Source organism: Varanus komodoensis, unplaced genomic scaffold (genome assembly GCF_004798865.1).
Source record: "Varanus komodoensis strain SLA01 unplaced genomic scaffold, ASM479886v1 scaffold29_1, whole genome shotgun sequence".
Taxonomy (NCBI): Eukaryota; Metazoa; Chordata; class Lepidosauria; order Squamata; family Varanidae; genus Varanus; species Varanus komodoensis.
In genome coordinates, this window is record NW_025335759.1 from 7,309,998 (window position 1) to 7,379,938 (window position 69,941).

A 69,941-nucleotide genomic window follows, 5' to 3' on the forward strand; every position below is an offset into this window, starting at 1 on the left:
CAGCTGTTCTCGCTCCTCCTGCTGCTCGCTCTAGGGCAGGGGTCTCAAACTCGCGGCCCGCGGGCCAATTGCCGGTGCCCGGACCGGCCGTGGGATGAGTTGCCCACCACCACCACGGTGGTGGAATACTTGATGCAGCCCAGCCTCACCCAGACTCTACTTCCAGCGGCCCCCAGGTAAGTTGAGTATGAGACCCCTGCTCTAGGGGAAGAGAACCAGGCAGCAAGTGGGCGGCAGCTTCTGCTGCTTCTCCTGCTGCTTTCTGGGCCAAAGCATAGAACCATGAGGACTAGTAGTCATTGATAGACTTATTCTTCACAAATCTGTCCAATCCCCTTTTAAAACCATGAAAACTGGTGGCAACCACTACACTGAGGAAGTGAATTCCATAGTTCAGTTATGTGCAGTGCAGAACTCCTTTCTTTGTCTGTTCTGCATCTCTCAACAAATCAATTTCATGGGTTGTTTCTAGGTTCTAGTCTTATGAGAGGCAGAGAAAAATGTCTATATTTCCACTTCCTCCACACGATGCATAATTTTGTGTACTTCTATCATACCTCACCTTGCTCATTTTTTCCTAAGCTAAACAGCCCCAGCTGTTCTAACTTTTCCTCCAGCCTTTTGATAGTTTTAGTTTCCCATTCTGTACTTTTTTCAACTCTGCTCATAGGTGTGGTCTCCAGAATTCTGCAGAGTATTCTAAGTGTGATTACATCATAGATTTATTCAAGGGCAGTATGACATTGTATCCCTGTAGTCATGATGGTGCTATGATTTAAGTTAGTTTAAAATGGAAGATTTCTCAGAATATTTATTTGCATCATGTTTCTGCCTCCTCTAACATATCAGGAATATAGAAGCAGCTGCAAAGCATGGAATAATGGCTGGTTGTCAGGGGAGAAATGTTAGTGTTTGCTTCACAACTCAAGCAAAATGCCCTGTTGTCTAAAGAGCGCTCCCTTGAGACTCTTTCGCCTAGACATAAAATTACCTAGCTGCATAGCTAGGTAGGGGAATAAGAAGAGGTATTTTGATAATAAAAGTTTTCAAACCTAAGACACATTCTTTAGGAAGATTTTTAATTACTTTGCACTGAATAAGGTTGGCTGTAGGTAGATTGTGATCTACCCAGAGATATCTGGCTGATTTTTCATAGAATGGTAAGAATGTGCAGAGTCCCAGCTGACTTCGCAACAGCTACAAAGTTTTCCTTGCAGAAAAGAGATGTTTGGAGGAAAACCAGGAGTGGAACATATATGATACTTTGTTCCAGAACTGGTCACAAATTCCTGAGGTAAGCATGTTAGGAAATGAGGTATTGTGCCCCTTAACTCTTTTATTTTTCAAGTTACAAAGACTCCCAGTGGATTTACAACTTAGTTCCATGTGCTGATGTTAACCTTGGAAGTCATCCCTTACTGGGGATGATGGGAATTGTAGTCCAAAGCATCTGAAGGTCACTAGACCAGGGAAGGCAGAGTTAAAGAGTGAGGAAATGTTCTGTACATCTTGGTGTATTTCAAACATGACAAGATTGTAACTTGGAGGGTCTGAAGCTTTGCTGCCCCTGTATTGTACTCGCTGAAATGCTTCCACTGAACAAGCCAATGTAATCATGCAGTGTAGTGGTTAGAGTGTTTGATAGAGCTTGGGGGCACAAGCTGTAGCCTCCATCCATCTATAAGCTCACTGGGGACTTTGGGCCAGCTGGTGACTCTCAGCCTAACCTACCTCACAAGGTTGTTGTGAGGATACAATGGAAAGAAGAAGTACTATGTAAGCTGTTTTGAGTTCTGTACAAAAGGAAATGGGAGGCAGTAATAAATTAATAAAATAAATACACAATCTTCCTTCCTTCCTTCCTTCCTTCCTTCCTTCCTTCCTTCCTTCCTTCCTTCCTCTCTCTCTCTCTCTCTCTCTCTGTTCTATCATTGAACGAAATCATTGTAAAAAGAATGGTCCTTGCCACCCACTGCTGCCCCCACCACTCTGGGCTCTGATTTATTGGTTGGTGCGAGCGCAGCAGAATTCATTAGGAAAAGCAAGTGTCAGAGAGACGGCTAATGAGGGATGGAGGGTTTCACCTCCAGGTCGCCAGTTCACACTGAGCCTAGGTCAGAAGTCGCAAGTGACCTGCTGGCCTTGGCATAACAAGGCTTGGAGCTGGCCAAGGCTCTCGGTGGACATGGCTTCATGTCACACGCAGAAAGCCATCATTACAATTGGCATTAATTGCCTTCCTTGCTGGTCGCTGCACCAGTACGGCAAATCAGTGGATTAGATTAAAGACCATTCTTGTTCTCTCTCCCTCTTCCCCACTGTGCCACGCCCTGCTGGAGAAGCCCTTTCCCACAGGAGCTCGAGCTCCCGGAGATGGACTGCACCTGGGCTCTTGCTGGACAGGGTTGTGGGTTTCTCAGAGGGAAAGGAAAGGAAAGAGGGAATGGGGGACAGATGACACCCTCCTCCTTGCTAATTAAATAGTCCTGGAGATCCAAGCCTGTGAGGCCTGGCTCCACCACACCACTGGTTCCACTTGACATTTGCCCTCGGGACTGCAGCATTGCGATGAAGCACACCCTAGCCCTATTCAGTAGCCGGAAGACTGAGGGCTGCTAGTATGTGAGTATTATTGCAGCAAGCTGTCTTCAGGATCATTCATGTGAAAGATAAGCTGTAAATCTTCTAAATAAATCAATAACAGTGAAGGAATGAACAGTTATTTTTAGAGTTATGGAGGACATGGGTCATGTTGTTGTTATTACACATTTATTAAGCACTGCAAGGATGGTACTCCACCTGGCTCCTGGCTGACCCCAGCCCTGGGGAAACCTGAGTGGAGGAAGGGTTTGGGCTCCTATAGCATCAGCAACTCCCACTTCTGCAGGCTTCCCACAGAAGTAGAGCAACCTTTGAAGCCTCTTCACAGGAATGTCTTCCCTCTGGGGAGCTGACAGCTCCATTTGAGCTCATTCCAAGCCCAGCTTTGATTCCAGACTCTCCTTCTTCAGATATGGTCTGCAGGTCACAGGTGGTGGCAGACCATATAGGAGACTCAGAGATGAGCACCCCTTTAGCTGCCAGAAGACCCTTCTTCCCAGGGTCTACTCAGGAGCAAGGCTCCTTTTGAGAGAGGCAAGTCCCTTGATGAGAAAGCATATCCAGTTGCATCTGCTGATGCAAGAACACAGGTCACAAGCAGTACTTCCACAAGCCTGCACTCTCCTCCCAGACTTTAATTGCTCCAGCTTAGTTTCTTGCTCAAGGACACACTCAGCATTGATTTAGGTGGGGAAATTTCTTGAGCTCCAAGGATCATATTGCTACTGTGGCAACTTGTCTGGAGGCAGGACCATATTATTTTTCACCTCACTCTCCAGTCCCCCACCACCAAAAGCCCAGGGTCCTGCAGCCCAAGAGGCTTCCAAATGACCACCCAGTGAGTTGTAAGTACTGAGGGCAGCAGACCCAAACCACATCTTTTCCCGTAGTCACGATGGGGATACACTTTAAGTGAGTTAAAAAGCAAAGCTGAATGTGTTGAGGGCATTGCTTAAAATCAAGAGAGGCAGCAATAAGTTTTGGTTTTGTTTGAAATATCAGGAATGGAGAAACAATGGAAAAGCATGGAATGGTCTTGCAGGTGGGGGAAAGGGCAGAGGAATATTAGGGTTAGGGCCCTTCACAACTGAGGTAATATACATAGTCATCTGAAGCACAGCCCCAGACCGTTCAGTCCAGAATCCCAAACCTGCTACAATAGACATTTAAAATGCACCCACAAGAAGGGAGACCAGCTTCCCTAGAACCACTTGTACTGCAAGCCTTTACGTGCCTTCCCAGAAGAAAGTCCACTGCAATCAATGGGACTTGCTCCCAGGTAAGTGTGCATATTCAGTTGTTGTCTTAGGAAAGTCATGACTGAGATGACAATTGAATGGGGGGGCCTTCCCACCCATGGTTCAATCCAATTATTGCAGCTATGCGAATCCTAACTTCTTGTTTGGCATTCTGAGTCAAAGGTGGCTTCCATTTACCAACATTTGGAGTGGTGGGTGCAGGAGACTGGCTAAAATGTGAGGTAGCTGTGGGACTGGTTTAAATGTGAGGCAGCAGAACTGATCACTTTTCTCTTTGCTTGCCTTGATTTCCTGCTCACAAAGTCAGAGAGCAACCACCACTGCTTCAGAAAACTCAGAAGGGTCATGGCTATCTTCTGAATGAAGGAATTCCTTCTTCCGGTTCCCCCACCCCCACCTTCATTCACCTATGAATATTATTGACAGTGTGCTCTAGATACCACAGAAACACTGCTGCAGTTATTCTAGGGTATTTTAATATATACTTGAAGTACATACACCCCGCCCCGCCCCCTGCACACACACACAATCCTTGAGAATGCTAGAAATGAACTGCACAACTTTCCAGCCACCTGGAAAGCTAGTCCCAACGCCTGGGTCTATTCAGTGTCTGGCTGGCAGACCAACTAGATGTCCTGGGACATCCTCTAACCTTTGCTGGGAAGGCTGGGATTGCTTCCTGAGATTGTTTAGTCATATGAGTACAAATTGTCCTTGTTTTTACCTCTTCTTCATATACACACATTTAACTAAAAGGGGAAGCAAATGCATTTAACTTAATTATATTTATTCCCCACACAAAACCGTGGCCAGTTCACGGTGCTTTTCAGGACTCTGGAGAGCGCTCGAGCGCTCATAGAGGGCCGCGGATCAGCACCTTGGACAGCGCTCAAGGCTTTGTGCTGCTGCTTAATCTAACGCTTCTCTTTCTTCATCGTCTGTTAAAATGTGATGTTCTCTCTCACTTCCCACTTCTACCTCCCATCCATTCAGAGCTACGGACAAGCCGTAGAGCGACAGGACTGTATTCTATACACAGGACGGAGATTGCCGACTGAAGCTCAGTTTGAGGCTGTCAACTTTTACACATGCTCCTTCCCTGAGAGTAAGTTCCGGTGTTCTCAAAGTAGTCTAACTTCTGAGGAGGCACGTGTAGGGTTATATTGCACTGTAAATCATGTTTCATTATTGATTTCCTTCCCTGCTAGTGCATCTGAGAAAGACTACTTAGTAGCATAATGTCTACCTTTCAGACTGTCTGCTCTGTAGGAAAGGGATGGAAATGTGCAAGTTAAAGAAAATCTGAATACAGCGATTGGGCACTGGCTCCTTTGTTTCTCTGAAGCTTTCAGGACGATTCCTCTTGGATCCTGACAATGACCTAGTCCTAGCCATTGTTAGGCCTCAAGGTTCCACCAAGAGAATGTCATTAAAAGGCATTTATGTCAGTGGACACAGTACTTTGTGAATGAACCTTTCCAATTTCCAAATGAAACTGGAGGGGGTCTGATATTCACCCCTTGAAAACTGTTTCATCAATCACCAGGAAGTCCCGCCGGGCTGAGTCATAAGTACCCCTGTATAGAACAGTAGCTTGGATTGGCAGTGCCATGGCAAGGAGAAATCCATATAGAGAGGTTCTCATATGGATTCATCGTGTGATAGAGAAATGTTGCAATGTTCAAAATGTTGTTTTGAATCTTAAGCACCCTGAGTCTTCTTAAAGCAGGAGATACTGGACAGTTTTGTTCCAGCACATCCAATTCTTAAAGGATTGTTTCCCGCCGTGCCCCACAATCCTTTGCAAATTTGAGCCATATCCATGGCATACCAGTGTTTCTCTTTATTTCTTTAAAAGGCTGTTTTTAAAGTTCTTCAAATCACCTCTTTAAGGGATGGCAATCGTAAACAAACTTATTCCAAGGACCAATCATCTGGGGATTTAAAAAAGACAAAGATAAGAATTCAAATAAGTTTTTGTTTTTTTTGTTTTGTTTTTGGGGTACTCTGTGTGTGGGGAGGGGGGCAAAAATGAAAATGAGCTTCTACCCTGTTTGGTCATTATGTTAGGCTTCCCTTGCCTATAGAAGGAGAGATCAAGCTTGTGTGGTTGTCAGACCTAAAAACCTTGGGGAAGCCCCACACCCCAGAATTTATTTGCAGGGTGACAGGGAAAGCAAACTTAGACTAGAAGGAGTATAACTTGAACTATAATACAAGTGATTGCATCATTCTGTTAGATTCTGTGTGTGCACGTGCGTGAATGTTCGTACATGCTTTTGCAAATTCTCTCTCTTCTTTCACAGACCTATATCTAGATATAGTAGCAGTCCATAGGCCTGTTGTATGAGAACACACATTCTACCATCTTTGTGGGGCTGGAAGAGGGGTTTGGATGACCCTGACTTCCATTGCTCTCTCCTGGAGGGAACCTGGGTTAGACCTTTGCAGTAAACTTCTACTCCCATCTTGACTACTTGCTAGGAAACTGCATTCAACCCAGGTTCCCTCTGTCATACACGTGTTTGCAAATACCCGTTTTTGTTTGTGGTGTTTCAAGTTCCTTGTGGCTTTAACGGAAAGATAACATGTCAAGGAGCTCCTCTACAAAATAGAGGAGTTTTACTTTACTCCTGAGTGGGTCTCTCTTTTCTCCTTTGGATTAAATCCATCCCAAGAAAAGGTGGAGGGACTCTGAAATAAGCAAAGACAAAATAACTCGATGCACGTGAGTATGTGCGCAACTCTCAGTGTATGTGTGTGTTCTTCGCTTTCCAAGCCGAAGTCGCTGCCCCTTTAAAGACTTCAGCCTTGCTCCAGGGAATAGCTGGCTGGTATTGTCCAGTTTGAACTGAGCACCGGAAATGGAGGGGCTATTTGCCCTCCCGGGTTCGCACTGGTCACTCGGCCATTGTCCTCGGCCAGCCGTGAAATCTCTCCCCCCCCCCGCCTAAAAAATGTGGGGGAAGGGAGGGAGGGCAGGCAGGCAGGCAAGGAGACGGGAGGGGTGGAGAACGGGGCCGCCTACCTCCTGACCCGAGATGATCAGATGCACCACCGAAGCAGGCATGACCTCTCCGCCTTCTCTCCAGCCCCCTCTATTCGCAGACAGCTCGATGGGGATGTGGAAGAAGGAACCCCAGACCTTCCCCTCCCTCTCCCGGGTAGTCAAATGGGCCATTTCCGCTCAAAATATGTAATGGCAACTATAAGCGGCGGGGGCAAAGGGGGAGAGCAGGCAGCTCCTTGAGAATGAGCCCCTTCCTCAATTAGGGATAGGAGGAGGCGGGGGGGGGGTGTCGTTTCAGATAAGAGAAGTGGGAGGCGGAGGTGTTGATGGTCGCTCCCTCATCTCGCTTTCTGCTCATCTGCACGCACACACTCGAGGGGGAACCCAGCCGCCCGCCCATCAACACTTTTGGCTCACTGATGCCTCTGGTTTTATCTGGCTCCCCTTAAAGCAGCAAGCAGGCACCGCGCCCCCTCCCGCTTTGCCACGGGGAACACAGGCATCCCCTGCAGAAGGGAGTGTGTGTGTGAGCGTGTGGACTGGATCCAGATTTAGATTTAGCCGGAGTAGACCGACTGAAACCAGTAGAACTTAAAGGTAGTCATGCCGCACAAGTCCTATTAATTTAGATGGGTCTACTCTAGAATTGACTAAATCGGGAACCAATTCTCTGGTGTAAATAAAAAAGGGTAGACTCTGTGTAAATGCTGTGATTTGCTGGGAGACGGCTGGGCAGAGCAACTTCTGATTGTTGCAGACCCAGCACCTCAGTCCCAGAAGTTATTCAATAAGGTGGGAGGGGAGATTCTAAATATTAAGTTGACCTGTTTCAAGATTTTCAGATGAACAACTAAGTGGGTAGTGGAACGCCTCTAAGTCCACATTACTTTTACTACTCTGCCTATTTTTAAAATTTCTTGCTTGTAGAGATGGAATATAGGTGTAAACGCAACTTTAAGGCAGGTCACACAGAATCTTTTTATCCCCTATAAACACCCGCATCTCCACTCGATTCCGTACGTAGAACGATTTAAAATATATTATTTTCCCCCCCTGTGGGGGAAGGGTCGAAAAAATTGATGGATTTTCCCTCTCCCCATCCATTCCTCTCGATTCGTTTGAGCTATCTTCTCTCAGAATATCCGACTTTCCCAGTTGTGGAGGCTTAACTAAGGAGATGGCCATAGAATTCGAAATTATTTCTTTCTTGCTTTGATAAGTACATCTTTCGAGAGGGGAGTTTAATTTGCAATTAGGAAATCTAATTTAGGGATTTTTTTTTCCTTTCGTAAATGATCGGCTGGAATTCAACTTCTCATAATAATGTTCTTTTAAAATACACACCAAGACACATCAAAATAACACAAGTTTGCTTGGAAATTATATTACGAGTTTCTTTCTCCAAAGGAAACAAAAAGAAGAAAAATCCCCAGTCAAACTAAAAGCAAAAAATTAAGCACCCCACTTTCCCTCCCTCCCTTCAAAGGAGTGCTTCTATTTTAGAGTTACACTGGGGATAAACTGGTAAGCATCTTATCTCACCAAATTTTGGTGGGACAACAAGAGAAACGATGCAGGCGTTCCAATTCTCAGGTCCAATTTCTCTGTTCAAATGCTGGTTATTGGCTGGAGAAGGAAGAGAGAGTCCCCAGCTCGCCCTTCCATCCTCCTCCATTCCCAAAGCCGGCCAAGGGAGATTCCGGCGGAGCAGAGAACGGGAGAGGGAGGGCTGGCCGAGAAAAGAGGCTGAACTTGCCAAACTGAAATGAGGAGGAGAAGCCAGGGAGGAGGGAGCGCTCCTTTTAAACAGGTCATTTAGAGTCAAGCTGGTCTTGCCAGGGGCCAGCTTACTAGGCAGGCGATCATGGGAGGGGGGCAATAATAGAAGCTAATGGGATCTCGGGGTGGCAGAAAGAAGTCAAGACGGGAGGGGGGAGGTCATGCCCCCCCCGGCAGGTAATCTTTCCCCTTCTACCAATGAAGTTATGTTCGTGCGCGCGCGCGCAACCCCCCCCCCGGTCAACCCGCCCTTTGGAATGCATAATTAGGATGAGCAAGGCGGGGGTGTAATTGAGTGTCACGTGGAAGAGGATCGCGTGTGTTTTTACGTGAGTGTATATGATTTGGCCATAGGAAACGGAACATGGCCCAACAGTCCGCTTCTTCCCTCAGGGTTAAAAAGAACCCGAACCTTCCTCTCCCCCTCCCCCTCCCCCTCCCCCTCCCACCCCCACCCAGATTCAAGAGATAAAGTGTGAAAGGGAAAGGTGTGCGTATGTGTCTGAAAGAACTGACACGAACCAGGATGTACCCCACAGCTTGCAGAACGGCAGAAGGTTACATTTTTTTTGTCTCCTGGGAGGGAAGAGAGCTTAGATTGCCGCGCGGTGTGGGGGGGGGGTGGAGGAGGAGGAGGAGAGAGAAAGCAAAAGGAGGGGGAGGGGCAAGCCAGCAAGGTTTGGCATTGGGGGAATTCTATTGTCTCTTAGAAATTTGGGAAGCCTTAAAAGGCCCTCTGGCCCTCCCACTGCTATTGTTCCAGTGAAGATGTAGCAACCTTTCTCTCTCTCTTCCCTTCCCTCCTCTTGTTTTGAATCTTTCCCCACCACCCTCACCCCTCCCTTCCCTCTTTTTTGGGGGCTGGTGAGCTGCTGTGACACCCTCTCTAAGACTGGCAGGCAGAGAGGAGGAGGAAGAGGAGGAGGAAGAGAGGAGGCTGCTTCTGCCCAAGTCCACCATTTCCACCAGGGGTGCAGAATGGGGTCTGTTTCTAACCAGCAATTTGCAGGTCAAGTGAAATTTTTATACCCAATTCTCCTTTCTTCTTTTAAAAAAAAATCAGGTTCTCTTTGCTTGTTTGCTTGCTTCTCCCACCCGCAGTCCATCCTTGTTTTGAAAATGAGCCGTGTTCTAGGAAGTTCTTTCCAATTCGAATTCACGAATAATTATTACAGCATTTTCAATTCCCCCTTTATATATCAACTGAAAGATATCTCTGTCGATTCCTTCATGTTAGGCTTTGTTACTTTTAGGGAGGCGGCTGTTTGGACACTTTTTAGGTTCACCATGTGCTTTTAGAAATTGGAATGGAGATGGTGGAATTTGGGAAACTTTTTAATGCCTTTGGCAGCTGAAGATTTGTTTGCATTTTGGTTAGGTTTGGCTCGGTTTTGTTTTTTAAGAGTGCGTTCATTTAAAAAAAAAATCCAAAATTTCCTTTTAAAAAAAAGCAGCGTGTTTGGAGTGTTTTCTTTCCAACCTCTCTCTTTCATGGAATCAGATTTACACACTCAACCTCTCGAAATCTTTAGATAGTTTTAAATGGATAAGCGTCATTCTCTCCTTTTCACCCTCCTCCCTGTAACTGTGCGGGGTTCCCCCCTTCGCCATCCAGTGATGTGGATTTCAAACAGAGAACCCACCAATTTCTTCGATGCTTCGAATTTTTTCAGCCACTCTGTGGAATGTGGAGGAGGGACGGGAGTTCGGATTTAGTGTGTGTCCCCCTTCCCGGGTGATCTGCATTTTTGGCTGGGTAATCCCCCCCCCCCCCGACCATTCTCCGTGGGTAAACGTTTGCCATTTAGGGAAGGGAGTCCTCTCCTCGTACTCCCCAGCCTCAGAGTCTGGATGGCTTCTTGCCGAACCACTCGCGCGGGTGCGCCGTGCGCTCGGCGGGGCTGGAGGTCCCAGCTGCTCCCCGAGCTACCGGGGGATGGCGGTGGCATTCCCCGCTGGGAGGTGGTGGCTTGGCCGGGAGGTAAGCGAGTTCTCCTCGTTCAGCGGGGCGCTTCCTGGGTGGCCCCGGGCGCCCCCACCGCTGCCGCTGGGGAGGGAGAGGGGGCCGCCTCCCTTCGCTCGGCCGCGGCTGCTGATCCGCGTGTATGTTCGTAGGTGGCTGCGCCAAGGCGGGCGAGGAAGAGCCCACGGGAGAGTCGCCCAGGCCGGACGAGGAGAACCAGCCGCTCTTGCATGGCGCCGGGATCTGTAAATGGTTCAACGTGCGGATGGGCTTCGGGTTCCTCTCCATGACCAGCAAAGAAGGCATCGCCCTCGACTCCCCGGTGGACGTGTTCGTGCATCAGGTAAGGGATGGCGCGGAGCGGGAGGAGAGGGTGCATCGGGGAGAGGAGTTGCCTTGGGCTGCGGGCGGGCGGACGGCCGGCCGGCCGGCCGAGAGAGCGCGCTTCCCCGGAGGGGCCAAATACGGGGGAAGCCGGCCTGGGGCCTAAGACGCAACCGGCGCAAACCGTGGGCCTGCGGTGCCGGGCGCAGCCTGGCAGGCGGCTTGCGCGCGCGTAAACTTTGGGGAGCGCCGGGGGGCAGCGGAAGGCCTCGTGGGCTGAGCTGGTGCGGGGCGCGCCGGGTGGACACGGGCGCCGCGCGCGCGCGAGGGGAGCGAGACCTGCCGCAAGCGGGGCAGCCGGGTGGCCGGCCCCGCGGATCTTCCCCGCCCTGCCCGCGCGGCGCAAGAGGAGCGAGCCGAGCGCCGGCTCCTGCCCGCGCTCAGTGCCCGCTTGACCCGGTTTCTAGATGGTGTACCGCCGCGGCGTGGGTCCGGCTGGCTTCGCTTGCCCCCCATCCTAGCCCCGTTAGGCCTGCCTCCTCTTCTCGAGGCGGGGGGTTCAGCCCCTGCGTCCCTTTCCCATCCGTGATTCCCAGAGTTCAGGAGTTGCCTTGCTGTAGAGTGTTCTCGGATCGGTCTCAGTTTTCCCTCTCCCGTTTTCGAAATGGGTCGCTTGGGAGTTCGCCTCGCAGAGGAAAGTGGGGTGTGTAGGGAAAGAATAGTCGAGATAATTGTACGTTAACCAGGCCGTCGTGGTGTCGTGGTCGCTGAAAATTCGGAGAAAACGATCTTCTAGAGTGATTGAGGGCAGATGAAAAAGATGCTGGCGCTGCAGGCCTCCACGTGGAGCAGCTCCCTTTAAAATCTCCGTTCCAAGTGAAAAAGGCCTTCCTTGACTTTCTTTGATTTCTATGGAATAGGGAAGCAAGGCTGCAGCACTGGATCCAGATGTGGCCAAATTTGACAGTACGCTGTTCGAAAGAACGTCTGCATTTGCTGACTTATTCCTTTGTGGTGGAACTGGGCAGACTTCAGTTTTCTGGGAACTACTTTCTTGTTGCTGTTGTTTTTAGAGGCTGAAGATATACCAACCAAAGCCTGGTGTAAAAGAGGTACATTCAACAGTTAAACTTGGATCCTGAGGTTTTGTTTGGAGTAGATCCTGCAGGCTGAAAGTCTGCCCAGATCCCATACAAAGGGGTGTCCCTTTATATCAGAATATCTTCACTCCATGCCATTCTGTAGCACTGATTCCCCAACATATTGCTAGAAAGGCTTGCAAATGGAATTTTGTCTGGATTTGGGATCCATCTCCACATCACATACACCTTCCTTGCCTGTGATTAGCTTGTGGTTGTCACACCTGCAAAGTTTCTTGCAGCTGTTCTAGTTTGATTCATCACTAAAGAATATTCATCCACAGCAGCTGCTCTCTCACAACCTTTCAGATCAACCAGATGATGGTACTTTTCTGGGCAGATATTTATCATGATCATCATCTTTTACAGAATGGTTTTGGATTTTGAGTGTTATTTAGGCTGCAGTGTGACTAGATAGGCCTTTGGTATGATCCAGCTCAAGTTCTTAGTATGGATTCATTCAACTGTTCAGGGGGCAAGCATTAAAGAGGTTTATGAAATTGTGATTGGGGAGACACAGGGAAATAGGTTGGCTGTAAATTCAGGACTCCTTCACAGAATGAAAATAAGGGATTTGGTTCTTTGCAATGATAGCACTAGCTTAGCAGGCTTTTAAGGTTAGAGAAATTAATGGAGGACAGAGCTACAAATGGCCATTAGGTACCAGAGTTTGATGAAACCTTCAAGTTTCAAGGCATCTCTCTGAATGCTAGGTCCAGGCCAGTGAGAACAATATTTATTTATAATCCTTATTTATTGTTGCTTCTATATTCTCAAAGAAGCCCTGGGAAATGTGTATGATCCTTTTCCTCTCTGTTTTATCCTGACAGTAACCCTGGCTCAGAGTCGGCTAGTTGAGCTTCCAGGTTGTGCAGGGACTAGAACCCAGATCTCCCAGGTCCCAGTCCAATACTTTTACAACACACCAGCTCCTTGTCATCAAGAGAAATATGGCTTTTTATATTGGCAAATTGGGAGGAGATGTACTGGACTTGAGGACCAAATGCAAACATGAAGTATGCCATTAATGCAAATGAGGTTCAACTTCCTTTCCTATGAGATGGTTGCATCCACTCCAAAAATGATCACAAAGCTGCCTTGCTGGTTCTTACTAGGGTCCATCTATTCTAGTCTAGCAGTCAGTTCTTAGTTCTGGCCAAGTTGCTGTGGAAGCTCATAATCAGGGTATGAAGGTGGTATCTTCTATTTTGAGTCAGGGTCACGGTTAGAGTGTTCAACAGGGACTTGGGGGGCCTGCATTCTAGTCCCTGTTATGCCACAAAAATCATTGATGATTCTAAGCTTGTCTCTAACATACTTCACAGGGTTGTTGTGAGGATAAAATAGGGATACATAAGCTCCATTTCATAATAATAAAATTGTGCATTTCTCTTAGGGTTGGAAATTATTATATCCCATGTTTCTTTCTCTTGCAAGGAATTAAAATGGCCTATAAGGATCTGAATAACTGCTGGATCTTATACTTCTAAAAATGAGGAATCAGCACAGCCTAATCTGATACAGGCTGTAACCCCATCCTAACTTACCCAGGGTTAAGCCCCAGTAAATATGATGGGACTAGGTTTTGGGGTTGAGTGGGGTTGTGCTCTTCATCCACATCCCTAAAAGCAGATGGTGTGGCTTCTACATAAAGGCATCTTTCTCTAATATTTACAATTCAGCCTGATAGAGTTCTGGAAAGCCCCATTGCTTGCTTACTATTGAGTGATGTGTTCTGGTTTTGCTCCTAATAAAGGTACTGCCAGGTTCTGAGTTTTGTATTATTTTTCTGCTAATGGAGCAAGACAGCTTCCTATGGTTTTTAAGGTACTCTGTTCATGGATACCCAAAAGGTGGCATCTTATGGACGAACAGCATTGCAAAGGCATGACAGCAACAAATCTGAGTTGTACAGAATCCTAGACCAAGTTTGTTCACCATCCTTGAAGCACTTCTTGATCAACTTAACTTTCTCAGAGGGGTCCTGTCAAACATGCTTGCAGCTAGAAGCCCTGTTTGTTTTTCTATGTGACACCTCTTTCCTACCTTGATTTTTAGAAGAGTAAGATGTGGAGGGAAAATCTGTGAGTGGGTTTGCACAACCATGGCTTAAATAATCCCCAATGTTATGCAAATGCCCCCCAATCTAAGGATTTGATTTGGCTCTTGTGTTTGTACTGGCTAAGGAACTTTGGATGGCAGCAACCATTTTGGTTGCTGCAAAGGGGCAGGCTTAAATTTGGTTAAGCATCTCCAGAATGTTTGCATGCTTCCATTTCAGGTAGACTGGAAATGGAAGCAATCAGGTCAGCAATCCTGCTGAAATAAGCACACCTGTTCAAAAGTAAACCTACTTTAAGTTAGGCATTCACTAGAATTGTTTAAAACTTCAAGCCTGCATTTTTTGCTAGACACACAGGGATGGATCCAGAATCAGCCTAAATAACCACACTGAAATCAGTTAGACTTGAATTAGTCATGACTGACATGTCTCATGGATTTCAGTGGGTTATCTCTAAATTCAGCAGTAACAAATACATTTTTGTTGTTGAAGTTACTTTTATGGTGTTTGGCATGTGCAGAAATTGTACAAGAGAAGCTTAGGTTTCTTTGCACTTTCAGCATAGCCCTAAGCACAGTTACTGAGGTGCCCCATTCAGGTCAGTTGGACAGACTTTCTACAAAGGCTGCATGTTTTCTCAGAATTAAGTTCCATTGAGTTCAGTGTGACTTTAATCCTATCCATGCTTGATGGGGACAAAGTGCAATTCTGTGCATCTTGGAGGTTTGTGCCAGAAAGTGCCCAAAGAATGGCACCTTTAGGCATCTTTTTTCCTAATACAAGTACCTTATTGAACTCAATGAGTAGTCCTATAGAGGGCCACAGTTGTTTTGGTTCTTGCTGATTTGTTTGGACAAATGATATTAAACATAAGGAATAATTCTGGTTTAGAAGTGCTTTATGTAAGCTCCAGAGGGATGAAGATGGGGGATTTGGCTTGCTACAGTGGACACATTATCCTCTAGTAAGACAAGTGAACTCTGTGTTGTATATGTGTACAAGTGTGGCATAGGATGTGCTTGTGGCATTTCATTGATTGTGTGTTGAATACATTTGATAAGGCCTGTTCATGTTGTGCCGGGATACCAAAAGAGGAAGCCTGGAATCACAACCCCCCTTGCTTTGTAGCTGTTGCAGGAGCTTTTACTCTTGAGTACATTGGTTGAAATCTCCGGTGTAAGGCAAAGGCAGAAAAGGGAAGGGCTTCTTTTAAGATATATATTTTACTCTGACCACTCTTCCCTAGGGTTTTGCTTTCCTTTCCATCCAGGCAGATGGCAAATCTACAAAAACGGTTAGATGTGACCCCTGATTTCTGCATTTTACTCTCCCTCCCCTCCCAGAGAATGATTTCTTCAGGCCCGGTCTTGGATTCATTGATGGAAAAGCCCAGAGGGAATAGCCAAGAATGCTGATTTCCCTGTTTCCTCTGGAGGGATGCAGATTCCAGCTATTGAGTAAATGTGAAAGGACAATTCCTTTTAACTTTAGGCCTTCCTCTAATCCTTGTGCCTTCCTGATGTATTCTGGCTTGGGCTGCCACTCTCAGAATCCCTTGGCCAGTTATTACCAGTCAAGTGTGCCTAAGGTGGGACCAATAGCCACGGGGGATGCTGGAGCACAACACGACTGGAGGGCACCAGGCTGGGAAAGGCTGCTGAACCATATTGCAAGCCACACAGGTATGTGGCTAAAGTTTACCTGTCTGGCTGAATTTAAGAGAAATCAATCCTATCCTCATCAGGCCGAAGGAAAATCTCTCTCTCTCTCTCCTCCCATATAATTATAATTATTTTTTAAGGTAGCTTCCATTTTGTGCTTGTTTGTTTGCAAAATTCAGTGAAGAATCCAAATTTTAAAGTCTGAAAGAGCAACTCTGTGCAATCTTGAGCTTTTACTGTCCCCAAGCAGTCTAGATTTCTGATTGCTGGCACCAGTAGTTCTGCACACAAAAATTAAGTAGCCAGAGTGTCTCTGGCCATTGTAACAAGCTTGCTCCACCCGCTCCCCCTCTCCACTCCTCCTAGGAAAAGACTACCACATTCCAGCTTCCTTAATTCATCCAGGGTGGGAGAAGCCCTTAACTTCAGGGCATGCTTTTGTGGCCACAGTTTAAGTGCCCCTCAGTGCTGTCACATACTTAAAAGTGGTGTGAGAATCTACAGAAAACTCTCCTGACAAGAGAGGGAAAGGCAGGCCAAAATGAGGAAGATGCAAAAGAAAAGATAAGATATTTTCCTAGGGATCTTTGGAAAAAAGTATTCTTTCCTTCTTCCATCCTTTTCTTTTCCTGGCTCTCTACTCTGCCCCTAAGTCTTTGCTTCTCCTCATGAGAGTTGTTGCTGTTAGGGTATCCATATACCCTATATTTCCATATAGGGTATCCATATACCCAATTCTTACATGGATGAAGAATTGCTAGACTGTATCCATGGAGGCCCAGTCTTCAATGTTATTCTCCAGAGCTCTGGATTGGTTCAACCCAGCCCTGAGTTGGTGCCAGTAGAAGGTGCTTCATGAAGGGGGCCCTTTGCCAGGCCTCCCCACCCCCACTGCAGCAGCCAAAGAAACATCTGCCCCAAAAGAAAAGGCTCTACCTTCACAGCAAGCAAGCAAGCAAGCAAACCTTTTCCATTGATCTGGGATAGGGCTTGAATGGATTGAACAATGTTGCTGCATCTGAGATGCTTTGGATGACAATCAATTGGCTGACTTTATCTCTTGTGTAATATAAACAAGCCCTAGTAATTCTTTCCAGATTTGCATGTATAAATCAACCCATGCAAATTTGTGTCATATGGGCCTGGCACCCACCTGCTAATAAACATTAGACAAATTATGGCAGCTGGTCAGTCAGGAACTATTAACCATGATGGCTTAAAGGAAGTTTCCTGGCTAGAGGCAGTACACCTTTGGCCCAGGTTCATATTATCACCACTGCCTGCCTGCCTGCCTGCCTGCCTGCCTGCCACTGCTATAAATGAAAGTGGGCTGTGACATGTGCTAGGTAGCGTTCAATATCCATTCTGGACATCCAGATCCAGAATGGATTCCAGAGGTTGTGGAAGGGTTACACAAACCTCACATAATCCATGGTCTGTTGTATTCAAATGGCCACCCCACACCAAAGCATGAGGTGAAATCGGCCATGGTGGTCTGTTAGTAGTCCAATGAATGCTGGTTGCCATGGTGGTACCAGGTATGACCATGGCTGCTGGCCACTTTTGTCCCCTGCGACCCAGGCATCCACAGATGTACTCGCCACTTCACTGAAGCATGTGCCCTCAGCTTGGGCAAGGCACCTGGCATTGCAGAGGAGGGATCACATTTCCAGTGCTGCTTTTGAGCAAGAAAGAAAGGGCCGGAGTGCCATCCACACAGCAGGAGGACCTTGTTTCTTCTGTGCATGGCAAGAGGATCTCCTTGCCTACAGTGCAGCATCCCTCCAGGGCTTTGTGGGCAATTGAAATGGAATTTAAATAGCTATTTTTAAGTGAGTGCCCTGATGTTAGGGTGCTGAGGCCTCTACCGATGCCCAGAGATGGCCCAGAGATGCTCGATGCTGGTGCCAGCACTCTGGCAACAATGACATGGAAGGCTGCCTTTTTTGTGCTTATTGTTGGGGAAAGAATGCTACATTTCTTATAACCCTGCCTGTGGCTTGTTAGGTCTGTAGCAGAAGACAGTGGTAGAATCCCAAGGAGAGCAATTGAGTTGTACTTTTAGGACTGCATGTTGGAGAATAACATTTGTAAAAACCCTTTGTGAAAAATAAAACCCAAGCATATGCTGCAAGTAGAAAATGAGCACAGCAGGGAGAGGCCTAGGCTAGAACTTTTCTCCTAGATGTGCTAGATTTTTACATTCAAGGTGTTTCACAGTTTAATAAAAACAACACCTGAACGCGCACATTTTGCAGTTCGAAGTCCACTCTGTGATTAGATTCAGTCACTTGTGTCATGTTGGCTGTGGTGGTTGTTTTTCCCAAGTATCTCTTTGTAGTTGTGTGAAGTGCTTTACACTGAAAGCTGGACTTGCTCTGAATCTGTATTTTGGGGGATGCTGGGGTTCATAGAAAGTTAATTAGTGTTTCCACAAGGAGATTTGTAATGACAAGTGAGCACCATTTATTTGCACCATGGCTGAATTTCCTGAGCAGTGTACAAATGCAGCAGCATGTGTCTGGCTGAATTTAAGGTGTGTTCTTGGTTCACACAGAGCAACAGAGAAGCTACTTTCCTAAGTGAGTTGGGTATGACCTCATAGCAGGGGTATGAGTCTCACTCGAGAAGAAGGTGGCAGAGCCCCACAGATGACATGGGCCAGCTTTATCAATCTACCGTCAGCCAGAAAGGTACACTGTTCTGAAAGCACAACAGTAGAACTAGCAACACATTCAGAGCCAGTATCTCAAGTGCTTGGACAGGCCAAACATTTTGTAATAAATTAATGATCAAGCATTTTAAAAAATGGGCATTTTTTTCTAGCCTGTTCTTGAAAGGCTGGCTAGAAATATAGATTGATTGGCTTGGTTTTTGTTTAAAGTGTTTATAGATCATTTTTCTGCCAACAGTCTAATATATTCACCCCAGAATAAAAGCAGAAGGAAAACGTTCTTTAAAACAAGCCAGGATGAAGCCAACTTGACCACCCACCTGGAATTCCATAGCCAGGGTGAGTGCAGAAAAAGTCCCGTCTGGTCTTACCTAGTGATGGTGCATCATGTAGTAGATCTTTTAATGAAGCTTTTACGTTATGGGAAAGCTCATATAGGAAGAGGCAGTCTTTCCGATGGGACTTAATTTTCTTTCTGAAAAGTTCTATATTTCTTTTAGAAAGAAGCTACATTTATTTTCTATCTGAAACTGATGATTGAGCTAGAAGAAAACACTTCTGAATGTTGTTTAGACCCAAATGTTGAGACCTAAAACCCACTGTCTGTCCCTTTACTGGGCCTCCACCCACCTTTTCCAGAATTAGGTAAATGTATGGATATCTCCAGTTCCAGAGCAAAATTTTGTGGATCTTCAAGCACCAAAGAAGAAATATACCCCTGTGCATCTGATTGTCCTGATTAGCAGCATTCATACCTAAATGTCAGAAAAAGGAGGGTGGTGAAAAAGATGGATCTGGTTGCTGGCAGTTAGATTCAAATGTTTACAGGGCAGGATTTGAAGGGACATGGGGCAGGCAGGCATCTTGTTGAGGTTAAGCAGGCCAGGGCCTGGAGGAAAGGCCACCTGGGAACTGGGGCTGCAGCACTGCACGAGAACACTTGCTTTGTTCGCACTTGCTTTGCTCGCAGGGGACTGGTTGGGTGTGCAGCTTGTCCAGGAGGGACAAGGGGGAACCCTGCCTTATGCCCTGGAAAGCTGCTGCCAGTCAGTTTCAACCACTACTGGACTGCATGGGCAAGTGGTCCAATCCAGTACAAAGCATTTTCCTGTGTACCTGTCCCCATTTGCATCACCACATTGGAAGAAAAGTGGGATATAAAATAATGAGCCGGACTGATATTGAGCACAATACACTCTGCTTGTTTCATCTACCAATTTTGTTGGCTGTCAGTCTGCGGGGAGGGTGCATGGCTCAGTCATGTGCTTTGCAGGTTGAAGGGTCCCAGCTTCAACCCTGGCACCATGAGCTTAAAGCACTTGATATCTGATAATAGGGAAGACCTCTGCCCCAGTCATAGCTCCAGGGAGTCATTGCCATTCTCTTTGCAGGACCAAATGACTGAGTCTCTGACCTGCACAATTCCTGTAATGAATGTGCCGGTGTGTGTCATGGCCATAGAATGTTGAAACATAAGCAGGGACTTCACAGTGGTGGCACTGACCTTTTGGAATGCTCTCCTGCATGTGACTCAAGAGGCAGGAATGCTGGCAAGTTTTAAATGCCTCTTGTAAGCACATCTGTTCATACAAGCTTTCCATGAGCTGTAAGATACCCTGGTTTTACCTGCTTTATTATCAGGAGGTTGCTTTTGTTTTCAGCTACTTAATAGTTTTATCTCATTGTCTTGCATTTTAATGTGGACCACTTAGGTCCACATACCAAAGCATACTGCCAGGAGCATGCTGAGAATTGTAGAACATTTTTCTATCTAAGCTAGCATAGGATTGCATACTTAAGGAAATATAAATGTCATATAAACATTTTAATTGTAATATTTGTAAACATGTATGGCAACAGCATGTACTTAACACTACTTAAACCTGAGAGAAAAAGCTACTGAAAATGGTTGAAATACCAATCAATTTTAGTAATCCAGAAAACCATGTCTGAGATTCTGACAACCATCTACAATTTTGAAACAGCCAGTCTTGCCGAATATTGTGATTGGCATCCATTGGTGGTTACTGGTGAACTTATGAAATGGACTATTGATGTGGAAACAAAAAAATGTTCCAACACACCTGGAGGGAAGGAGGATAGGGAGTATGGGTACAGCGATCACTGGCAGGCCAGAAGTAGGTGAAGAAAGAGATGTGACTGATGTCAATCCTGTTTAGAAGCGCATCCCCCCAAAAAGCGAGGTGTCCTTTGTCTGTACCAGACATTGGGCTGCTTTAATTGCAGCAGTGTCATTGATAAGTCTCTCCTGCTCATTTACATATGTGAATGATAACCCACAGGAAGTAACTGTGGAAGAAAGAAGAGAATTGGCCTCTTTAGATCTATTAAATCACTTTATTACAGGAACCAGGTTTGAATAGCCCTTCCAGGCAGGGGGCTAGTCTCCATCCATCTCTCTGCCTCTTTTCAGCTATCCATCTCCTTCTTCCCCCATCTCATCTGATAACAAAGCAATCAAAATCTTGGCAACATGCTTTCTCTTCTAAGTAGATAACATCTGCATTCAGGAACCATGGGTGTTGAAATGGAAGTTTAGTTTTGTAGGGTAAGGACACTGAGGAAAAGATGGGGCACATCAGGATAGGCTTCAAGAAGGGTGCAGAGAAAATATATGGGGAATGACTAACCTGGGTATTTGCTTCTCTCTTGCTGCCTCTGTTACTCTAATCCAGCATTTCTTTATGCCAAATGCTGGGACAAATCAGCACTTCTTAGTGTCAATAGTGTTCCATTGATTGCTTGCCCACTGAATTTGTTGTCCCTCACCTGCCTAATCCTGGATTATTGAATGCCAGCCCAAAGAGGGGAAGCACTCTGTTCCTCTGGAATATATGTGGGTTCAGACTTTGATGGACCTCATGTGAAAACGAGTTGCTCAGTTGGTAACCAGCCTCCATCAATAACTCTCAAAGGAGCTGTTTATGAATGCTACCTTCAAGAAGGCATTCTCCATTGTTTTAAACTCATTGTGGTACTGATACCACTAGGCTAGTAGTTGCCTGGAAACTTTTCATAGGTGCATTGTTATTTTTAAATGGTTATGAGTTTGTTAGTTTGGAACTCAAGGTTTTGTGATTAGGCATCCGCCTGTGAAAGGTGATTAAATATTTGCCTTGGTGGATCATCTTGGTTTTTGAACACCCATTTTTTCTTTTCTATCTTTTGATGAATTCTGTCTAACTTAAAAGCTTGAATCACAAAAGCTCTTATCACACTATAAAACCCACCCAATTTATATGATAGCATTCCCTTCTATGGACTCAAGCCCAATTCATATTCAATCATGAATATGAAGATAAACAGAAAAATGAATAGGAACAAAACCAGGGGCTCTCAATGGCCATAGGATAACAAGCCTGGCCTTAACCTGTAAAAGCAAAGGTCTTAAGACACAATCCCACACATGTTAAAACAAGAAAAAAAGTCCTACAACTTGCAGCATTCTTGAGCCAGCACCAAATTTGTCACCATGGCCAGAAATATTCTCTTATCCTGTTTGATCACAGGTACCACTGGGGTTGTAACCATGCACCAAAGTGCTCCCCTAGAGGAAGAAAGCTTGGTTATGCTAACTGAGCCATGCACAGGAAAATAAATCTCAGATAAGGAATTTCTATGCATTTTTAAGGACTAACTTGTTCTACTACAGCAAGGCAAGGAATTTCATCAGCAGATAGAAACGGTTAATGTTATGAAATGTATGTTTTTGCATTAGCTGTTTTAAAAAACCACAGCTACTTGGCTAAATATCTATGCACATTTAGACAGGAAAGAAGCCCATAGCTAGCAGCATCCTAAGGGCGTGCTGACAGTTGGGGCTTTTTTTTGGGTGGGGGGTTAAGTAGGCATAGGACTGCACCTAGATGGGTCACAATAGCTATCTCGTGTGTCCTTGCAGGCAGGGGTCTCTGTTTCAGACTGGGCTGGGGTCATGGGTCTATTTCACTGTGCTCCCAGGTTTCTTTGCAGCAGTCAGATTTCTTACAAAGTAAGGCTCATGTAGAAGTAAAGAGTTGACGCAGTTATTGTGTTCTGGTACACTTGGAGCATTGCACACAATATGATGGCCCATGCCATGGTCTAACAGTGGATGATGCAGCAGCCTTGTTAATGTAAGCAAAGTCTGGTCAGCGTTTGGAAGGGGCCACCTAAAAACTCTGTCCCAAAGATGGCATATAAACGCAGCAAATGTGTTTAAGAAAGCAAACAAATTTATCTTTCCCACACACAGCTTTCTACAATCAGTTTAATTTCCTTTGAACAAAATTGGGTATTTGCACATTTAGATTTAACTGGATAAGACCTACATAATACGAAAGAGGATGTGTGTCCATTCATCCATTAGTGCCACAGTACCAGGAATATACAATGTAGATGTCTGAAACTAGACATACATAGCAAGGGGTATGTACCTAGGGGTTATTTTGTTTTAAAATGTATTAATTAAAATTTGTTGTATTTCTTTGGTGTCTTTTTGAGGCCAACTAAAAAAAAAATCTGACCATGAAAGGTCTCTTCCCATAAAATCTTAGTTATGTAAGTTTTTGTTACGTACATAGTAACTACATAATGTAACTATGTATGCAACATATTTTTGTTACATACTTTTATACATAAAACCAATCATATGTACTGGGGTTTAGCTGTAGTCAGCTTTCCCCAGCCTGATGCTGTCCAGCATGGTGGACTACAATTCCCATAATTCCTAGCCAGCAAGGCCATTTTGATGGCCATAAATTACCATCCCCTAGTGTGGGTCAAGACTGTGCAGGGCTTTGAAGGTGAGGATCTAACAGTGGATAGAAAGCCAAAGGAGAGGTTTAAAGATGGGGGAATACAAAAACTTTATCAATTTTAAAGTGTTACAACAGCCTTGCAAATATTTCCCATTTTTATTTATTTTTATTTTTTATTTATATTAATATTTATATACCACCCAATTCCCATAGGCTCTGGGCAGTTTGCTCCTTTTTAGAAGATCAACTGTCCAAACATCTACCTGGAATTGACCTAAGAGGTAGGAATGGAACCACTGCAAAGCAGCGCCTCCAATTTCCAACTCCTTCAGACGATCCAGAAGGATACTGTGGTTTATAGTATCAAAGGCTGCAGAGAGATCCAACAGTACCGAGAGGGACACACTGCCCCTGTCAATTTCGAGTCATTTATGCGTGCTAATCCTTAGTTTTAAAGCTACTGGTTCTTTTCCTTAAAGCCCACCAGAAGTACCATCTGATGTGTGCCAGGTGGATACATGAGAGAAGACTATTTTGATGGTGGCATTTGGGCTTTGAAAATTGCTACTACATGAGAATTACTCAGATCCTTCTCTGCCACAATGTTCATGCCCAGTGGTTTAGGCAAGTCTTTACCCTGAACAACAATATCTTAAGGATGCATCCTCTGCATATTTGTATTTTTAAAAGCCCTATAACTCCAAGAATCCTTATAGCCACCTGTGTTAGCTGGAGAATGCTGGGAGTTGCAGAACTTTTTCTGTCTGAAAATGTATAAGATTGAGCCTTAAATTGCTTTGTTATTAATATGCTCACTGACTTTTTATCTACGCCTCTCCTGAAAACCTAAGTTAGTTGCAGGGTTGATTACATTTAGTATTTATTGTGTGCTACCTTGAGGGTTCTGTATGGAAAGAGAGGATGGAAAAATTCTCATAAATATATACTTAAATATTTTTTACATGCCATGTGGATTTTAGCAAAGGAGTGACAGACCAGACAAACCCCTTCCATGTGCCTTTACTAATTTAAACAAACTGAGGAAGTGGAGAAAGGTGATTGTGCTTGATGGATTACTCTGCAATGTTTTAATGAGTGCAAGACTGTGATCGGAATGGCTTTTAAAATATTAACTGTTGTGCAGTTTATTTCAATGCATTGTGCTCACAGCAATGTTCCTTCTACCGTTGATCGGAGGTGAACTAGGGGAGCCTCTGGGAACAGAGAGATAAAAGCTTGGGAATTGTTTAATGGTCTTCTGGTGTTTTGCAGCAAAGAACTCTGAACCCATAGTGAGCCAGGGTTGTTGTTTTCCGTCACTAAGGGTTGTATATGCTAATTGATGGGTATTTTCTCCCCCCCCCCCTTTGTTTGGTGGTGGTTGACAGCAGCAAGGGTGCTTGAGCTCCTGCACAGAAGGTAGTAATGAATGAATGTACAGTGCACTCCCTCTCGCTCGCTCGCTCTCTCGCTCTCTCTCTCTCTCTCTGTGTGTGTGTGTGTGTGTGTGTGTGTGTGTGTGTGTGTGTGTTTCAGTAGGCTGATTTGTCCTGTGTTGGAGAGATGGAATGTCAGAATCTTGAATGGGGGGGAGGGGCTTTTGAAAGCAGAAACAGTTCCTTGCAATAACTCATTGATGTTCAAGGGTCCTAATCTTTGAGAGTAAACACATGTATGTCTCAGTTTCTTGCTCTGTGATTTCTTTTTAAACAAATGTTTTAGGTGACTTACCTGAAGCATTTAGGAGAGCTAGGCTGGTGTAGTCGATAAGAGTGCTAGATTGGGTCCTGGGAAATCTGGGTTCTAATCCTTGCTCAAATACAAAGTTCATTGGCCAGTCATGGACTCAGCTTCACCTACCTCACTGGTTTTATTTGGAGGAAAACTAGAAAGAAGGACAAGGGTTTGTTATATTTATATTTCACTTTATTCATAGGGAATATGGTGGGATATAAATATAAATTCATTTAGTTCTAGAGCCATGATTCATCCCGCTATGCAGCATCCAATTCCCATAGGCAAGAAAAGTTAAGGGTGCAACTCTATGTATGTTTAAAAGGAAAGGCCTACAGCTCCCAGCATTCCCCAGCCAGGTGTTGCAGGGCTTTTTTCTGCACAAACATGCACAGGTTTGAAAGGAGGTTGGGAGGTGGGTCTACACATGCTTGGGATTTGTCCAAACATGCCTAAGTTTCTAAGGCTTTTTTTTCCTGTGCATTGGATTGCAAGCTAATTTAAATTGTCTCCCATCATGCATGCTCAGTCTTGGGTGGTCGTGGATCTGACAGATTACCACTGCTTCTGATCTTAGAGGATGCCTTATTTCAGTGCACTTAGGTGTTTTTGTTTTTACATTTTTATTTGGCAGTTTTGGCACAAAACCTTGGATTCGGAGCATCTCTCTAAAACTGATGCTGTCCAGACCTTGTGTACTTCAATTCCCACTGGCCCCAGACAGCATGGTCAAGAGTCAGGAATGTTGGGAGTTGTGGTCCAGGGCATCTGGAGGGCACTCAGCTAGACCAATGGCCTGACTTGAGATAAGACAACTTCCTATACTTTGCCCTGATGTGTACATTATTTTGCTTATGCTATCCTAATTTCCTCACAGTTTGTTTTGAGGCTTGCTTTGCTGTGATGTGTGCTCAAGATTCTCAGTTGCCTGGGAAAAGCAGGGAGGAAAATATTTTAAACAAACAGAAATGCATGCTTATATGGGATCAGTCATGCTGGCAGTTGTTGGATTTTCCCTTTGCATATATAGGGATAAATGTGCCCTAAATAAAATATTAGTTTATTTACATGTGGGAAATCAGCTTTCTAATGAAATGTGCAATTATTCCATATCTTTGAAAAATCACAATAATTACCAATTTCAGGATCTCCTTGTAATGCCTGCAAAAGGCACACACTTAGAATACAAGAATTCTGATCCCAGGATTGTGTTTAGCATTCCAGAACTGAATGAAGCACACAAACCTAGAGGCTTCTACACAAAATATCCACCAAATGCTTATTCAAGGTGTAGGTACAGCTCTACAAAGTTGTAGATTCAGAAAAAGGCAGCTAAAATGATCAAGGAACTGGAACAAATCTCTCATTGGGAAAAGTTACAACAGCTGGGGTAGTTTGGCTAGAGAAAAGGGGGAAGCAAGGAGAGTCCTGACAGATGTGCAAAAAGATGCTTGGTGTGGAGACAGAGGTGAGGAAGACCTTGTTCTTGTTCTCCCATTATATTCCTAATGGAGGCATCCCCTGAAGCTGGTGGGTGGGGGATTCAAGACATATAGAAAGTCCTTCAGATGGCCCTTAGTTAACAATGGAATTCACTTCCACAAGATGTAGTGATAGTCACCAACTTATATAGTGATATCCCCACTGCAGTTCAACCACTTTCCCAGGAGCAAAAGGGCTCCCCACTATCTTGTTCCAGTCATACCAGTTACAGCAATTTGCTCAGGCAAGTGCAATCTTGTGAATATTTAAAGTCCTGGAACTCACAGCACCCCCAAGGCATGACTGCTGGAGGTTGTAGGACAATTGTGGGGGGCCCAATACACAAAGGATTGCACCCTAAGTGTATGAAAAGTTCCTAGGGCAGGGAGAAACAGATCTGTTGCCTGCAGAATCTCACTTGGTTGTTATGAAGGCCTGCATCCACCAGCTAGATCCGGGTGCAAAAAGTGGGGTGAGGGGTGGGCGGGTGTTAAGCACTATTCATCCTTCAGAATGGATGAATCGAGTCCAGGTTTGTCTTCTACCTATCTCTGTCCTAGGGAGTTATATCGGAAATCAAATGGATTAGATGAGAGAAACCCTGTGGACTCTGGGTGGTAGAGATCCATGGAGGGGCCTGCCAATATCCTCCATGCAAGGTGTTGGGAGTCAGCGAGTTTTGATCAGTATGAGAGAGAGAGAGAGAGAGAGAGAGAGAGCGGGCTAGCATGCAGCAAAGGGTGGGGGGGGGAGCTTGACTCACAGGCATTCCATGCTAGAGAGACCATGCTTGTCTCCTAAGGGCAAGTGGAGTCAGGCAGCACCTTTTTTTTGGAAAGGGCAGCACTGTTGGGAAATGCTTAGATAATCAAGTCATTGTTTGCTTGGGCCTCTCTCCCTTGGGGGTTGGTAACTGCCATCCTAAAATCCTGGGAAAGGCAGCCCTGTTGGAAAGCTTACCCTGCTTACCCATGAAGGACTTCTCTGAGGATGGAGTTTGCCTACAGTCCCAATCTGGAGCCCTATAGATGGGGGTATTGTTACAATACCCATCACCCCCAGCCAAGTGGCATGCATTTCATATCAGCGCTGCTTTAAAAGGCACGGACTACTCTGTCCTTTTCAGATTTTGCACAAACCCTTCATGTTGGTGATTTTTCTCTTCTGTCTCCCATTCTCTTTAAGTGACCAGATGGACCACAGGTCATGGTTCATGTGATTTTAATGGTTGAATAGAATTTTTGCATATGCAACTTCTCAGTCTAAGGTTTGAAAAATCACACCTGCAAACTGTCAGAAGGTTATGGCTGTCCTCTTAGATGTTTGTCTCATCTTCTAGGGAGAAGCAAGATCAAAATACGGAAATCTCCTGGTTTATAGCAGGAATTTCAGAAAACATTCCCAGCCTGTCCAGAAGCCATTCCTGGCCACAACAAAAACTCTACAATGGAAAGTAATTTTCTGAAAACTGGAACACAGCCGTCACTCCCTTGTTTTTAAAGTGCATCATCCGAATTCCTTAATTTTCCTTCATCAAAATTCATATAATTAGTTTAGTTTCTACCTTGACTTCCCTCTAGAGGAGACTAAGGATTCCTCATTCTTCCTCTCCAATGTGATCTTCACAACAACCATTTGGGAAGCAGGGCTGAGCTGGGAGAGAATGAGAATTGTAGTCCTTTGCAGTCAACTAACCCTCTCCAAATTGCCAGGTTGGGGACTGCAGTGAATTATTTGTGAGGCTGCCCTTGAAGACAATTTGGAAGCTTCAATTAGTGCACAATGCAATGGCCAAAATGTTGGCTAGTACAGCCAGGTGCAAATGCATATTACACAGATTTTAAGGACATCGCTGCCTGCCTGATTCTAAGCCCAGTTTAAGGCCCTGATACTTTCTCAGCAGCTTGGAACCCATTCATCTGAAGCAGCACCTCTTTCCATACTAACCTGCCCGTGCTCTTAAAGACTTCTTCTGAGGCTGCTGTCCAGCTGTGCCCTTTATTGGAGCACAAGGGGGAGGGTTTTTTCAGTGACAGTTACCCAAAAAGCAAGAGGGGGATTACTGACCTGAAAGGGAAGTTGCAATGCATGCACCTTGCTTGATGGAGAAACTGGGATGTTGCAAAACTGACCTTGCAAGGAGGTGTCTTTTGGTTGGCCTAATAAATATCTTGCACAGCTATGGAGTCTGGACTCTTACATTGCTGTTGTGAGGTAGCAAAAGGGTGAGAAGGACTGCACCAGAGTCTTAGTGTGGTGTGCAGTCAGAGTACTGACCTGGGACTCTGGCAGTCGAGGTTCTAGTTATCACTCAGCCATGCAGCTCTCCTGTTTAGGTCACTCTCAGCTTAGCCTGCTTCACAGGGTTCTCATGAGGATAATATGGAGAAGAGGATGACCATGTAAGCCACTTTGAGTGCCTTGGAGGAAAAAAAGTGCAATATGACTTAAATAACTATAGTGTACCCCCTTCAATCTCCATGGACCAAGGAAGGGATAAATAGTTGGGATAATGTACTAAGGGCAGCCATAGGAGAGGAGCAGCAGGAATTGGCACAATCATCACACTCATGGCTTGAATTGTGCTTACTGTGCATGCATTGTAAGGGTTCCTTCCAGCAACTGTATATAAGTTGGTCATTTTATTTGTTTTCCTTGCTGGAGATAGTGGGTGGATGTTATGGGATGGTTACTTTAAGCTGCAGCCTTTCTGAAACTTGGGTTCCTAAAGCTTGCTGGCCTTCACTTTCACTATCCCTGGTCACTGACCCTGTTTTCTGAGAAAGATGCAAATTAGACCCAGCAGGGAATGGAGACCTGAAGTCAGGAACTTACTGCCTTGACTCCATTTGGTGGGTTGCTGACTGAGATGTCCTGCTTTGCAATGTAATCTCCTTCCCACATCCTGGCCTCATCCTGCATATCAGAGAAGCCAAGGCAGAGAGAGATTTCCCCAAACAGGCACCCTCTGGATGAGCTGAACTGCAACTCTGATCATCTGTAAGCCAGGATTTTCTGGAGCCCACAGGAATTGCAGCAGGACACATGCAAGGCACATACCCTTGTTGGGGAAAGCTACCTAAATCCCTTGCTATGCTGGCATGAAGGATGCAGGCAGGATGTGGGGAAAAGAAGGTGAAAGGAAGGTGGTGCGGCACCCGAACCCTCCACTGGCCGAAACTCAGTGGCAAGAAGCAACAAGACACAGAAGACCTGTACAAATGCAGGAGATGAATAAAGTTCCCCACATTCTAAAAAGGGCCAGATCCAAAATTGGCGTTCCTCGACTTGGTGCTGCCCAGATGTTTTGGATACAGCTCTAAAGGGGCTGATGAGAATTGTGGTCCAAAACATCTGGAAAGACACCAGATAGTTTTTTACTACCACAACTCTGTAGATTTCTTTGTGGGCTACACTTACTAGAGCTGATGGGTGTTGTAGGTCAAAACATCTGGATCACTTCCCCTGATTTGTAGCATCCACCTGTCCTCCAAAGAAAAAGCTCAAGGCAACCCCAGCGCAAAGATCTGACAGTGGCAAACTGGTTTTGATAGCTTTCCAGTGACCAGCTCCTCATGCCCAGGTGTTTTAAGAGGTTTCTGTACTGACTCCTTTTAAATGCAGCACATTTTTCCACACCATGGAATTCAAGGTAGGCTCCATAAGGTCCTCATAGAAACTAACCAGACCAGACCCCATCTAAAAGAAAACACAAAAGGAAAAGACACTGGTAGGTTGGAGTATGGGAATGGGTTGGCGAGGAGCAAAACTTGGCCCTGGCTCTTAGCTTCAAAGTACTTCTAGGTGTTATTTCTGGCAAGGAAAGGCCTAACAGGTTCCCAGCAGCTGTTCCTTCCCTGGCTGATAGTGGGGACCAGGTTGGTGTGGTATTTCTCTTGCAAGGTACACAGAGCAGACTCCCACTGGCTCTTGTTCTCTGACTGATGGATGATGCCAGAGTCTTGTCCATCTGGGATTCAAAAGCAGGGGTGGGTTACCTGAGCCCCCCTGATGCTGCAATCACAAATTACTGGCTATGCTGCATGACCTTGGTGGAAGTGCAATCCAGGAGTACTTTGAGAGGCGCAGTTCCCTACGCCTCTTTAAAAAGGTAGATCCAACCTTTCATTTTGGGCTCCCAGCATTTTTCTTTTTACTTGAGTTAACAGAAATAATAGCCACTTGTAGAAAGTTAGGGATGCAACCCTGTGGCCACTTGGCATTGCCTGGGCAGCCATCAAGTTAATTGTAGACTCAGCTGTGACCTCAGAACAGAGATTTCATGTGTGGAGCCCCTGCCCTGCCAGCTCAGAGGGCTGCCTCTCTGAGGTCAGAAATCGACCTTGGAGAGGAGGAAAAGGGGTGTGCCAGGGAGAGAGGAGGCTTGGCCATTGGCTTTAACAGTATCCAAAGGACAGCCCAGCTCCTTCCCTCCTGCTCTGCAGTGCTTCATCTCAAGAACTGCAAGAGGGCATATAGATTATGTGCAAGTTCTAGAGCATAGGGTGGCAAAGAACTCTACCAGCATCTCTCTCTCTCTCCATTGGATGCATGTAAGATGCTGGATATGGAGGCACGTGTGCATTGAGAAAGAGGACGTTCAATTGTGCATTACATGTCTTTGGTTTGTGGCTTGTGGCATCACCTCCATGCATGTTTCCAGTTCTGTGCTTTTGGCGCATTGTCTTGGATTGAGTTATGGTCACTTGACAGTGATGACCTCATATCATCTATGGGGCTACCTTATTTTAAGGAGTAGAGTTTTCCCCTGAGTAGGTTTTAGACCCACCAGATTCTAACACCTCCTTCCCACCTGCTGTGTATGTAGGGAGAAAAGTTCTGACTCAGACTGGTCCCTGTAATGCTAGTTGTCTACCTGCATGGAGCTAGTTATAGGAACAAAGGCAACTGCTTTGTACCAAGGGGAACTATTATTCTATCCAATCTAGTATTGCTAACACTGACTGGCAACTGCTCTCTAGAATTTTAAGTAACAGTTATTTCAACTGGGGAGTTTGTTTTAGCTGTTTTAAACTCTGAGCTTTTAAAATTATGTTAATTTTTTATGTTTTTGTTTTCTGATTTTTGTAAACTGCTCAGAAAGCTGGGCTACTAGGCAGTATTGAAATTAAATAAATAAGATACCAGGGCTGAAACTGGGACCTTCTGAGCCACCATGCAATGTTCCCTTATGGAAACAAGGATGCATACATGCAAGCTAACATACGTGATCCAAAGTAGTTTCCCTAAAAACACTTCCTGCCTCATTCTGCTGCCTGTGTAGACCAGGCCTCTTCACCAAACGCTTCCAGAATTTCAAAAGTGCAAAAGACTGCATGGTATCTACTATCTGGTAGATGTTGTCAGGAAGGCTTGTCGAATCACCTGTGGTAAGAACCTCTTTCAGGCATACACATATGGACCTTTGATTAAAAATCACTCTGTTCCATTTCTGGTTGGTGATTTGCAAAAAATAACTTTACATTAACTAGTCTGGGCAGATGAACTATTACAAACATTCGTCTTTGTTCTTGCGGACTAGCAGAGTGTGTAGACTTATTCAAAATAGGGTTGCAGGAGAATACTGCCAAATTTGCATTCTGGATAACATTTTGTTGGTCCTTTAACACCTGGGTGGTCCAATGGAGAAACATGGATACAAGTATCACCAGTGTTGTCGTCATCACTGTATTCAGTGTTCTTGGACTATTTATTTATTACAGACATTTATATCCCATCCTATCACCAAGCGCTCAGGATGGCTTACAAAATATAAAAGTGCAATATAAAAACATCGATTATTAAAACAATATAAAACCTATCAAAACTCTTTGGTAGAAGGTTGATTCATCTCACCTATATGGATCAGGCAAATTAAGTATCCATTCCATTGTGGTGAAGTGATTAGAAAGTTGGATTTGGTCTGTGGAGATTCAGGTTCAAATCCCCGATCAGCCATGGAACCCTCCTAAGGAGCTTTGGGCAGCCTAACCTGCCTCAAGAGAAAAGGGGTGAATGGTCATGATTGACACCTTGAGCTGCTTAGAGGAAAAGTGGGATAAAAAAACACAATTAATATTCAGTTCAGTCCACGGCCCATTTACTCAGAAGTAAATCCCATTGTGATGAATGGACCATACTGTCAGGTATGTACAGGATTGCACCCTAAAGCAGCACCTATTCTGTTTCTGCCCAGCACTGAAATTTCCTCGCCAGTTACTGATAATTCCATTCACTTCCCTGGTCTGCTAATGTCAGTTTCTGTATGCATCATCCATGAGATTTCAAGCCTGTCTTTGCAACAGTTAGGACTAGAATCTTAGGTGATTTAAGAAATACAAAATTCTCAGAGAGAATCATTAATGATGCAGTTGTGAAAAATGCAACTGCAATCCTAATTCTTGTGTTCCCACAGCCTATTTTGTGAATTGGTTGTTTTGTTGTTTCCATTTGGTTTGGTGGGGCGGGGGGTGGTTAAAACGTTCTAAAAGGGTTGTTGTTTTAATACTGACTGTCAAACTGGCAGAGCCAGAAACTGCTTCCACACTGGCCAGAATAAATTCCAGGGGGTAATTGCAGATAAAGGAAACACCAAGTAAGATGCAAAGCACAACTTAAAATACAGGGATATCTGTCAACTTGGGCTCTCACCACAGGTTCTTGGACCCTTGATTATTTACAAGGGCTCTGATCAGCCAATGCTTTCATCATTGCACTTCTGCAGAATGCATAACCTCCAAGGAGCCCTGCTGGATCAGGCCGATGCCTGTCTTGTTCTTTTCACATGGCATCCATCCAGCTTCCCATGGGAAATCCACAGGCAGGGCTGGGGTGTAAGTACCCCTTCCACCATGTTCCTCACCAAGGACTGTATCTAGTCATAACACCTCTGATGTGGGGGTCGGGGGAGATAAAGCCAGCAGGACAGAGTAGCCATTGCTGGCCGCCTTCGCAAAGGCCATGAGAAAGGTAGTGAAGATTTAGTGGGAGATTCAGGACAGAGGAAATTGGAACCAAAGTTAAAGCATAGAATTTGCTACCATGAACTATGGTAATCCATTTGGGTGGATTTAAAAGGTTATCCAGACAGATTCATGGAGGATAGAGGCATGAACACTGGAAATGGTGTAAACTTGCAGAAGGATCTTGTAGTTTGGAATAATTGATGTTTTTAGTTTCAATCAGTTTTTATTACAGTTTTTAATCTCTGATTGCGAGCTGCCTAGAGATGCTATGGCACAATAGGTGACATACAAATGTTTTAAATAAATAATAAATGCCTCCAGGAAAAATGCAATGAATCTAGGATTGGCAATTTCCCCTCTCAGGAGCCAGTGAGGTCAGAAAGGGTCACTTCATGTTGATGTATATGGGTTGCTCCTACTTTAAGAGGATTATTATGGGTTGTTCACCCATAATGGGGCAGACAGAAAATTTGCTTTGGAAAAATGCTTTTGATACATGTATTTCTTTTAGTCTGCGTTATGTGTGTGTGGGGGGGGGCACGGTGCATGCATCCGTGTTTCATTCTGTGCATCTCTGGGTGCATGCATCCGGGCTATCTGCATTTCAAAATTAATCTTTAGTGGGGAAAGCGATGGGATTGCCCCAGTAATGCAGGAGTTACTATAGAAGCCCCAATGATGGATGTATAATGCCCCCACTGCCACTGTGAATAGCTGAAGAGTCTTTCCCTTGCCAGCTGGAAAAGATGGCAACTCTGCTGATGGGGACAGATCGGCCAGGCTCTCTCCTCCTACTAAGTCCCTGGAACTCCTGGAATTTGGCCATCCCCATGGACAGGGACAACGCTTTGTTCTTGAGAGCCCTGGTCCCTGAGTCTAAAAGCAGTATCCCTCCCATTTGTGTCCAGAATCTCTCTCTCCCCCCTCCACCTTTCTCTGTTCCTGGGTTTTGTTTTGTTTTATTCCTCTTTGGGAGGGGAAGGAGCGAGGGAGGATTGGTGGTGGTGTTTTTGGAGAAGGCCTGGGAATTTTCCTGCTTTGTGTGTGGTGTGTGGGGAGGGGGCTTTTGGGCCTCTTCCTTTCAGATGCAAGGGGTGGGGGCTATTTGACTAATTCAATGGGCTTCAGTTTGATTACCTATCTGATAACAGAGGAATTTGAGCAATGTGTGTGTTTTGGGAAGGAGGAGGGGGAGGGGATGCTCTGAAGACCACCAGCTTCTTTTGCAGGTCACTTCAAAAGACCCCAGGCCAGAGGGAGAGGAGAGGGCAGGCAGACGAGGGCGGGGGATAGCCTTCCTTGCAATTTTCCCTCTCCTGTTCCCCAGGGGAAGAGACTATTGCTTTGGGGGGTGTTGGTCAGCCGATCTCTCAAGCACTCCTTCAAATACACAACAGACATTTTCACATTTCACTTAGCACTCCCCAAGAGGCAGATGCTGCAAGCACTGAGGAGTCGTGCAACACTCGATGTTTACCAGGAAAGGGTTGGTACCTGCCCTGGTGCAATTTTGCCATTTTGTGTGTATGGGGGAGAGCTCTTATGTGTACACACACACTTCTGTTCTTAATATTTTCCATGGATCTCCAGAGCACTTTTATCCAGCCTGGGGCCACCACCCCCACCCTGGATGTGTTGGACTACAACTCCCATCATCCCCCAGCCAGGCTTGGGGGAGCCTGCTCAAGGCATTCCACCTCTGAACTGGGCATGTGCGTGTCTTTGTTCTGTTGCAGCTTTTTCCAGACTGTCCTCTGGAGCTCTTAGAAGCTTCTTGGTGATGGGAGCCAAAAGCTGCTTGCTTCTTCCAGCAACCTTCCCCTGCAAGATGCTTTCTGGAAGGCATGCCTTGACAGGTGCAGGCTCAGTTCCCCCAGGAGCAATAGGTGACTCTCAACAGGTCTGGCCAGCCCTGGAAGATGATCCCCAACCCTTCGCAACACACATGAGGTTCCTCAGCAGCTAAGCCAAAGTGGGAATGGCTTCCATGGGCCAGGCTAGCACTGGAGTAGGTGGGGTGTCTTAAAAAGAGCCACATTAGGAGCACCAAGCCAAAAGCATTTTATGGAGCTGGCTGCAAGGCCTGTTTCCAACAGGGAGCCCTTTCTTGTGTGTTTCAGTCTGACACGGGTGCATGATATGGGAATGGCAGAACTTTGTGGGTGGAGGATGTCCCTGTACAAGCATCTCCTCTTCTCCCAGCGGCACATGATGAGATGGCACAGAGGTGGCAGCGGCAGCTGCAGGCAAAATCCATTCCATTGGCTTTGAGAAAAGCTCGATTGAACCTCCTGTCCAGGGCTGCCACCAAAGGTGGGCTTTCACAGCCCTCCCCGTGCGCTCCAATTGCCAGGGATTGTGATGCCTCTAAAAGTGGAAGACATTTGTGATTAGAATTGAATGCTCTCTTTGTGGTCTGATAAAGGGGGATGGTGTTTCCCCCATCTTTCAAATAAGCCCTTTGTCAGGAATTCTATGATCTGCCATCCAATGAAAGGCAGTGTCCGAATGTGTAAGGAATAGGGCTGGGTACCTCTTTGCAATAAGGCATATAGAGATGGAAGGGACCTTGAAGATCATGTGCTCAGTGGAGACTTGACAGTTGCAACTACAGCTAGGTTGCTAAACAATCTCCAGCAAAAGATGTCCTACCACGTCTGGAGATAGTTTATTCCACCACCCAACATCTACAATTCTCCTAATTTTCCAAGGCTAGAGGAGAGATCCCAGAAGTCAAAATGACTCTACACTTTCCCCAGATCACAGTGTGTTTCTGACTGGGGAGTGTAGTCACATGACTTAAGCAACTGAGCAACTCCTGAATTCGTGGCCTTGCTCCATTCATTAAAAAAAAGCACCAGCAGCTTCTATGCTAAAGGGAGGTTGTGTGCAGCGGGTGGTGTCTGGCTGAAAGGTGGTAGTGGGGGCTACCTCTGCAGGGCTTGGCAATGGTCAACACAGGGCAAGTGGGCAGGTGTGGTTTCTGTGCTTCCCAGGTAGATTCAGGATGACTCTAAGACTCATTTGAGTAATGAGGCGTGTATGTCCTTTGCTGTTTGACTAGCATAACATTTCATTTTTCAAGGAGCCATGGCAAATAGTATTTTCATATTAGTAGCATTGTTAACCAACGGACCAGGGTTCATATTGGTGGGGAAAACTCACAAATGAACACCTCTCAGACTCTCCCATCAGGGGGAATGTACATCCCTGGATACATCCCCTACCAGGTGCACCCCTTACAAGAGGGATCTGTCCACTCCATTCCTCCCACTGGTGAGGCCTGCCCCACTGAACAAGAGAAGAGGCAGATGCATAACGGTGTCTCTTGCCCCACTGATTCCTGACTTCAGATTGAATCAACTGCAAAACTGTGAGCTGATTATAAGAAAAGTCCATCCCAGTGGAATTTACAGGTGGCTTTAACTCTCCCTCTCTTTCTCTCTGCCCCCCCACACACATGTATATGTGCATATATAGTTCAATACAGGACTTTAATATATAGACTTCCATATAGCCTGAAGTTTGCTGATCCTGCCTAATCCTAGAAGCTAAGCAGGGTCAGGCTGGGTTGAAAGCTTGATGGGTGAGCTAATGCTGGTAACTGCCCAGAGTGCTTTGGCTATGGGAGGTATAGAAATGCAATAACATGAATTAAAATTAATTAAAATTGTTAATATTTATTTATTTATGGCCAGGTCAACTGTATTGTATTGTTTTATATTGTGTTTATTTATTATTGTGAGCCGCCCTGAGGCTTCGGTGAATGGGGCAGCATAGAAGCTTCCTACATAAATAAATAAAATAATATCAGTGTGTGTGTGTTTTTTAATGATTCTGAAGTTGTGGTTCTATGCCAATGATGAATAGGTGGAGGGGCATGAAGGGGCACTAAATTATTTATATATTTAGTGCGTTTGAAGTGGGAAGTGCCTGAGAATGTGCTAGGTGGCCTAAGGCAAAAATGCAATTTTTCAACCCCTGTTTTCATCTAAGGTAAAGATAACTGATTAATGTAGTTCTGTGGGATTGTTGCAAACAGCCCTGAGGTAACGTGCATGAAATGCTTTAACCCAGCTTTCCCCAGGCATGTGTCCTCCAAGGTGTTGGAGTACAACTTCCATAATCTCCAGCCAGCATGAGCTTTGGCTTGGAATGATGGGAATTGTAATCCAGCTCCTTTGGAAGGGATGAGGTTAGGAAAAGCTGCATTAAGCACTGTTCAGGTAATTATATACATTTTAATTCTGTGTATTCTTCCTTCCTTGCTTTTCTCACAGTAATAAGTGGTTTCCTATATTCATGAAGAAAGAACATTCTCAAAAAAGAACACTGAAAAGTAACATGGCCTTCAGAAAAATAAGTCAAATCAATGACTTCCAAATCAAAGGAGCTAACTAACACTTCCAGCAGTAAACAAAAATAACAGAAAATTAGTAGAAAGCAAGTCCTTTAACTCTTGTGCAGCAAATCTTACACAGGAGGCTGCTTTGGGCAGGTAGATAGAAGCATCTTGTTTCATGTGCACATGCTGGTAATTCCAAGCCTGAAGATGAAGGCATCTTGTTTTCCCATGCACACGCTAGTATGCACATTAATATGAAGGTATCTTGCTTCTCCAAGGTCATCCAGTGTCTCATGCATATGCTAGTAAATACACATGCATGTAGATTAAAGGGGCTGCAAGTGAAAGGAATGGGGGCTGCCTGAAGTGGACAGATTCTGGCAACATTCCCTTCCCTTCCTTTCCCAAGCACTACAGAGTCAGCCAAAATTGGCTGCCTAGAGGACTTGAAGGGAAGAGGCAACAGGAAACATCCTCATATAGGATGCCTGTAATCCTGAGTTGGGAGGCTTGCAGGCATTTTGTTTTCCATGCATGTGTCAGAAAATGCATGAACACCAAGTCAGCAGGTACATACCTTTCCACTGTATTCTTCATGCAGCTCACTTTCTTTTAGTCTGTGCTCTAAGCATGTGCTCCATTCTATCTAAGAAACATTGGGAAAAGTTTAACAGTCTGATCTAATTACATAATGTATACAGGAAACAGTACCTGGACACATTTATGCATTGCAGTGTATGTTGCTATTGTTATATGCCATTTCTTTCCAAGAAAGAACCAAGGTGGTTCCATACATGGTCTTCCTTCTCTTAGTTTTATTGTCATAACAACCATGTGAGGTGAATCAAGCTGAGAGTCAAAGCTGACCAAGCAGAGACCAGAACTTGGATCTTCCAAGAGCCAGTTCAACACTCCAACCTCTACGCCACACTGGCTCCCCACCCCACAACTAGCCAAGGGACAAATTCACAAACCCCCAAACAATACAGTCTCAACTAATTCGGCAAACAACAAAAACATTAAAAAGAGGAAAAAGCCACTAATAAAGCTAATAACAGATCCAAGACTGAATCCTTCTTGGAAGAGAAAGATTTTAGCCTGGTGGATCTCCCTCCAAAAGGCATTTTACAGACTGGAGTGAATAATCTTAGTTTTGTTTTTGGCCAGCTGGTCTTATTCTGCGCACATGCACACACACAGAGCTTAGATGAAACTATTGTGGAATTTAAGCCAGTCCTTTTTCTTATAGATCGAAAAAGTGTGTGTGTGCGCGACTGAGGGGTGGAGGGGCACCAGGGGGTGGAGCGGTAAACTGAGTGCTCCGGGGAACAACAACAACAAAAAAGCTCATTGATCCATTTTTAGCACCGAGAAATGGATTGCGGGAAGCGTTTGGGAATAGCCCTTAGAGACCTGATCTGGGCACTTTGCAGATGTTACAAATACAGCAGTTCAATGGTGACTTTCAATGAAGTTGATTGAGTTTTAATTAGTTGACGTGTGTCCATCCACATGCTGTTTCTAATTCTTCTAACAAATGTACTATAATAGAGAATACCAAGTTAGTTCTATCTTAAGTTCTAAGACAACAGCCACAGTGGTGTATTGCAACAAAAACAAACCTGAAAGACTGACCAAAATGAAGCTGCAATATGTTCTGAATTTCAAACCTTTGTGTATGATTCAGTTGACTGAAGCTAGCAAAATTCAATCACAAGGAGTCATGAAGTTCATAAAGGGATCCTGGCCACCTCAACTTGCATGACCTGGATGGCCTATAATGTGAGAACTGCCCAAAGTCAGAATGAAAGCCTAATAAAATTGTGTCACACTCCGGCACACTCATTCACTTGATGTTTTTTCCCCCCCCAATGTGTGCTTTATTTATTTATTTTTCAATTTATATCCTGCCTTTTTCCTATAAAGGGCTCAAGGTAGCTTACATCTCCTCCATCTTATCCCCACAACAACAACCCTGTGAGGTAGGTTGGACTGAGAGTCTGTGACTGGCCCAAAGTTACCCAGTTGGCTCCATGGCTGAGCGGGGACTAGAACCCAGGTTGTCTGAGTCCCAGTCCCATGCTCTTAACCACTACACCACACTGGCTTTCTGTATGAACTGCTGCCAAACTTGCAAGAGTGGGTAGAATTTAAAATTATGGGATGTACTTTGGTTCTTTCCTGAGATCCTCCAGCCACATGTGAAATAGTGAACATACTCGTAGGAAGGCAAAACAAGGTTCCTCCTCAGAGCCTGTCCTCAACCCAGGAGCTCCTTTTCAGCTCCAGCGCTGGATCTTGTGCAAGGATCTGTTTCCATACAAATTGTTTCTGCCCAAGCTTTCTCACCTAATATAGGAAGGGGGAATAAAGGTCTATTGTTCTCTCAGTTTTTAAACTATTAGGAGCTGGAAATCTTTGACCTTCTAAAACTCATCTAGAGATCTACCAGTAGATCTACCTTCTGCTAACCCCCTACTGTACCTAACCTCTTATGCAAACTAGGAGCCAGTTTATGTTTGAATTTCCATTGTAAGGTTGAAGCAAATCATGGAAATGCCTGGGATTAAGGTGATGCTGGGCAGTGCAAGTGATGTTGTTTCTGTCCATGATGGTCCATTCACATTAATATTCACAGAACATGCCAGTCTTCTGCCATCTACAATCACTGCTACTGTTTCTGGTCTTAATTCAATGTGCTGGTTTTGACTTCACACCTCTAAACATTTTGGGGATTGCTTTCTCATCCAAGTGCCTCCATCAAGTGTCCCTGCCAAATGGAGTGAGTTGGGTGGCTATTAGAGACAGGGCCTTTTAACTGGTGGCACCCTCTGTATGAAGTGCCCTCACTTGGTGCCATAGTTCTGTTCTTACTGCTGAAGACCGTTTTAGACCCAAACTCCACTTTTTATACCCAAAGTTCACCATACAAGCCTATAAGATCTTTAGAAGAGTCCCTTCTCTGGAGACAGCCACCATCAGAGGTGTCTGTGGTAGAGATGTGAAAGAGGGCTTTGCATTGGCCACTCCCCAGGTGGAACTTCCTTCTGAGCTAGAGTTAGTTTGCTCCTCTGTTAATCCTTCTGCCAGCATGGAAAGGCATTTTTATGCAAGCCGGCCTTTGGCATCTAAATTGGCTTGTTGAGCTGGATGCTGATTTTATTCTGTTCCTGTTGTGCCTTTAATTGTGTTTCAATTCATTTGTTTTCTGATTGTGTTAATCAGGCTTTTATTTGTGATTGTAAGCTGCCTTGAGTGTCTTAGTAAAAAGGTGGCACAAAAATGAAACAAATGACTAATCAATAAAAGTTATTTTCTCAGTCACTCTTTAATTTTTGTTGCTGGTTTTACTTTGGCTTCATTGCATTATATACTGCGTTGTTTTTCATTCTGTGTTGTTGGTTTTATTATGTGCTGTTTAAATTGTTTTACTGGCTTTTATATTCTTGATTTACTTCTCCCAGTTAACTGGCCCTCTAAATGTGTAGAAAAACATAGGTAACAGCAATATTTATACTAGGCGTGTAATTTAACTAAGCAATTCTGCATTGAAAGCACAATCCTATCCTGGGGACCATAGAATAGGCCAAAATCCTGGCCCCACCCTTGGAAGTTTCTTCTGAGATCAGAGCTGGGGCTTGCAGACAGTGCTGTTCTTTCCACACTGGCTAGGCTCCAAAGATGCTCTTCCATCTTTGGAGCCAGTGTGCAGGAGGGGTGCATTCTGAGGGGAGGGGAGGAACAAAGCACTGTCATTCTCTGAGGAATCCTGGTGCTGCCCCAGCATCTCCCACTATCAGCCATTTAAGTGTTTTGAAGGGTGAGGAGAGTGTAGAAGCAAACCTAGCCTCTGTGTTCCTCCTGCCTTCCATTGGATGCTGCAACCCTCTAGTTCATGGGTCCTCAAACTATGGCCCACGGGCCAGATCCAGCCCGCCATGCCCATTTATCTGGCCCCCCATAGAAGTTTTGGACTCGCCACACGCATGTGGCTTGCTCGTGTGGAGATCGTTTTGGACTCGCTCGGCAAAAACAATCTCTCTGTGTGCCTGCCTCACTGCGTGCGCACGCATGCCCCCCCCCACCCGCCCGCACTGGCTTGGCAGCCCACGCCCATCGCCAGCACCTTTCAACTGGTCCCCTGTTGAAACAGTTTGGGGACCCCCTGCTCTAGTTGAAGGTGTTTTGGAAAGCCACACTTGATGGTGCCCTGAGTTGGATTTTCATGAACAATTACTCCTCTGAATGGACACAGTGATTGTTTTGTACATTTAGGCTTCAACTGAATGGTTGCCAACTACATTTTTTGCATGCCATGTGCAATCAACCCTACTGTTTACATTTTTCACTCTTTTCATCTCTGTATGCCTGGACCCTGCCAATTGAGGATAACATTTCATGTATCTGATGACTCTGATCCTTAATCCATCAAAACTGTGGTCATAACCCATTTTTAACATTTCACAATTTTGATTTTCATTGTAAGAGACAACAAAAAGAATATTTACAGCATAATCCTATTGTTTACTCCAAAGTAAATCCTGTTGAGTTTGACGCAAAAGACTCATAGGTGAGGACTGCATCCTTCATATATTTTGGTGGAATAGGCCTTTAGTTATCCATGAGCATAGATTTTGTTTTCCCAGAGCCTTTTAAAAAGAGTGATTTTATTATCCTCAAGTTTGCATATAAACAGACATGTTTACTTGTAGCTCTGCATGGAAAAGAGTAAGAGACTTTCTTGGAAAAATATTAAAGAAAATCTGTGTGTAGTTAATACTACTGGGGTGGTGCACATTCCAAAAGCTCCCTGTGGCCCCAAGTTTTGAATTTAACTAGCGATTCAAAGGATTTTCACCACTAATCTCCAAAGAACATTTGCAGCAGTGGTGTGGGCCAAGGTTCCATGTTGTATGTTAGTTCCAACTACTTGATTTAGAGATATAGTACATTGATTTTTATTTCATGTTCCCCAGGGCTTATTGCAAATATATGAAGATTGAAAGGGAGGGAGATTTGGGTGTTCTGCCTCAGGGAAAAAATGACTTGGGCTGGTACAGTGGTTGGGGTGAGTCTCATAAGAAAAAGGGGTTCTGCAAAAAGAGTAACCTACAAATGAGGCCTGCAACAAAATGTTACAGTGTAGAGTTTTGCATTCAGCATTGCACCCCCAAGTCTCTCTGTTTTTCTCCAACCAACAGGCCGGATTTAATGGCAATTGAACATATTCAATCTCCACTAGGGTTGATTATTCTGGGTGGGTTGGTGGGATGAGGCATTCTTCCTAAAGATTTGTGGTGGAGGGTCTACAAACCATGGGGTTTCCAAGCTTACTAGTACCTCCCCCTTCTGCATGACCTTGCTGTTTTAGCTACTCACTACTTGATCACTATTTCCTGCAGAATATCAGGTTCTAACCTTGCCTTCTCTCAGAGATGCTAAATGCAAGGAACTTCTTCTGATGGTAGAGCATTTTCTCACTGAAGGAAATGAAGTTCTTTTGCTGAAGTCTAAAATAGTACAGTGCAGACATGAAGTTGGCCTCCTCCAGGAGAGCTTGACTTCAAAGACTGCGAGAAGGTGGCTGTTTGCCTGCCCACCAGTGCCCAAAGAGGCTCCACCTGACTTGTGCAAGTCCATGAACAAACGCTTCCCATGGGCCAGCATTGAAACGTTTGTTGTCTTGAAAAGCTTGTCATCTCTGATCTTTGGTCCTGGCCAAAGAGGGCAATTCGTACTGTCACTCAGCATTCTCAGCCGAGGGCTGATGCGAACTGAAGTTCAGAACATGTGGAGGCCAACCAGTTGGAGGAGGCTGTTGTACCATCACACTGGGAATCCTTGGTATTCTCCACAGAACCAGTACTGGAAAATAATGGATGCTTCAATAGATGGAGCTTTAGATTGTGTTCAGGAACATGTTTTCTGTCCTGCCACTGATGAAATGGGTGTTCCTCTCTGAGCAAAGCTTGTACCATTTTGATGGTATTCAAGTGTTTGGTTGTCCTGTTTTTGGGAGTCAGGCAAATTTCAAAAAGGGCTGCCAAGTTCAATCCAAACCTCTCTGTGTTCTAGCAAGGCTGCAGTTGCCTGTGGATGTGCATTGAGATATGCTGCACAAAAGTTTGGCCTTGCTGGCATTTGTCCTAACTGTTACTGCAGCCGAGCTCTCTTCCCTTCCCTACTTTTTCCTCTCCGTCAGAGCAAGCTCCACATGGAAGGTTTCCGCAGCCTGAAGGAAGGAGAGGCTGTTGAATTCACCTTCAAAAAATCCTCCAAGGGTTTGGAATCCATCCGAGTCACTGGCCCAGGGGGTGTGTTCTGCATCGGCAGCGAGAGGAGACCGAAGGGAAAGAACCTCCAGAAACGCCGATCAAAAGGAGACAGGTAAGGCTTGTTCCAGACCCAGGATTCAAGGATATGAATGGCTTTGTGGGAAACCACCCGCCACCACACTTGGGGCTCTCTGAGCCGGAGGCCTGGTTCTGTGTACCTGCTGCATGCTGGCTTTGTTGGGCAGTGCTCAAGAACACTGTTCTCCAACCTGGTGCCCTCCCAATCTGCAGGACTACAACTCCTGTCATGCCCAGCCAGCATGTTGGGAGGCATAGCCTGGGACTTCTAACGCTCTGCCTCTGAGCCATGGTCCCTCCCTGAGCCATGGTCCCAGCTACCAGTTCTTTATTGTAGGATGGGACTATGCATAGAAATGATTGCATGCCCATGTACAGAATCTTGATATAATTGTGGTGGAAGCCTCATGATACCTAGCTCACAGATTGCCTTCTTGCTCAGTTTTCCTCCCTTGCAGCTTTTCCCAACCCAGTGCCCTCCAGCTTTTTTGGGCTGTATCTCCCATCATCCCTGACCACCTGCAGTTTTTCAGGGGCTGGCAGGAATTGTAGTCCTGAATGCAAACACACTCAAGTTTTAGCTTGGCTGCTGTGCCATGCCTGGCATCCTGGCTTTTCTTCAGATGAGGAGCAGCTGGAGGTCGTTTCTTTAAATAAAATGTTCCCCTGTGCCTTTTTACAAATGGAGTGGCAGATACAAATTTTCAGAGCAAAAGGTCAGAGGTCAGAAACCCCTGGAGCTGAACGGTATGGACCCATGCCTGCGTTCTGTGTGCATGTGATTCCAAGATGGCATCCTGTGGCCAGTGAGTTGGTTCCTTACCCCTTGGTGCATGCTACTCAGAAACAAGAAGAAGGGACACTCGTGGAGTCTTCCCACAGCAGGGCATATCGGGGGGGCACCTGATACATGTACCTCTGGTCTGTTTAGCTCAGTATTGACACATCTGGATGGTGCCTGTCTAAGAACCTTAAATGCATGACTTGCTCATTCGTGTTCTTTTATTGCATGTGGTAGGAAAGTAAGGTTGAGAGAACATGCACATGCAAAGTTTGGACTTTATCATGGAGTTGTAGCCCCTTCCTCTTGAGGAGTGGGTCCCTGTCAGATGGTGCAGAACAAAATGGTCATAAATCAGCCTCTCCCAGCCTGTTGCCCTCCAGATGTGGTGGACTACAATTCCCATAGTTCCCTGTCTACCTTAAGTCCTCATCTTATCTGCCTTAAGTCCTCATATATATATGCCCATATATATCTTGCATTCCTGCAGGATGCAGTCAGCTGGATCTGGTTGGTAGCAGTGTGATGGCAGAGCAGGAGTGCCCCCTAGTGGGGGTTTGTATGCACTCTTCACACACAATAAACACAGATGTGCCTATGCTCCTGCTTGGCGAAACATGATGTAGCCACATCCAAGATGACATGCATTCTGCTTCAGTTTTGAGTTCAAGACTTGGAATTTTTTATTATTATTAGAAGTGAGAGAAAATGGAAAGTGAAATAGTCTCAGATATAGGGACTAGAGAGCTTGCAGGAAAGGGGGGTGTTTCTCATGCAGGAATGGTACAGCAGGCTCCTGATTAGTATGTAGCAGCATTTTATACATGGAACCACATGTGTGTTTTAAGAGGACTTTGGGCAGAAACCAGCACTCAAGCTAAGCTAGCTGAGGCACTAGGGTGAGGGTGGGGAACTTCGAACTAATGGACCAGGCTTGCCCACCAGGGCCTCTCCCCAGAGCTCTGCTCCCTCAGAAAAAAAGAGAAGGATGGAGAGCAATCCAGTTGCCTTGCTCTTCCATCACCTTCCCTGTGCAGAAGAACAGAGGCAGCATCAGTCAGGGGCCAATCTGGTCCACGAAGGCAAAAAGTTTCCTTCCTGCAGTCTATAGGATATGGTTGAAGTCCGTGGTCAGCCTAGCCATGCTTCTCCAGTAGGATACATGTATTCCTCTGGCCCCAGCCAAGTCCCTCAACCACTTGGTGTGTTCCCAGCTTTTGCAGGGATCTTTTTCCATTCTAAAGCGTTGATGATCTTCTTAGTTACTGGCAGTGCATTGGTATTTTTGATAATTTGGCTCTGATCTGATTTGCCTTCAGCTTTGCTGGAAGGCAGGTTCCCAGCAGCTTCTTTGCAACTGAATTCATCCTACTGGCTGAAAGTAATTCAGTCCACCCGATTCATTGAATTAGTACTGTCTGTTGTGGTTTGATTGTGGTAGTTTTTTTTCCCTTTGAAAAGATTCCACAGAGGCTTCCGGAAGCCAATAGCAAGGTATCTTAACCAGCTCCCTGTTCTCTTCTCTGCTTTTTCTCTTTCCCAGATGCTACAACTGCGGTGGCCTAGATCATCACGCCAAAGAATGCAAGCTCCCTCCACAGCCCAAGAAATGCCACTTCTGCCAAAGCATTGCCCACATGGTGGCCAACTGCCCCGTCAAAACACAGCAGTCGCCCAGTTCTCAGGGAAAACCCGCCTACTTCCGGGAGGAGGAGGAAATGCACAGCTCACCCCTTCTTCCTGAAACCAGGGAATAATGTTGGGGTAATCAAGAGGGGGATCAACTGGATTGGCAGGCTTCAGGGCATCAAGTCAGCAAAACGGGGAGCAGCAAACAGCTTTGTCCTCCAGCTTTGGAAGGGCAGGCACTGGGCAGGAGGCAGCAGCTGATAAAACTTGTAAGAGCTCAGGAGAGGGAATTATCAAGGGGGGGTGGATGTGGATGCCCCCCCCACCCTTGTTTCAGCTTGGGATGAGGTCTACAGATCTTGTCCCTTCCTAAGATATGGAGGTGCAGGAAGTTCATCTTTGTATTTGGCAACAACCTAAAGACATCTTTTTTAAAAAAGAAGTTGAAATATTTGGATCTCAGTGGCCTGGTTTACATGTAATGAGCAGCCACATGGCTAAATTTCCTTATAGGTGGCAGCTGCCATCTTGATTATTTGGGACATGGTGAGGACACACTGTAGCTTATCTTGTGCAAGCCCAGCAGTGGGTTCTTGGGATGGCTGACAAGCCATCCACAGGCCCTAAAATACTCCATGGGTTCTGACTGGTTTGTCAGCCCACCCCAACCCACACCTACCAGGTTCAAGTGTAATAGCACACTATGGTACTCTTCACTGTAGCTTGAAAATTCAAAATGGCTGCTATGAAGAAAGGCCCTTTGGTTTCTCTCTACATGTGAACCACAATGTACGGACAATATTTGTGCATATGGATCAGGCAGCTGAGTTAGATCATTTTTCCTGGTCCTCCAGCTCTGTTTGTGACTGTATTTCAAAGAAAATATGGAGGAGAAAGCAGTGGCACCAGTAACTTTCCTTAACCTGGCACCTGTCACATGCATTGTACTACAACTCCCACCATCCCTGGCCATTAAATACTGGGTTGATGGGGAACTGTAGTCAGTATATCTAGAGGGCATCTGATTGGGGAAAGCGGCTATGAAGCACACACACTCAACATTTTGGTCTCTAAAAAGACCAGAAGGAATGCTACCTCACTTCCAGAGACTTCAAGGCATAAGGAATAGAGATGATTATTCAGAAGCCTTTCAAGACTTTGGGGACCACAGAAAGTAAACAATATTGTGGCATCTATGTGTTTCCACTTGGGTACGATTGCCATAGTTAGACATTAGGGGCTAAAACTTGCCCTGTCTCTTCACACTAAGATTTGGATTGTCTGTGTGGAAAGCTTTGGGCTGTAGCCATATGCAGAAATGTTGATTATTTTGTGTGCTGCATAAATGCAGTTTTTTTAAACCAAAACAAAAAAAGTTTTCCTCCTGGCCAATGTTTCAGTAAGCCTAAAGCCTAGATCTGGTATTGCCTTTCTTCGGTGTAGCAGTGTTCCTTTATACATACACCTTTGTGTGGTTGCCCTCCTCCACCCATGAATTTGGCTTATTGTTGAGACTTTGGCACTCCCAGAAGCCTCATGGAGAATCCAGCACCTGATCCAAATACTCAGTTTAAGCACAAAGGCTCTGAATTTGAATCTTCCCAGTTTTTCTTCCAAAAGCCACGATCAGGGGAAAGCTGCTGCTCCTTTGCCCTGCCAGGTTTTCCTACTTCTGCCTTTTAATTTATTTTGTCCCCGCAGACAGCTGGACTTGCCATGCAAGCCATGGGAAGGGGGAGTAGGCCTTCCCCTCTGCTCTGAAGCCGCGATGTGAACCTGCACTACGACGTGCGTGTATGACGTATCTTTGGGTTTGTTTTTCTTTTCTTTTGGATAAATGTTCATTGGTCATTGTTGTTGGGGTTTTTTAAGTATAAATATTCTGTTTTGTATTTTTGTATATTGTAATCTTTAAGAGGAAAAAAAGGAAGAAAAAGAAGAAAAAAAGAGGACATGATTACTGCAATGTATTCTCAGGTATTCTTGCACATCTCAGGGATAGAACCTCAGCAGTCGCTGGGGCTGAACAGAATGGAACTGTGTGACTTTTTACCATTTTCAGAGTTGTTCAGTTTCACAGCACAAAGAATCAAAAGCAACAAGACTGTGTTTTTGCTCTACCTTGCTGTTTCTAAGTGTGGATAGAACAATGTTTGGGGTCACTGTTTTTGAACACATTTCTTCTTTCCCCTCTTGTTGGATTCACGCAGAGATGAAAAGATTTGGGGCATAATCTGGTTAGAAACTTGCCTCTGCAGTGTCACCCTTGTCTCCAGACAGTCGAGGGTTTCCTTCTGAATTTTGCCCACAGCTGACTTAGTTTAGGGCTGCTGAACTTCATTGAGTCTGAGGAGCTGAATTCAACTTTAGGCAAGTTGGGGGGGGGGATGCAAAATGGAACAGCACCAAAAACAGAAACCGCTAGACCATTGGCTGGGATAAAGAGGGAGGGCGGCCATCTAGCCCCAGGTGTTCTGAATTTGGTGTGCTGGCCCGAGGTTCAGCAACCCTATTTCAGCAGCCAATAAGTACAGCCATTAGCTACCCAGCTTGTCTTCACCAGTGTTCCCATGTCTGGGCAATGCCACACTTCATCTCTCTTTCCAGAAACCCACCCATCCTCAAAATTCTCAGCTTTTTCTCACCTGGTAGCCTCTTCATCAGAATCACACACCTTTCTTCTTTTGTCATGGCAGGTAAGAGTCAGATAGCTTTCTCTGTGGTCAGATGAGGTGGCAAAATTGGGTGCTGTTGTTGGGTGAGTAGAGTGGGAGACAGACAGATCTAGCCTAAAATCCATCAGGAAGTTCTGTGGCATAAACTGCACAGAACCATATCTGCTGTGCTCTTGCAAAACTTGCTCAGTGAAGGCTGGCATGGAAGATCCTCTCTGGATTGTGTCCCACATGAATTTAGTGTAAGGGCTAGAATATAATTTGAATGCCTTCAGCTGGTATTTCATCTTTACCCGTGTTTCTTCTCTCTTGTCCTTCTGTGTCAGCTATGCCTATGTTAGCCAGGATTTCTGATAGAAACATATCATCTGAACAAAATGTATTGTGGCATAAGCTTTCATGGACCCTCCGGATAAACTTATGCCAAAATAAAATAATTGTTCTTTAAAGTACCACATGGCTGCTGAATAGAGCCCCTTGGGAATCAGTGATTATGGTCCAATGTGTTCTTGACCTTGTAGCCCAGTCCCATTTGATGCATTCCAGCTTTTCTACAAGTTACTGTGGGAAGCTAAGCCAATATTGTGCCCCTCATGTTTATACTGCGAGCAATTTGTTAACAGAATTCCATTTAGCCTTCAGGTGCTGAGAGCCTGGAAGAGCTGAGACAGCTTTGCAGAGCCAATGAGGGAAAGTATACCATTGCTGGAAAGGACAGGACCAGAATGGAAAGGACCAGATGCCTGTTGCAAAGAGACACACTTTGCGGGCAGAAAGGTACCCAATGTCATGAACAGGAAGTCCCATCACAACTGCAGGATTTCTCTTCCTCACAACAGCTTCTGAGCAGTCCCCCACAACCTCATGCCCACCAAATGTGCTTCTGCCATCCCTAGTAATGTTGGCTAGGAATGGTGGGAATTGTAGTCCAATATGTCTAGAGGACATCAAGTTAGGAGTGACTAGCTTAAGGGTTACTTTGCTCAGTGGAAGGCCAGCTTCTTCACCTGGGTGCCCTGCAGAGGCTTTGAACTAGGAACCCCCATATTCCCTGAGGATTGGCTGTAATGACTGGGGCTGGTGGGAGTTGTAGTCTGACACATATGTAGGGCACCAGACTGGGGAAAGCTGGTGCAGGGCCTGCAACTTGGCCAGTGATGGCAAGCAATATCCCCGGGCACAGATACCACTTTTAAGTCCTCCATAGTAGTTGAGATATCAGCCATATCAAGATGTGGGAAAAACCAAGGTATTTTGTAGGGTGAAGTGGAGTCAGATCTCCCCTATCTTGGGATCAGAGGTCAAGCTTTCTCCATCTGTTGAGCTATGAACTAGTGACAGATACTGGAAATTATATAAAAATCAAAGAGAAACATAGATTCTTGATTAATCTTCACAGCATCATCTATCTGCCTCAGAGTATATTTTCCTTCCAAAGAGTCCAGTGCATCGAATAATTAGCTGTATGTCCATTTCTAAATGGACTGATTGCCAAATAGTTTGTGTCTGCATATTTGTTTTTAAATCACTGAAAGATGTCTTATGCAACCTGGTACCTTCCAAATACTTTGGATAATACTACCTCTAGTTCTTTGCCTTTGGCTATCCTGGCAGGGGCAGATGGGGGTTGTAGTCTAAAACATCTGGAGGTACTAAGTTGTCCATCCCACCTTGTTGAATTGACTGCAAATATGTTGCTAATGAAAGAAAATATTTGCTTCCTGCCAAGATCTAAAAGGACTGGAAGCTATGGAGCCCAAAGCTGTGGAATTTGAGAGAGCACCAGCAACAGGTAACCTTTGCCTGTAGTGGGGAGTGCTGTCCATTTCTTGAACTTGCAGCAGGTGGTGGAAATTTAGATCAGACATTGTTGTGGGGATCTTTACCATACCTACCTCAGGATGTCCCCATACCAATGGGGCCCAATACAATAGATACTGCCTGCTCTAGGTTGATTGTGAAAGGAAAGCTTCCCTTCCCCAGGGTGTGTCCAAAGTGTGAAAATGCTTCCCCTTCTAGTTTTGTACTGAACTTTAAATAAATAGAATAATAGCCAAGCAGCATTGTTTCCCCCGCCTCCCTTCTAGATGTTAGGATGTGTAAAGTGTAGCATTTGTAAATCTTTCAGGTTTCTTTCCAACTTCCTCTGATGATTGTTTACAAACTTAAAAGAAAAATAGCCAAAGCATGCAATGGGCATTTGCACCAGAATATGGGGGGTAGAGAGCAGGTGGGAATACCCTCTTTGTACCTTACCACTTAGCAACACTGCCATAGAAGAGCTGGTTCAGGTGCCTGCTTCCCATCTCTTCCTACAACTGGGACCACTGGATTCTGAAATAACAGTGATATATCTGTAAGCCATGTTGGCTGAATAGGAAAATTGTACCCTTGGCCCTCTTCCAACCTTCCCTAGCCTGCTGCTTGGCAGAGGGGTGAAGAATGCAGCTCTCATAAAGTCCAGCTAGCGGGCCTGTGTTGGGGATATTCGGTCCATATCCCTCAGTGTGTCAACTTAGAATCATAGAATAATAGAGTTGGAAGGGGCCATGAAGGCCATTGAGTCCAACCCTCTGCTGTTGCAGGACACTGAGTCACACCATCCCACTCAGATGGCTGTCCAGTTCCTTCTTGAATGTCTCTAGTGTGGGAGAGCCCACCACCTCTCTAGGCAACTGTTTCCACTGTTGTATTGCTCTGACAGCGAGGAAGCTTTGAAAAGGTGGCTCCTAGAACTTCCTCAGCTCAGTCTTACAAATAAATTGCACCCTGGAACAGGCAATCGCTTTGTCAGTTAGACAGTGATGGACACTATGCATTAGGGGACAAACAGTGCGAATGCAGGCGGGCCTATGCCATTGTCCGCACTCAGGGTCATTGTGGAATAGGGAGCAATGAATGTATTGGGGGGTGGGAGGGGGGCAACAAATTTCTTGTGTGGCTACATGATTGTGTACTAGGAGACAAAACGAATGTAACTCCATGTTTACTGCTAGCAACCAAAGCCTTTTTGTATCAAAACTCTTGAATTTTTATGAAGCTGATGGGTGGGACAGTGGGAGGTGGGGAGGAAGAGGGTGGGAAGAAGAGGCTGACCATGTGGGGTTTTTTGGGTGGGGATGCTCATGTCTAGGCTGCAGGACTTTGTCCAGGGAAGCAGCTGTCCTGCTGAATGTGTCTTGCAGTGATGTCCAAAATCCCCATTGCTGCATTTCCTTTCTCCCCTATCACCATTTTTGTACCATTTATGGGGCAGGGGGAATGATGGAAACAAATAAAGATTATGGAGAATGGCTTCTTGTGCATCTCTTCCTTACAGCCAAATCGTCCTTGGTGCCAAGGCAAATTCTCTGGGCTACCAGATGGAGCATTGGATTTGAAATCAAGTGATTGCTCTGCTTAGCACTGGTTGCTGAATCTTCTGAGAGAATGGCAGGCTGCAGGGGTGGCCCTCCTATGTAGTGAACTGAGGTGGGAGAGTGACCTCAGGTGGAAGATCTTGGGTGAGAACAGGTTAATTTAAGGCCAGCTCTAGCATGAAGCAAAAGGAGGCTCCGGTACCTCCGGCTGAAGATTTTTGGAAGTGTACAAAAGGCGTGCCCATGTCCCCTTTAGGCTAGCTGCAGCAGCTGCTCCAGATGGAGCGGGTTCAATACTATTTCTAAAGCCCCTGGATTAATGTATCCAAAATAATTCACCCCTGTAGCGTTTGTAAGTTTAAAACAAATCATGGGCCACCTTTCAGCATGTTGTGAGCACTCCCTTTTTAGCAACTTATGAAGCCTCGTTGCACATGTATCCACACTACTAGACAATGGATTTGGGGAGAATTTGTCAAAGCAGTGCCTGCTTTGAGTTTGTATGAGATAGACCAAGATAGGAGTCTTAGTGGCTCCAAGGACAATGGATGATTGTGATTCTCAATTGCTCCAGGGCTGGAACAAATGGGTGGAACTATCAGAGAGCAGATTTTTGCTACATATTAAGAAACATCTCCTGGCAGTTCAGTGCTGGGGCAGCCTGATTTGGGAGGTGATGGGCCCTGCTTCATTCACGTAGCAGTTTTTCCAGATGGGATCACAATTCCTTCCTCATTGCAGAAATACCCTTTCTATATAAGTTCCTAAGAGATTGATTCTCAGAAAGCTCTGGAAACTGACTTAAAAAAAAAAAAATCTGTTCCACTCAGAACTCTAAATTTATCTCATAACAACAGCCAGCATAGAACAAGGCAAGGCACAAACAGAATAGGATGTCAGACTGTCATGGTTCCTGTTCCTCTTTCACACCTGCAGGTCAGATTGGAAAACGGAGATCTGAACAAAGGTCTGAAAATGGGTGAGGTTTTGTTCCTCATGCTAGGTTTTAGCAATCCTCTGACTGAATGAGGAATTGCCTCCCCACCGCTCCCCAGTAGGGAGCAAGAACAGGCATGCACATGCAGAACAATATCTGTGTCCTGGAGGATATTTGGGGGTGTGGTCAGGGGGCACAATTGGAATGTTGAGTGTTGCTTATCACAAAATGGCTGCCATGGGAGTAGGGCCTGTTCTTAAAATGGCTGCCGTGATGTGCATGGCCAGTCATAAAAGGTTCACTTCCCAGAAGGCCAGGCTACAGCGATTAAAGAAAAATAATTTGGCCAGCAACCTAATTACAAGGTAGAGATGGGGGTCTGAGCTCTAAAGCCCTGAACCCGAATTTAGTTTCTGTGTTTGTGTGAGGGGAGGGCTTCACTATAGCATGCCAGCCATTCAATTTTTCTACACACAGACATGCACAGCATTTTCTTAAAGATTGCGGGGGGGCAGGCCTCAAGCAGCGATTGGTTCCAGTGAGGGCCTGGGACTGGGGCATGCACCTGGAACTGGGGCAGGTACCTGGCAGCCCCCCAGATGACCATTACAAAGGCCGGTGTCTTCTGTGCTCCTGTGGCCCAGTCCGCATGCTCTGCTGCTGCTAATTAGCAGGGACAAGGCCTAGTACAGCTACTCTGACAGGGACCAGATTTAGGATGACCTGTGTATCAAGGATGGTGCTTTCTTTGAAGGTGCCCTATATTTGGAGGGCAGTCCAGTTCAGGCAGGCCTGTTTTAAAAGGTCAAGAACTATAAGAAAAAAGAGCAGCAACTGGTTTCATAGGGCCTGTCCACAGTTAGCACTGAACAAACTGGTTCCCTACTCTTGGCCTGATTCAAACAGCAACCCTGGGTATGGGTGGTTGTGAATTGTAGGTTATATGTGAACCCTGCACTATGGTTTAGTTATGGGTTTGACCTCAAACAATACAGATAGAGAATCTGTGGATTGTTGGGTAATTTGGGGTTCTTGATGGTTAATGCATCATTAAACCATAGTGTAGGATTTCCACATATAACTTCCAGTTCAACAACATTCCATACTTAACCTGCACTCTCTGTTGTTATGTGTAAAGGCGGTCCATAGTTTTTTGTTAGAACATGAACTTGGGGTTGTTCATGGCTAACAACCCATACTTAAACCATAATGCAGGGTTCATACATTAGGACAACCCACATTTCAATGACAATCCATTCCCAGTCTGAGGTGGTTAAGTGTGAATCTGGTCAACATGTTTTTGTTTAAATTATAGTCTTCCACCTATACATATACATTAACACACATACATGTTGTACATACCTGTGTCCTCTATATAGTGATGTATAAATGGGCACCCTTTTTGTCCTCAGGCATGCAGCTTCCTTTGTTGGACCTTACATTTAATCCAGCAGCTTCCCCCTTTAATCTCTTGCTGGTCACCTTCCCACCAGCATCCTTTCCCAGCTTCCCTTTGTGTTAAGTGCACACGTGTCCCTAGGCTGTAAATGCACTGCAATTGCTGACACTCCCACATTTGCTCATGGCTGAGGCAGCAGCTGGGAATAAGCTGGTCCTTCTCTGCTTACACCTTAGACGGGCTGCTCGGCTTCTAACGTGGCACACCTGGATCTGTCAGCAGCAGGTGTCACACCTTCTGTACACCCAGATCCTCCCAGGCAGGTGGGACTTCTGAGGCTGAGGAAGTGAAGGCCAAAACAGAGTGCTTCTGGCTATAGAAAGAAAGTGGGTGTGTGGAGAAGACGTGTCCCAGCTGGTTGCTCTCCCTCAAGGGCCCCTCGAGACGTGTGGGTCATACGTGGCTCCACAGAGGGTTGCCCCAATGGCCAAGAAAGGGGGCCTCAGGAGGCGCCTCTCCCTCTTTTTCTCAAGAAGTGAGGTCAGTCTGGAAGAGCTGCAGAGGCAAGAAAACAAAGACAGTTCCAGCCTGGTGGGAACAGCAGGCCCTCAGGACAGATGCAACAAGGGCAAAAAGAGTCAGCAGAAACAAGAAGTCTTCAAAAGGTGAGTGTCCAGGGGTAAGGCCAGAAGACATAGTTACTTAGGATGATGGGTGCTGTAGTCCAGCCATACCAGGTTGGGAGAGACTGTTTTTGTTTGTTTTATAAGTGTGCATATTGGCATACTCCTGCGTGTTTGAGAGATTTGCACATTCTTGTGTTAGGTGTTGTATCCATTTGCACTTGCAAAGAGGCAGAGCACAGACATCACATGCCGAAGGTCCCCAGTTCAGTCCTCTCTGTCTCCAGGCAAGATGGGGAAAGGCACTCTGCCCAAAACCCCAACCAGTTTCAAAAGGGCTGCGGCTGCTGGACCAACAGTCTGCCTCGATATACAAGAATTTCTATGTTGCTGATTTTAATCAACCCTTTATTAAGAACACTGAGAACAGAACTTCAGATTTAAGGGAAAGACTATTGCTCATTGGCGGAGGACATGCTGTGCATGCAAGAACTCTCAGGCTCAGTTCCAGCATCTCCAAGCCAAGGAAGGAAGTGGTACCTTCCAGATGTTTCAGACTATAGCTCTTGGAATTCCTGATCACTGGCTGAGGCTGAGTTGTTGAGTAAAGTCCCCAGCATCTGCAGTGCAGCGGGTTGGGCAAGGCTGGTACGATGACAAGATGGCTTTGAAATAAGGCTCCTTCCTTGATCTTAATTAATGGTAGATCTGTATCTTTTACCATGGTGCATCTACAGCTGAGTAGAGCAGGAAAATAAAACTATTTGCAGTATCATTATTAACTCAGTCATTAGATGCTTGTCCATTCCAAAAGGAGCACTTTGTCATAGAGAGAAATGATGCCCAGATGTGTGTTTGAGCATTGCAGAACAATACAGAGCTGTTGTAGAAGTATTAACAAGGTGATATAAGAAAAGCACATTCTGAACCAGTACAGAAATGGGAAATACTGTTCTTATGCAGGTGAGATACATGTGTCAGCCAGTGTGGGGGTGTAGCAAAAATGTGTGTTTTGAGACTGGATGTTCTTTATTTATCTATTTGAACACACAAATAAATGTCCCAGAGATCAAAGCCTCAGTTTAAAATGTTCTGAATTTTAGTGGTGGTGGACCCCTGTGTTATAATTTCTTCTAAAAAATAAATGGAATGACTGCATCAGTGGCTGCATTCATACAAAACAACACAGGCCAGAATTCCTGTGGAATCCTGGATTATCATTCATGAGTACTTGTGCTAGAAGGAGAGCAGAGCCATAGAGAACTGGTGGAGCATGTAGTTTGCATGCAGAAAGGCCTGGGTTCAGTCCCAGTTAGGGCTAGGAAAAAGTCCTGCCTGGGGCTCTGGAAAGACACTTCCTCCCTTGGGTGACAATACTGGGTTTTATGTACACTAGTAGACAGTCTACCAAGCATGGGCACCAGAACTTGAGAGCTGCTCCAATTGCCACCATCTGCTTTAATGCAAAGCTGCCGCTTCCCGCTGACTTCAGGATTCACTCCCTTAGCAAATTATGAGGAATGCAGTGTGAAGGCATTCACCTGTGAAATTACAGGGGAGGCTGACACTTTGCGGCCTACCATTTGCTCATTATTTTCATTAAGCCCTAAGTCCAGAATCACCCAGCAACATTGCTGTCACCCAGCCTTTCTGTCATGTGCCCAGTACTGCAGAAACCTGTTCAGCCAATTGCTTCTGGGCAATTGCACTTGTGCCCTAGGCAGCCAGGCCTCGATAAGAGGAAAAGCAGGTACATGGGCTGTTCACATATCAGAGGCCTTTCTCGTTGGCTGCTTCCTCCAGTCTAGCCGGGCCTCCTGTTGTTATGCACCATGAAGTTACCACCAACTTATGGTGACCCTGTAAGTGAGAGCCCTCCAAAATGTCCTGTTCTTGACAGCCTTGCTCAGCTCTTGCAAATTCAAGGCCATGGCAGCTTCTTACATGCAGGCAATCTATCTTATAGTTGGTCTTTTTCTGCTTCCACTTCCCCTAGCATGATTGTCTTCTTGAGGGAGTCTTGCCTCCTCATGATGTAGCTAAGGTATGACATCCTCCGTTTTGTCATTTTTGTTTCCAAGATTTGTTCTGGCCTGAACAAAAATTTTATCTAGGACCCACTTGTTCATCTTTCTTTCAGTCCAGAGATACATTAGAAGTAGGTTTGCTTTCAAGAAAAGGCACATCTGGGGTCCCCAAACAACTTAGTGCTCAGGGTGGCTATATTGTCTGAACCTGCCCAGCATGTGGCAGCTTCTAACATTCCTAGGCCACCCCAAATATAACACCACGATAACCAATCATGGTGAACATCCCACAGTTCAAAACCTGACAGTACATCATGAGTTCTTTTCATGGTTTGTTAACAATACATGGTTTGTTAGCGCAACTATGTTCAGACAACACAATATCCCACAATTCAACAACAGCCTACATTTCTTTGACTTCCCACCCTCAGTCCTGGATTGTCATTTGAACCCAGTTCTAGAGATCTTCTTTCTGCCTGACCCTACTCTACAGCACCAGAGAAGCTGAGCAGGAGCAATCATGCATCAAGGGTATCCACTCCTGCATGATGATAGAGCTGCAATCCTTACATAATGTTTTTTGCAAACACAGCTGCTATCTTCTTAACCAATAAACAGTAAATGTGCAAAAATGAGCACTAATCAAATAACTTTTTTAAAACATGCAAGTTTAGGGGTGCTCTTCTGTCCTTCCCTGCTATGACTACCCCACATTGTACCATATCCTATCTCAGTGGGTTCTGGCCAAAGGGAAAATGACACCCATCACACAATGACCACTCATGGCTTGAAACAACAACAGCCCACAGAGAAGAAAGAGAATTCTGACACCGCATGGCAAATGTCATCAGTATCCCACTGACCAAAACCTTGTTGGCGCTCTGTTCCCAGGAGCCACAGCTTCATTGGCTACGTCTAATCTGACCCCAGATCCAGGTTTTTTGTACACATAAGTACAAACAGAACAGACACACGCAGAACAACATGAACGCCTGTATGTACTGAAAAATGCATGTGTGGGTCAGGATCCTATCCTCAAAGGGGATGCTGTGGATTCGTCTGCAAGTGGTCAATCATCTCTCTTTGTCTCGTACTCTCTTTCCCCTTCCACTCCACAGCATGCTGCCAGGGTGCCTCTCTGAGGGCGTACCCTGTTCTGTTTGTATTTTAACAGGAGCCCCATCAGGAAGCAGCCTGCCCGTGAGTCACCCCAGGGAATCCAGCAGGGATCATCTTTCAATGCACAATTAGTATCAGATGCCTTTTTTTTTGTCTCCACCAATTATTTACTGCTTTACTTCCTCTCCCTGCTCAGAGCAAACACACTACCTGAGATTTCCTCTCCTCTCGCATGGGTGAGAATGGAACCATTGGAAAATAAACCTGCCACCTGAACATACTCGGAGACTCTTCCAATTTTAGACTTGGAATCATAGAATAGTAGAGCTGGAAGCGGCCATGAAGCCCATCAGTCATGGAATGTGGTTAACAGGAGTTAACTGAAGTAGTATGGGCATGTGCTGTACATGCAGAAGTCCCCAAGTTCAGTCCTCATCATCTGCATGTGGGGCAAGGCAATCCTGCCAGGAATTCTGGAGAGCCGTTGGTGCCATGCGGGGTCCATGCAACTGGGCTAGAGCGAATAAGGCCTGGCTGAGCATAAAGCTGCTCCCTGTGGGCCAAAAGCCATCTCTTAAGTACAGCTGAGGTTCTCTGGGCAATTAACAATGGATGAAAGGATGAAAACAATGGAAAAATCAAAACAGAATAAAACAGCTGCAATGCAAATTAGAAGAAATAAAAATGAGCATACAAGAGCACAAGACAGTTTGAAAAAAAATGTTAAGGTTATAATACTTTGGAAAAGAAAAAGGGTCTTCTGCAGGTGCCCAAAAAGAACATAATGTGGCTGAGAGGCAAACTGCTAGAAAGGAGTTCTACCACAGGGTGGCGGGTACTATCCACTGTCCAGATGTTTTGCCTACAAATCCCATCAGCCTTAGACAGCTAGTCAACAGTGAGGGTTTATGGGGGTGGTAAGCAAGCACTGATGTGGCCCACCCCTGTCTTGCTATTTCTTGCAGTGTTCTTCCATGCAAGACCAAAGGGCCTCGAGCACCTCCCTTGTTTGCCCACCGGTTTCTGCACTTTGTTCGCTCGCCCTGCCTGGCTGTGTGCTTTTGCCTGGGCCAGCTGTTGTGTCTGGGCTCTCCCTGGCTGCAAGGAGGCTGAAGGGAGGGGAGGGAAAGGGGGGAGTGGAGGGGCAGTGAACAGTGTGCAGAGGAATTCGAAGTGCTGCATGAGTGGCTAGCTGCGGAGAAGGGCTGTGCATCTGCTGGAGGTGCACTACTTCCAGGGAAGAGCCTACTCCCCGTAAGAGTTGTCTGACAGTAGAACAGAGTCTGCCTGGGGATAGTCTTCCTTGCCATTTCCACCCATTTGTTTTCATTCAGCTTTGGCCTGCTGGAGAACAAGCCGCTCTTTTTTCTGGCCGACAGCCCTGCCTATTATTGGAGAGGATTTACACATTGTATTCGGTTCCCATATTGCATCCATCAGATGGGCAAAGTGTTGCCGCTACTGCTGCACGTGTGGTTTGGACCCATGCCACTGGGGAGTGGGGGGGGGGTGCACGTGCGGAGAGAGGGAGGTGCAGCAGCCACACCGAATGAGCCAGTCACTGCCTGCCCTGCCTGAACAGATCACCCCCAAACGGTTGCTCAGCACTAAAAGAGGCTAAATATGTGGCCCCTTTCAGACAGTGCGGCATTGCTTGAGGAAACCCCAAGATTTACAGAAATGCTTGAAGAAAAAAGCAAAACAAAATGGGGAGGGAGTGGGGGAATCAAATGCAAATGAGGGTTGGGAATGCTCCGCAGCCTCGAACAGGGAGTGAGAGTTTGTTGGGTGAGAGGGAAGCTGAAAAACAGGGTGGGATTGCGAGACGGAATGGAGTTCCTCAGAAAAGGGTATGGCTGGCTCGAGGGCATCCTGAATAGAGAACTCCACATAGCCAGGTTTTTTGTTGCAGAGCGCACAGGTGGATTCTGCTACAAAGCTACGCCTTTTCCATTGGAAGACTTCATTCTTTGACAACTTCGATATTTTAGAGTATAACTAGAACCTTGGTCGGCAATTTGTTTTGCTGGATGGCCACTGACAAGGAGGGAAGCGTGGCAGTTCCATATATTTCAAATCTTATTCCCAGTCTGCTGTTTGTTCCCCCTCTCTTACCTTTTGGGCAGGGAATCTGGTGATCAGATTTGCTGCAGAAGCCAACCAGTTGTTGACTGCTTTCTGCCCCATGGAGCATACAGGCTAATGCTGAAGTGAATTCTAGATTCCAGTATAGAATTCAGTCTCAGAGCAGTGCTAATTGGCTGCATCCCAGTGGTGGGCAGAGTCTAAGGCAAAAGGAGTGGGATAAAACTTGTCCAGAACACCAACAATACACCATCATATTGTACTTTAAAGCTCCTAAGGCCAGTAACTAAGCCTTAGGAAGGGCAATTTAAATTTTTATAAGTGCGAGGAAATGACACCAAAGCCAGGGAACCATCCTGTGCTTGGTTACTGGGGGAAAGAGGGTAGGCCCACCCGGGGAGGCTCCCAGGAGCTGAGCTCACTCTTCCCTACCCTTGTCTAAAATTGGGCAATGCAGAAAGAACAGGAGTTCATGCACTTAGTCTGCTGTGGTTGAGGGTGAAGGTGTTGGAGAAGGTGAACTTGTAGGGAAGCCCTTGATGCTGCAGGGTACAGCTTCAAAGAAGCCCAGATGTGGGTTGCTGGGTTTTTTGCTGAAGTGTCTCTTTTGCCAAAGCAGACCTGCAGCCCACGTGGTCTCTGCTTCTCTTTCTTCCAGCTCCAACTCCTCTTTCTTGATTTCATTCCAGGACAAGAGAGGAGGATGAGAGCTCCAAGGGCACAAAATATGCTTCAGCAGCTTTTTCCAATTCAGGCAGGCCACAGAAGCCAGCATCAAAGGTGAGGTGTGTTGCTGCAAAGTGAGCAAGCAGGCAGAAGCCTTGTCTCCCAATGGCTGGGGATGATAGGGGTTGTTATCCAAAGCATCTGGAGACACCTGGTATATGTAATGCTTATAGAAGAATGGCATTGATGGTATCATTGCTGAAAGACTCAGAGCTGGGCAGAGGTTCTTAACCCTTCCTTGGCCCACTGAATCAGGATGGTAGACTTGGACATTTGGCCTGACCCAGCAAGGCAATTTGCATTTTCCTTGAGGGATGGATGCTTTCCAACTTTGCCCCACTGAGTGGAAGCAGGTCACATGATTCAGGCTGTAGGTCACATGACACAACTGATGCACCCCTCTTTGCAGATTGGCACAGCATTTCAAGATGGGATCCTTTGCATGAGTAGACAGAAAAAGGCCTGCATCTCACAGCTTTCTCCAGGCAGCAGGGCTGTCTTCCATTTAAACATGCACAGAATTGCACCTGGAGTCTCCTGTGCTCTCCTTTCACCTACTGCATGGGTCCTCAAACTATGGCCTGTGGGGCAGATCCGGCCCGCCATGGCCATCCATCTGGCCTGTGCCGCTGTTTGCCGCCCACACACGCGCTTGCTGCGCAGGCGGGGAAGTGGTGGTTTGCTCGCTCGGAGATGGTTTTGGCCTCGCTAAGAGATCTCAGAGCGAGCGAGCCCCCACACCCGCACCCCCAGGCACCCCCACCTCACCAACTCACAACGATCACCAGCCTTTCAACTGGCCCCCTATTGAAAAAGTTTGAGGACCGCTGACCTACTGCATTGACTCATTTTATTCACAGCTCCTCCCAGGAGCTAAAGAGAACATAAGCTCTTTACAGTAGCCCTTTGAGGTACGTTAACCTGAAAGAGGGCCACTTCTCCATAGGTTTGAAATGAGGCCTGCCCAGTCAGCTCTACTTTTCATGGGTATATAGGATTACAGTTTGTTTGTTTGTTTGTTTGTTTGTTTGTTAAGGTAGCTTCTCAAATAAACGTTTTCCATGGCAGACTTCATGGAAGGTCAGAGCTATTGCTAGATGAATATAAAGTACAAAGCACAGCAAATTATTTTAAAATAGTTGTTTTATTCTATTTTATACTGTATGACTGATGATGTTTCTGTGTGATGTGGAAATATTATGGGGAAGTAAGCAAACAAAGAAGTAACCAAACTGGTTTTTTTTTTCCACACCTGTGCAAAATGCAACTAATTGAATTAAAAAAATTGCTAACTGCAAGCATGAAAGGCAGGGTTCGCAGCAAGAGTAGGTTGGACTGGGTCCCTGCTAGAGGCCCCACCCCAGCAGGGGTCCAAGGACAGGATCTGCCTGGACTTGCTCCTTCTCGCCACCACTACAAGCAACTTGGATAGCTGCCTCTGCCTCTTCCTCTGACACATGAGAAAGAGGAACAAGACATAGCACAGTATATTTGCTTCCTGACTCGCAGCTGGCCAAGCAAGCAAGCGGTAACCATGATGAGAAAGAGAGCAAGAGCAGCTAGTGGGCCAACCCACCAACTCTGAGGAGGTCTTGTCCAGCAGCCCTCAAAAGCAAGCAAGCAGGCAGGCATGGATAGTAACAGCATATCCATTTCCCTTTTAGAGCCTTTCAGTTGACTGGAAGATGTGCCAGTGTAGCCTAGGTGGCTACATGCAATGCTTAGCAATGATCTCAAAATCAAGATGGGCCTATGTAGGAGGTGGAAGGAAGAGCCGATCACTATGGAAATGTACAGGCATTGAGGAGATCATAGAATCATAGAGTTGGAAGGGGCCATGAAGGCCATCAAGTCCACCCCCCTGCTGTTGCACCATCCCGCTCAGATGATGTCAGGCAGGCCGCTCAGAAGGAACAGAGGTTGGCAAGGGATTTGCCAGGTATGCTGCAAGTAAAAGAAAGACAAAGGTAATGGTAGACCAGCTGCTCAGCAAAGATGGCAACATACTGTCAGATGACAAGGAACAGAAGGTCCATGGCCATTTGGCATATGTGACCACCAGGTGGAAGGGTTAGAAGTGTATTTTGCATTTAACAGAGGGTTGGTCAGGGAATATCTAAGCACCTTAAATGATTTCAGGTACGTAAGTCCATCAGAATGTCACCCCAAAGCCTTTAAGGAGCTAATTGACAGGGAATCTCTTTGATCTTTGAGAGATACTGGAGAATGGGTGTTGCACTAGGTGAGAGCAGAGGTTGTCCTCATCTTCCAAACAGGAAAATCAGGGAAATTATAGTCTGACATCAATGCCTGTGAAGAGTCTAGAGCAGATTAAAAAGTGCTCAGTCTGCAGGCACCTTGATGGTAACACAACAAATCACTGGAAGCCACCATGGACCTGCTAAGAACAAGTCCTGCCAACTTATCTCAGTTTTTGACTGGGGACTTCCTTAGTAGACATAACATGTGACAAAGCATCCCATGATATTCTGAATACCAAGCCAGTGAAGTCATGCCAGTAGCAAGGCAGTACTGCTGGACAGGTTCAAAGCTGGCTGAGGAACATCTTCAAAGGGCAGTTTGGTTGCTCATCAAACTAGGGGTGGTGCTGAGCAGGAAGCCAGAGAGCTCACTTCTAGGCCTGTGCTCTTTAGCCTTTTAAAGAATGATTTGGAGGAAGAGGTGAGGGAATGCTTATCCGATTTGCAGAGGACCCAAAACTGTATGGAGTAGCAGATACCTCAGAAGACAGGTAAGAAGACTGGACAGCAAATAGCAGAATGAAATTTAGCAGAGGCAAATACAAAGCTCATCACTGAGGAGAGAGTAATCCGCTGCACAATGGTATGTATAAAACAGATAACCACAAACAGAATTTGGCTCATGCCGTGGTGTTGCTCCAGGTTGCATCACTGGAAGCATAGTTGTAAATCATGGGGCATACTTTCCTCAGCACTGATCAGACTTCACCTTGATATTCTGTCCAATTCAGGGCACTGCCCCTTAAGAAGGATTCACATTAAGTGGAACCTTTTCAGAGAAGGGCAACTGGGATGATGAAGGGACCAGAAATGAAGTCCTGCAAGGAAAGATGGAAGGAACTGTGTGTGTTTAGCCCTGAGAAGAGAAGCCTTCTCACAAAAAAGAGGGCCACAAGCTACTCTGTTGTCTAAGACTTCAGGACATGAAATAACAGGTGGAAGTGAATTAATGGATTACAAGATGGCAGATTTTGACTGAACATCTGGATAAACATCCAAACAATCAGACCAATCAGACGATGGAAGCAACTGCCTAGGGAGTTGGTGGGCACTCCATCGCTGGAAGGGTGCAAGCAAAGGCTGGACACTCATTTCTTAGGGATATTTCAAACCTAATTCCTAAACTGTGCAGGGCTTTAGACTTGATGCCCTGACTGGTCCTTTCCAACTCAGTCAGTTTATGACTCTAATAAGGGAGTTCTTGGTGGAGGAGAAATTAAAATCAAAGCTTCCTGATTCAGAGCTTGCTCACTCAGCCACTATGCTATATTAAAAAACAAAATCACGGTTGTGTTTAATTGACAGAGCAAGGGATGGATGAATCTTCCATTCATTTTCTCAGGCTTCCACCATTAGGTTCATTTTTCCCATTTCACATCAGCTTTTGAATTTGTTTTAAAAGTCTGAGCAAAAATGCACACATTTCTCCCAATATACACTTCTAATACTGAAGCCATCTCCCCTATAAGAGGCAATGATTTTGTGCACACTTTTCCTAAGGATAAGGATGCCCTCTTCTGGGAGTAAAGTGAAACTGCACACAGGATGGCACTTTTGTAGTACAATTATCTTTCAAGTAGTATTAAGTTGTAGGATGCTTTCAAATGAGACTTTTATAGCACCCACCCTTTTTCATGCACAGAAGTGTGTGTGTGTGTGTGTGTGTGTGTGTGTGTGTGTGTGTGTGTGTCCAGACATTCTTATCTTCCATTCCCAACTCTCCCCTGTTTACCCACCAAGTCTTCTCTCTTTTTTCTTTCCACAGTTAAGGAAGGGGAAAAAATGGAATTTGCTATGCAAAGCCTTTCCCCAGGGAGCACAAATCTCTTTTTAACACACTTGAATATATTTTTATCATCAAAATCAAGGTGGTTAAGGTTCAGTAAAAAGGATGATTTCCACCTTCCCACCCTTACTTTCAGTGCATATTCACTGATTAATTTAAAGTATTATATATTGTCTGTCCAAACATTTGAGACAGCTTGGAAACTTAATTTAATAGTGGGATCCTGTGCATGTTTAGTCAAAAGTATGCCACTGTTTTCAATTGGTTTATGTTCAGGTAAATGTTCATGGGACTTGTACCCTAAAGAATAATAAATTTAAAGAAATCAAATATTCCTAGGTAATGAGACCAGAAATAAACTCTGATTCAAATATGTCTGAGATCATATTTGCACAAACAGTGATCATATTTGTACACTGTTACAACGTTCACATCATTCTGACGTAATCCTTTACATACACTGATTCCTAACAGAAGCCAAAGCAAAATGTGACAAAAGTAGTGTCAGAATCTTAGATGCTACTTTTCAGCCACTATCCTGTAGAGACCCTTTCCAGAAGATCCAAGAAATTCTAACCTAGATTGGGAATTCTGAAAGACCAGGGAAAGGGGGGGAGTGTGTGGAAAGAATATAGAGAAAAACTATACGGAAGAGATCAAAGGATGAAAGACTCCTTCAAAGAGGAATCCTACAAAGGAACAACCTGTAATGTTACTGAAAGCTGCTCTGAAAGCAACTGGAAGGAATAAAACACCAGTATTAGATAGGTTACCATTAGAAGTATTCCAAACTGTGGGTACTAAATTCGTCCAGATCTTAACAAGAACAGGCTGACAAATAAGGAAAACTAAACAATTGCCTAGAAACTGGAAATGTTCGATATACATTCCAGTCCCCAAGAAAGCAGATGCAAAAGAGTGCAGCTACTATAGGATTGTTGCACTAATTTCCCATGCAAGCAAAGTGATGCTTAAGGTGTTACAACAAAGAATTTTAACTGATACAGACCAAGAAATGCCTGACATTCCAGCTGAATTCCAAAAAGGAAGAGGCACTCCAGATCATATCGCAAATGAATGCCGGATACTAGAGTGCACCAATCACTTCAGAAGAATGTCACTCTGCGCTGTATAGACTACAGCAAAAGACAGGAGATTTTGGAGGGCATCCATTCTCAGGTTCACCATAATTCAAATGATAACACACAACAAGAAGAACATAATCTATGTTCTTATGCTCCACAGCCTCAATGCACGTAAGCTTACATGCCTGGAGGCAGTGATTTCTGCCTCCCCCAAGACTCACACTGGGTTTTTTATCTAGAGGGGCATTTTCAGGGAGAAAAAGGGAAGAAGGGTGGGAGGCCACTATGAGGTGGGTTTTGTCCTTGGCCCCCCTTCCCACCTGAGGCCCAGTTACCACGTTGGTGTAGGAAGCTGGTGCAGTTCATTCAGTGCTGGTGGTGAGGGAGCAAGGCAGAGACTCAGCCTTTGGCCTACCAACTCTGAGATTGCAAGATCTTAGAGCCAAGACTTTGTATAATCTTGTAGCCCCCTCAAATAATTGCTGGACTGTGTCAGGAAGGAGGAATGAGCCTCTTGCAAAGCCCATTTCACTTCCCTTTGATGGAATTGTTTAACTGATTATCATCAATTTGATGGAATCAATTATTATTTAGCAGAAGTTCTCTAGGTAGTTTCCAATGCAAAGCCTAAAGCATAAAACTGGAAATTACAAAACAATAAAACCAGAGCAGGGAACTACAATAAAAGCCACGAGCAATGCAAAGATCTAAAACTCACTATCACCATTTTTAAAATTGAAGGACTGAAAAAGCCTGGATAAATAAAACATGTCTTTACTTGGCAACCGAAAGACCACAACCAATGATCCTCTCTGTGGGGAGGGTGCCACCACTGAAAAGGCCCACCTCACCTAATTTGGCAGGGCCACCCAGAGGTACGGCTACTTATGAATGAGAGTTTCACACTTCTAGTAAAGTTCCCTGGCTCCACACCTACACAGCAAATAAGTTTATTGTTTAAAGATGCAAGGAGAAGAGGAAGTTTTGTTACAAGTGGTAACAGGCACAGTTTTCCCCTTTCTCTGACGGTGTGTTAAGTGATGATATGAAACTATGAATACATAGTTTTTATTTTGGAATAAGAATTAGATAGCTAGTTTACTGAGAGGACTTATTAGTTGCCTTTCAAAAAAACAAAAACAGAAAAACCAAGGGAGAGAGCAAGAATGGAATAAAACCAATATAGATGTCCCCATGTTCTTGTTAGGTATGAATAGGCCCGGAAGGGAAGATCTTTTGTTTGACCTGTTAATTCAACCTGGCATGCATGTGAACTGCAAGGAAAAATGGTTTTCCTTTGTATATTTATTTATTTAAAACATTTCTATGTCATCCCCATCGCAACAAAGCCTCAGGGTGGCTCACAACAAAAGCAAAAACATACAAAATTATACAAAAATTATACACTAAAAATATTAAAACCTGGTGCATCTCGGCTTAAAAATTTTTTAAATCCTACATAATAAATTAATACTTAAAATAAGTTTTAAATAAAAAGGTCTTAGCCTGGCGCTGAAAAACAAATAACGACGGCGCCAGGCGGACTTCTCTGGGGAGCGCATTCCATAGATGGGGCGCCACTGCAGAGAAGGCCCTCCTCCAGGTACTCACCCTCCTAATATCATTCACAGAGGGTTCCCGGAGAAGGACATCTGTTGCTGATCTCAAGGGGCAGGAGGGCATATATGAACACAAGCATTCCTTTAGATATCCAGATCCCAAGCTGTTGAGGGCTTTATAGGTCATAACCAACACCTTGAATTGGGCCCGGACTTCAATCGGGAGCCAGTGGAGCTGACGGAGAACTGGGGTTATATGAGAACAATGCCCAGTCCCCATCAGCAGCCTGGCAGCTCTATTCTGCACCAATTGAAGTATCCGGACCATGTTCAAGGGTAGCCCCACGTAGAGGGCGTTGCAGAAATCTAATCGGGAAGTTACCAACGTGTGTGTCACTGTCGCCAGGCAATCGTTCTCCAGGAAGGGACACACTGCAAACCCTGTCCCTCAGAGGGAGTGCAACCCCATTTAGGACAAGGCCCAAATCCCCCATCCCGAGGCCCGAGCCACCCACCAACAGGACCTCCGTCTTGTCTGGATTGAGCTTCAGTTTATTGGCCCTCATCCAGCCCATTACCTCGGCCAGGCACCAGTATTTATGCTGCTGCCATTGTGACTGACAGTGCAGGAGCCTGTTGGGGTAGGTAACCAGTAGCAAATCTGAGTTCTCAGGGAGTGGAGAGGTCAAACTCCACCCAGAACATGAAGAAGGACAAGGCACTGATCAACCCGGGGCAGAAGTCAACGATTTCAGTGAAGCTTCAGAGAAACTGGGAATACTTTTCACCCCCACTTCATTTCAGGGGATGATATGTGTGACCCCCCAGAACGGAAGGAAGTGACAGAGCTGGCAGCCTGGGTGTGTGTCTAGATGTGTGGCAAATGAACACTGCTGCGCACCTCGGTGCAAGAACACCTGCTCTGCATGGAGGAAGGTGCAGGTTCAGCTTGTGGCATCTCCAGGTAGAGGCTTCAGCCGGTCAGCGCAAACATGACCAGGGCAGATGTAAGCACCCATCCAAATCAAGCCTGAGTGGGCATGAAATGGCTTCCTCTGTAGGAGGAAGTGTGGCCCCCAGGGTGTGAGAGACTGTGCACCCCTGTGTGGACAGGACACTGTCCTGCTGGCCAGGGCTCCTGGCACTGCAAGCAAACTTGCACACTGCAGCACGCACATGCCGCACACCATTTCTGAAGCCAGCAAGCTGCAGAGATGTTTCCTGCAGTGGGTGTGCGAGGGCAGCCCTTCCTCCAAGGCTGCAGCGTGAGTCACACCCCCTTCAGTCATAGCATCTCTAGAGGCCAGATGGCTTGCCCCAGTGGGGGTGAAGTCATGCTTGGGTGGCAGCTCTAATCTCCAAAGGTGTGTGTGGAATGCGTACGTTTGGCTGCTTATTTTCTAGTGATTTCCTGCTACATCAGCAGCTCCTCTGGGTGGAGCACCCTGTGGCAGTTTCCTGCAGCAGCTGGTGCTTCTCGCTGTGGCAGGGCAGGGCCCGTATCCCAGCACGGTTCAGCTGCTGCAAGAGAAGCCACCCGCAAACTGGCATGTTAAAGCGGATGGAGAGGATTATGACACAGATCATGCCACTGCCAGAGGCCAGGCTGGTGCCACCACAAGCAGGCCATGCTCATTCATACAACTAGCAACCAGGCTCAGGAACTTCTGCTGGTTAGAGTCAGAGACTAGAAGCTTCGCTGTAGTTAAGGTGGTGGAAGACATAGAACTTGGATTCCTGAGAGCCTCAACTTTAACTGAAATATCCAAGAGTCAAGTG

General features: G+C 45.5%; 1 protein-coding gene across 1 annotated transcript; it reads left to right on the forward strand.

The window, feature by feature from the left end:
• The first annotated feature begins 9,627 nt into the window (after positions 1-9,627).
• LIN28A (lin-28 homolog A) lies at positions 9,628-46,649 on the forward strand. Its single transcript, XM_044435128.1, has 4 exons — positions 9,628-9,658; positions 10,765-10,955; positions 43,961-44,145; positions 46,436-46,649. The coding sequence occupies exons 1-4, from the start codon at positions 9,628-9,630 to the stop codon at positions 46,647-46,649; spliced, it is 621 nt and encodes a 206-aa protein (XP_044291063.1).
• The last annotated feature ends 23,292 nt before the right edge of the window (positions 46,650-69,941 follow it).

Excerpts from the sequence above, each read along its gene's own strand:
- LIN28A (XM_044435128.1), top strand. The coding sequence starts at position 9,628 with ATGGGGTCTGTTTCTAACCAGCAATTTGCAG. Across the intron at positions 9,659-10,764 it reads TTCTAACCAGCAATTTGCAG|GTGGCTGCGCCAAGGCGGGC; the intron begins GTCAAGTGAAAT and ends GTATGTTCGTAG. Across the intron at positions 10,956-43,960 it reads TGGACGTGTTCGTGCATCAG|AGCAAGCTCCACATGGAAGG; the intron begins GTAAGGGATGGC and ends CCTCTCCGTCAG.